At 33.7% G+C, this 62,852-nt stretch overlaps 2 protein-coding genes across 3 annotated transcripts; one reads left to right on the top strand and one right to left on the bottom strand.

Moving 5' to 3' along the window:
* Nucleotides 1–6,885: 6,885 nt before the first annotated feature.
* Nucleotides 6,886–13,352, top strand: LOC120256667 (tRNA-specific 2-thiouridylase MnmA). Of its 2 annotated transcripts, none has more exons than XM_039264355.1 (10): nt 6,886–7,311; nt 7,670–7,744; nt 8,529–8,582; nt 9,348–9,426; nt 9,509–9,636; nt 10,108–10,191; nt 10,423–10,506; nt 12,381–12,532; nt 12,610–12,760; nt 12,845–13,352. In XM_039264355.1, the coding sequence occupies exons 1-10, from the start codon at nt 7,186–7,188 to the stop codon at nt 13,199–13,201; spliced, it is 1,290 nt and encodes a 429-aa protein (XP_039120289.1). In that variant the 5' UTR covers nt 6,886–7,185; the 3' UTR covers nt 13,202–13,352. The 2 variants fall into 2 exon arrangements, with proteins under 2 accessions (XP_039120289.1, XP_039120288.1); XM_039264354.1 differs by having other exon boundaries at nt 7,254–7,311; nt 7,674–7,744.
* A 518-nt stretch (nt 13,353–13,870) lies between these two features.
* Nucleotides 13,871–14,508, bottom strand: LOC120256668. Its single transcript, XM_039264356.1, has one exon. It carries the CDS (start codon nt 14,359–14,361, stop codon nt 14,161–14,163), a length of 201 nt encoding a protein of 66 aa, XP_039120290.1. The 5' UTR covers nt 14,362–14,508; the 3' UTR covers nt 13,871–14,160.
* Nucleotides 14,509–62,852: the final 48,344 nt, after the last annotated feature.

Here is a 62,852-nt window from a genome sequence, read left to right on the forward strand (position 1 = left end):
TAATTTGTATCAAAAAGGTATCCAAAGTTGTGTATTTCAACGGCAGTGACCCCTGACCAAAGCTCGGCCATTTAAGCCGATGTGGCCGAGTCATCTCGGGTATTCCAACCCCAAGGCTTCCATCTAGTCGCGAAGCTTGGTTTGTACCCCCATCAAAACAAAAAGATAGCCGAGCGAGAAGCCAGTTATGCTGTCACGCTGGCCGAGAAGCCCCTTTTCGCTGGGAATCTCAAATTTGGACAAGTGGGTTCGTCTTGACCGGCGGAGATTGTGATAGACAAAGTTTAGGGTTTTGTGAGAATCGGAATCGGTGAAGGAGCGCTGTCGCATCAAGCTCGCTGGTTTCTGACGCATCGTAGATGGCGGTTAACTCGAGATTCGGGTGAGGGTGAGGAAGCACCCGGATCACTGAAGTATTTTCTTTTTCAGTAGATGTGATGCTTGTGTTTTGTTGGATGAACAAAGCGCTTCAAGAAGCTTCGATGTGTTTATATACGCCTAGATGTACACATGACTGTTGATGTCCTATTGTTTTAGTGTGTTAATGTCATGGGGGTCTTAGTTGAGTGAAATAAATTAGGTTGTCATGGTTTTGTTATGGTTTTTATTGTTTTTAAATCCCACCTGCTGATGGCATTTACCCGAGTGATTGTGTTGTGTTTAATTCCACCGATTGATAGGAAACTTTCTTACCCCAATCGCTTGTCTTGGCAATCGGCCTCCCCTATTTTGTCTATTCTAGTTGCATATTCAATTGAGTTATTAGTTTGTCCCCGCTTTTCTCTTTTGTGTGGTGTGAAATAATTAGGTTGTTATGGTTTTATTTTTTTCAATGCCATTCTGATGATGCCATTTACCCGAGTGATTGTGTTGTAGTTTAATTCCCAAAACCGATGGATAGGAAACTTTCTTACTCCCCAATCATTTGTCTTGGCAACCGGCCTCATTTTGTCCATTCTAGTTGCATATTCAATTGAGTTATAGTTTGTCCCGCTCCCTTTCTCCGTTAGTGTGTTAATGTCACTGGGCGGGTCTTAGTTGTGTGAAATAATTAGGTTGCTATGGTTTTATTGTTTTTGATACCCATTCTGGTGACAAATTTTCTGCTTATTATTGTCTACATATATTTAAGTGGCCATTGCTAATCTCAATTGTAGCCTCAATTATAAATGTCCTGCTTTTTACTGTACATGTTATTACCCCTACCATAATTGAGCGTAAAAATATTTTTGTTACACTTCAAATCGATTTTTGTTTGTTCTTCAAATTGATTGTAGGCCAAATGATATATTCCATATGATTTAATTACTTCCTAGTTTTTCAGTTTTAGATTGTGTCTATATAGTTGGTTTTTAATTAATTTACTGAAATACATGCTTTCTACAGTGCTGATGCCGAATTGTTCACAATAAGGCTTTCATTACGTGATTGGATGAGATAGAAGGGTTTGGTCAAGTTACATAGATTATCGTCAGTCGACCAAATATCTAGGCTAGAACTAGTTAGCATGGCCAAGGAGTTTGTTTTGGATGTGAGAGGGCTTCTCAATTGGATGGTTGGATGGAAGGACGATGTGTGGGGTTTATAAGGAGATAAAACCGATTTAGAAGCCTTAGACATGGCCACGCTCTGCTGGGAGTACTAAGGAGACATGGGTGTATATCAATCTTCCTAGTGGTGGCCACCCTTCTGCATCATGACATTGGGACAACGAAGATGATCATGCAAAATGTGGGCTATTGAAAGATGTAGAAGATGATGGAGATGATATTATGGATGATGCAAAATTGGAGGAAATTATAGTTGGTGGTCAAGGGAAGGAAAAGAATGTTGATGAAGAGTGATTTCCATGACTCGATTATAGTTTCAAGTGATAAATCTGATGATGAACCCCTGGGGAATGAAGATAGGTCACAAGAAGAACCCATAGGCAAGTATGGAGCACATGCTAGTGCTGACCTTGATGATGAGGGGGATTATGGTGATTCGCATAACTTACGTACCGTGATCTTCCACTGATGAGGAAGATTTAGCTCCACCCAAGTGTAGATATCCCCGAATTTAATGGGGATGTTGACATGGAGAACCCCATTTTAGAATTGGTATGAAATTCGAGATTTCAAAACAGCTCAAGGAGGCAATGTAAATTATGGGATTAAGAATCGATATGTGATGAATTTTAGGCCAAAACACCAAGAAGAAATGCAAGGCCTATTGTAAGAAGGGATGCCCCTTTCTACTTGTGGGCATCACCCATGGTGAGTGACAAAAGCCACAGACAAATTAAAACAGGTGTGCTTGAGCACGAAAGTGCTCTAGGGATCATAATAATGTGCATGTCGCATGCGATCGGATTGCAAGGCATTATTTAGAGCAGTTCAGGACAGATCCAACTTGGAAAATAGCTGGGATCATACAAGCTGTGAAAACAAATCAAGAAGTAGAAATCAGCAGGCTTAAGGCATACAGGGCTAAGTGTTTAGCACGTAGGTGATCTTTTATAAATCTTTTGTTGTATTAACCTTCACATGTCTTCTAACCCGATATGTTTTTGTGTATGGTTGTTGTTTTCAAGGATCATTGATGGTGATGAGGAGACACAGATCCACATGTTGCATGACTATAGGTTGGAGTTGATGAGGACACATCCTGGATCAACTATAATCATTGACCGCAGTGAAGAAGGAGTGTTTCAAGGTATGTATGTCTGTCTTGCCCCTCTGAGGGCTGGTTTCCGGCAGTCACAGGAAAATTGTGTCACTTGATGGATACTCGGCTCAAAGGATTGTATGGAGGCCGCTTATTATTCATTGCTGGGATAGATGGCAATGATTGCATCTATCACATAGCATGGTCTATGGTCAACGAGAAACCAAAGAGAGTTGGACCAAGTTTCTACAAGTGTTGAAACAGATCCGAGGATCACCGATGCACCAAGATTGGGCATTCATGTCGATGCATGTATAGGTGAGGAACATTCTTTTATTAAATCTGGTGTAAGTATTTTGCTTTGATGTTAATTAAATTGTTGTTAGATGAATTGCTTTATTTATTTGATTGGATGCCAAACACCAATAAGTACATTAATAAACTGTTTCGATGAAGTTTATAAACAAAATTTTATTAAACTCGTGTATAAATATTTGCTTTTAGTGTTAATTAAATTGTTGTTAGATGAATTGCTTATTTATTTAATTGGATGCAGATCCAATAAGTACATTTGTAAAATTGGAGGGATTTAGGTTTCTAACATTATTTTATTAAATCTGTGTATAAGTTATTGCTTTGATGTTAATTAAATTGTTTTTAGATGAATTGTTTATTTATTTGATTGGATTTTTCAACCAATAAGTACATGAGTTCCTTTGTTAATTAATTTGCTCTTACCAATGGTTTCTAACAGAATTTTTTTCTTTCTTTTTATTTTTTCTTGGCATGTGTTGTGATTATGGGTTGATGGGTATGGTTCACTTGATTATTTTTTTACACTAGGGTTTGATGCTCCCAGACTAGTCGATATTTTGCCAAACAAAGTTGAGCACTCGGTACTCGCTCTTTAGGCATATTCACACCAATTTGAAAAAAAGAACTTTAGAGGAAAAAGCCATTAAGGACCAACTTTTGGTCATGTGCTAAGGCTTTTACCTTGCCGCCTTTGAGAGAGCAATGGAGGGGTTGAAAGGGATGTCTTTAGGGGCATTTGAGTTCATGAAAAAGATAGAACCAAAAACATTGGAGTAGATCACACTTCCACACCCAATTTAAGTGTGACATCTTACTAAATAACCTTTGTGAGGTTTTTCAACAAAGAATATATTAGAAGTTAGGGTTAAGGGGGTCATTATAATGAATCGAAATGATAAGAACACAATTGATGAAGAGGATCCAAAAAGAGGAGAGATGCCATGCATAGGGTGACAACCACACATTGCCCTAAGATATTAAAAAGCTTGAGAAATCCAAACAACATAGTCGGTACTATAATACTACATGGTCTGGGAGGGACAAGTACCAAGTTGTTGGTCCCGATGGTCAATTTGTGGTCAACAAAGCGTAGTCCAAGTGTTCATGTAGAAGGTGGCAGCTTTAGTGGGATCCCTTGTAGTCACTCAATTTCTCAGCCCTCAGACATAATAGGGAGAAGCCTCGAGGACTATCTTCACCCTTGTTACAAAAAGTCGAGTACCTTCATGTCAACATATAGGCACATCCTTCACCCTACTCATGATAGGGATTCTTGGCCAAGGAGTGATCATCCTCCCATCATCCCACCACATCCAATAAACAAGAGAAAGGGCAGTGAAAACCATGCTTAGGAGAAGGGAATTTGGTGAAACAAGTGGCTACAACAAGGGAAAGGTGAGTAAGAAAGGTATGAGGATGACTTGCAGGTGTTTGTGGTGCACAAGGCCACAATAAAAGGTTCCATGAGGTGGACTTCCCTTCTAGGCGTAAGGGAAATTCATCTAACATAGGTACACCAAACCGACACAGTGTGAGAATTTGCATTGTTTGTGTTAATTACTATTAGAGTTGTCCATGAGTCTCGATGACACCTTTATGTGTTTCACCGCAGCTTTTTACGCTCCCTCGCTTTGTGGTGCATCATATGGAAAAATCACCCTACCACACAATCGCCAAATCCACAAGTGGAAGATCGTGTATGTGAACCTCTCAATCTATTTTTGTAACTTGTGTTGTAGTAATTAATTTTTGATTAGTTCCCCTAATGGCTCAATTGCGTGCATTCAATACACATACAGTAGATCTCGCAGGATGCAACAGTGACAAGAGCGTACTCAAGTTAGGGTTAGCAAAAAAAGCATGTAAGTTAATTATTTTTTAGAATATTTTTGAATCACTTGTAATTTTTTTATTATTAATAGATTGGATTAATTCTACTTTCCAGTGCAAACTCAATATAGACAAAAGACAAACAATCAAACCATTACAACCAAAATCTCAAGTTAAAAAAACAAAGAAGGAGGGGAATCCAACAGACCCAGATGTGCTGACAAAAAGAGGAAGATCTGGTTGCCACCAGGGGTTGGAGGACATTGACCAATTACCATGAAAGAGTTGCTATGCAACTCACAACTCGCAGATCATATTGGTTCTATGTATTTTTTTATAAAATTTTTGGTGCTTCATCTGTTCTAGGTATGTTGTAAAACTGCAATATTTTTGGAAAAACTGCTTCCGAATCGTCGACTCATCTTTGTAAACCTCGCAGACTTAGAATTCTCGTAGCCTTGGTATTATGTAAACCTCGCATATAAGAGTGTTAGAATTTCGAGACACTTATTATGCAACTCGCAGTCTTACTAGTTCTATGTATTTTGGTATAGAATTCGTACTTCATTGGTTCTATGTATGTTGTAAAGACTCGCAATATTCTGAAACAGCTCAATTTTTGTAAAACTCGCAGAACTTAGAATTCTGCAGGCTTTGGTATTATGTAAACCTCGCAGATGAGAGGGTTAGAATTCTCTAAACCTCGCACACAATTTTGTAAAAATTATTACCATTGAATCAATAGCGACATCGACTTTTCAATTCAGCTCTCCGCTTTTCTCCAGTTTTGTCAATGCAATTTTCTCTAGTTTTTTTTCCTGCTGTTTTTGCAGTGTCCATGTGAAATCTTTAAAATTTTGAAGTGAGTCTTATGCATTCAGGTTGGAGTGAGTTAATATTTGGTTTTTGTCGAGTATAACATCGCACCATTCATACTCAAATTCAAAAACACAAACACATCCATTCATTGAAATCCTACCTTCATTGTTGTGGTACATCAAAGTTATTTTAAACTTAATCAATATGAAAGACAACACATTACACAATGAACCCTAAATCTATACCCTGAACCAAAGATTCCAAAGATCAACCATGCTAAGCCCGCAGATTGAATCAACCGATATGATTTGATGTGCAAAAATTGTGGGACTAAACAATATGATCTTGCTCCCTAAAAAAAGAATTAAAACAAACAAGAAAAAAAAAAACAAAAACAACTTCCTCCTTCCCTTGCAGTCTAGAGTCTAGGTTTTGTGCTCTCTCTCAATTCACTCGACCATCCTCCTTCTCCAGATCTATATTGCCCGGCCTCTCTTCTCTAATGAGAGGAATTGCATCCGCTTTTTCCCGAGTGGAGAAATGATGAAAATCCATATTGCCCCGACCTCCTCTTCTCGGATGAAAGGGTAGTCCAGGTGAAGTCCACATGGTTATCGGGTGATGTGGCTTTGCTCGGGCGTGACAACAAAACAATGCCCCTCAACGGCCACATCAGCTTAAATGACCGGATTTGATTAGGGTCACCTGCCGTTGAAATAAAAACACAACTTTGGATACCTTTTTGATACAAATTAAAGGTGGGATACCTTTTTGAAAAAAGGCATAAGATAGGTAACCTACCAAAAAATTTTAGATATCTTTATTTTTTTCTAATTTACTTAGATATAATCCAAGATAAATAGCAGGCTTCAATTATGACTTGTAAATTGACCAAAAACAAAATTATGATTTGCTAACTCTCTATAGGCATACATTTTTCACAAAACAAATATTTTTCAATCACTATAATTGGTTTTGAAAGATTTTTATAGAGTATTTAATGCAAAATTAATGAAAACAATTAAACTTTTAATTTACCAATTTCATAGTTAATGCAAACAAATATTTAAGTGTAATAATATTTAAAAAAATTATAATTATTCCTTGAAATACTCAAGCTAGATTATACATCTATTTTAAATATATGTATAGATATGTATAAACTAGTTTTCCAAAACCAAAAAGAATTCTGAAATTCAGAATGTCAATGCCAAAGAAAAAGAAAAAGAAAACTACAAATTAGTCCCTGTCAAATTTCTATTTACTTTCAAGCCCTTGAAATCCAAAGGGACAGCGCGAAGAGCACAACGATGCTGCGAGCCATGGCTTCTCTCCCTCATCTCCTCTTCCCCTTCCCCAACCCACGCCTCAGCACTCGATTTCTCCCTCTCTTCTCCTTCTCGTCCCCAAAGCCTATCCCCAGGATTTCCTTTAGCGCCGGCGAGGCATCTCGCAAGTTCGGCTTCTACCTCTCCGTCCCCTTCTCTCGAGCTCACTCCTTCACTGAATGATTGCTTCTCTTTGAAGAGAACTTCTATTGGTTTTTATTTGGAGCCCTACCTCGGATGCTCCATGCCTGGAAAACGCCTCAAGGTGGCCGTTCTTCTCAGTGGCGGCGTTGACAGTAGTGTCGCCCTCCGTCTCCTCCATGCCGCTGGTCACTCCTGCACTGCTTTTTATCTCAAGATATGGTTTCAGGTATTCGAAATCATCTAAATTTCACCATTTTTTTAAGTTAACTTTTGGCAGGTTAGGCTTCCTGGATGTCGGTAGGCAGGGAATTGAGAGATTTGTTTTAGGGATTTCTCTCAGTAATTAAGAGATTTAAGATTAAGGATGGGAATTTTTGAGAATGATTGATGCTATGTTTGTGATAAAGTTATTATCTTTTTCTATATTGTTAGCATAATTACCTTGAAACTTGAAAACTGAACTTTTTTTTTCCTTTTACATTTATGTTGTTTTATAGAAAAACCTTAGCTTTAGAGACCTGAGGCCTTCTGGATTTAATTGAAAATGTTGTCGCTGCTAATTTTTTGAGCTTGGTTCTTTATAGGAAGACTTTGAGAATTTCTGGTCTGAATGCCCTTGGGATGAAGATTTGAAGTATGCAAGAGCTGTTTGTGATCAGGTTAGTTTCATGCATTCTTCTGTTTCTATTTATATTGAATTTGAAGGAGCCAAGACTGGAGGCATATTAGCTTGCAATTGATTGGGAAATCACTGAATTTGCGATGTTTATATTAGAAGATTGACTTCAATAGTTATATCACATAACAAATTTGTCATATTGTTGGCATGCATAAATTAGTTTTTCTCGAATGGTATTACTTTTATAAGGAATATTTCTTGTTTCCATTTAGCATTTCTGGCTAGAAGCACTGCAAGTGGAGCTGTCATTGGAATTATCATATTTGCATATCATGCATTGGAAGAATCATTGCATAATGTTCATTATCTTTGCTGCTGGTGTTTGGAAAGTGTACTCATGCATTAATTACTCATCGTTTCCTAGCTTGACCAGTTTGCTTGTGGTTATTTTCTTTGTAAATTCTAATTTCCTTAGTCAGATATGATTATTGAATGTTTCTATCGTGAACTCTTTTATCCCAATTCCTAACATGCTTGATTTTTAAGGTAGAAAAAAAGTATATTTTCATCAAAAAGGTTTGTATGTTTGTGAATGTGAATAATTCTTATCTGCCAACGATGTTTCCCTTTCCTGTTACCATCATTTCCTTTTCATCTTGTTAATTGGATTGTGAAATGGCCCTATTTATCATCTAATAACACTAGAAAGACATGGTTGTGTTTCTTTTTTTTCTTTTTTCTTTTTAAGAGGTGGATGCGTCTTTACATGATAATAGAAAGAAATACACTACAAGTTGTAGTCATACAGCTTCTCTGTCTTGCAGGTCAGTGTTCCCCTGGAAGTTGTTCATTTGTCAGATGAATATTGGAACAATGTGGTAAGGATGCTGCCCAAACATTTGAGTGTTGTTACTCATTTTAAAGAACTACCCCAAGTTTTTCATCTCTACATACCTTAAATGAATAGAATTGTTTTTAAAGAATAATGTTTTATTTAGAAAAGGCTATGAAAATCAGAGAAGAGCAGGCCTATTAAATTATAAAATGAAAGCTGGGGAATAGCTGACACAAGAACATGTAGAAGATCACGTCAAATACAGGAACTAACTTTCAGGAATCAGGATTGACGAAGAGAACTTGGGAAAACTATATATGAGCATGTCCAATAATTGTTTATAGAATTGAGGGATCTCGTTTTCATTTATAGAGCAGTTCAATAATAAGTTTGCAGTAGTATGCATAATAATTTCTGCTTGTAGGGTTTGAAGATACAGTTTCTTTTCTGAGGAGAAGCTTTCATTCGACCAAATTATAAATCATGCATGTGCCAAACACTGAAATCTGTGTCAGCAAAGCTTGGAATATTCCATATTTAGAAGTTAAGAAAGTTGTGCTAACTTGGTCCTTCTGAACCTCAGAAATTTTTAGGAAGTAACTGTTGCATGCAAAACAAAATAAAATTGCTCTTATAGGATCTGTTTTTTGTCAACAAGTATCATTCATCACAGAAGCATGCTCTAGGTGGGAATGTGGATTTTCTTCATCATCATTTGGATTTTTACAAATAAATTTTATTGGCTAGCTTGATCCAATGTTTTATACACCTGTAGCTTTGATGAGAATTCATGAACATTTTTTAATAGGTATCTCACATTATTAGTGAGTATCGTTCTGGTCGCACTCCTAATCCTGATGTTCTTTGCAATACAAGAATTAAGTTTGGTATGTACATTACATGGTTTGGTGGTTTTGTATTAAAATGCATTTTATTTGTATTAATCTTTTTCATCACTTTTTGATGCAGGTGCTTTTTTGGAAGCAATCAAGAACATGGACTTTGATTATATTGCTTCTGGACATTATGCATGTGTTCTTCACTCACCATATGACAAAAGGGATGAATCATCTATTCTAGCATTGTCCAAAGAAATGGTACTAGAATTGGACTCGGAACTTTGAACTGTTTTAATTTTGCTCCTACATTCTATCTAGTTTTTAATGAAAATCTGGTATCCCTTTTTTGATGCAATGGAAGTGTTCTATATGCAAATAAATCAGTTACACTGGTATTATTCCTCAGTTATTCAATCTGTTGGCATGTGCAAATTGGTTGATACAACACTAAAAATTAGATGGTTGAATAAAGGACAACATGATCAAAGATGATGACCAATATTCCATGTAAGGTCTAGTGTTGCCTTCTCAATGTTTAGACTCTGATTAACTGAATAAAAATAATTTATAATCTGACATCATGGGGTTATTGGAAATTTATAGAGCTGTCTATTGATGCTTTCCTTCTATGATCTATAAATTGTCCCTGAAATTTTCAGTTAAAATCCATGCCAAAAATTTGTGGGAATGCTTGTTAAGTTTTTAAGTCTTCTGGCCTAATTTTTGCAGGTCAAGGATCAAACATATTTCCTGTCACATCTATCACAGGTTCAACTTAGAAGACTGTTATTTCCTCTTGGTTGTATTCCAAAAGTAAGACAATGTTTTCATTCTTTTGAAGCAATTTAATGTTTTGTAATTTTTTTGTCCTTTCATGCATTGGTTGCTTTTGATGCCTATAAACAAACTTTGACAGGTTTCACTGTTCATAGTTAGTAGAATGCAGTCCAGCATACCAAAGATGAAGAATTTGATGCTTTGGCAAATAAAATGATTAACATTTGGTTCTTTTGGTTTATTTGTTTGTTTCTCAACTATCCACAGGATGAAGTGCGGAAGCTTGCTGCTTTGATGGATCTTCCAAACAAAGATAGGAAGGACTCTCAAGGAATTTGTTTCCTTGGAAAGGTTGGTTTTCTCTTCTTTTCACTTGTGTAATATGCCATGAAGCTTATATCCAGCTATTTCACTAAAAGTTAACAAAGCAAAAGCTAGGGAGATTCTAAACAGAACAACTCTCTTTTTCAAGAAGATTGAGTTATTCTTAAAGCATCGGACGTGTGACCATCTAAGGTGTTTCTTCAACTGTTGATTAACACATTTCTAAAAATGAGCATATGAACTGGTTTTATGAGGCCCAAATGAATCCATTTAATAATTAATTGTCATCAATTTGCTTTAGTAGAAATCCATAGAAATCCATTTCCAGCACGCACACTTGCCCAAAACAACAGCACCAACAACCTGCTAGTCTCAAGTTGAGGTCAGTTACATGAATTTTTCATTTCCACGTTGTTCTATCAAAAGTCAAAGGATTAGATAAACCAAGAACAGACATATCATTATGTAAAGTTTCTACTAAACACTTTTAAAGTCTACCTCTATTTCTTTTACAATCCTCTACATGAAGGGCTTCTATCATCCTTATTGGGGCATCTACTAGTCATCTTAGGACATGCGTATACCATCTTAAACGATTTTCATTTAACTTGTCTATAATAGGTGCCATTCCTAATCTATTTCAAATAAATTTATGTTTTAATCGGTCTTCCCTAGTATTGCCTAACATCGATCTCAATATTCTCATCTCCACTACATTCATTATTTAAGTATATTGGTTTTTAACTGGCTAATATTCTGACCTATGCATTATAGCTAGCCTTATAAAACTTAGTTTCCAATCTAAAAGACAGTCTATGGTAACATAAAACTCAAGAGGCTCTCCTCCATTTTACCCATCTTGCTCTATTCCTATATGTGATTTCTTCTACAAGTCCTCCGTTATTTTGGATGTTAAGGCCTAGATACCGTAAATTTCTATATTTACTAATCTCAATATTATCCATCCTAACGCTTTTCTCGTTTATACTCATCTTGTAACTAAATGTACATTTCAAAAACTTCATTTTTACCCTACTTAACTTGAATTTTTTAACTTCTAAAGTGTTTCTTCACATCTTTAATTTTAAGTTGCCACCTTCCCTACTTTCATCAACTAAGACCATATCTTTAGCAAAAAGCATACACCAAAGAATTGGATCTTAAATATGCTTCATTAGCTTGTTCAAAACTAAAGCAAACGAGTAAGGACTTAATTCTAAGCCTTATCATAATAACAAATTATCTAGTTTCTCTCCCCATTGTTGTAATGCTAGTGACAGTTATCATGCATATCCTTCATTAGGTCTATGTACCTAGCGGTAACTTTTTCCTTTTCTAAAACCCTTTGAAAGGCCTTTCTAGATATTCTATCATATGTTTTTTTAGGTCAATAAAGACCATGTGCAATTCTTTTTTTCTATTCCTATACTTATTTATTTACTTATTATCTACTAGGATTTACTTTACAGGTCCTATGTCAGTGTTGGCATGCTTGGTTTCTGGTTTATCTTGAAAGCCTGCCATAATTTATTTTCCAAAAATAATATAGTTACCAAAAATAAAGAAGAAATTGAAATCTTAACCTGCTTTGCAAAATTAAATTAGTCAGTCTGTTTCATCAAGTAATACCTTCCTAAGAAATTGAAGTATATTAAATTCTTTAGTTAATTCTCTCACAATGCACCGAAGAAAGCATTATGGAAACTTTGTTTCTTTTTCGTCTCGATGCTATTACAATGCAAGTGATCACACCATGTTTATACATTTTAAAATTTATCAACACTTGGAACCTTTTATTATAATTTTTGAATTACCTGCTTCTGCAAACAAAAGGATTGAGACCAATTACATAGTCACAAAATATAAGATTCAATTTCTTTTCCTGGGACTCTTTGTTGTAGGTAAAGTTCAGTGAGTTTGTTGCTAGACACATCGGTGAAATGGAGGGTATCTTGCTAGAAGCTGAATCAGGAGACTACCTTGGCAAACACCGAGGATTTTGGTTCTACACTATCGGCCAACGTCAAGGTTTACGTCTTCCCGGAGGACCCTGGTGGGTGACCAAAGAGGCACATCTTTTAGCATCCTTTGCAGAACAATTATCATTAATCCCTCCTACATGTGTTGCAGGTATGTTGTCGAGAAGGATACACAAAATAATGTAGTTTTTGTATCTCGGAACTACTTTTCGTTAGAAAAAAGAAGACGGTCATTTAGAGTTGGTTCATTGAAATGGATCAGTGCTTCACCACCTGAGAAATACGATAAACTCCGTTGCAAGGTACGCATGCATCTTATTATCGAATTCATGTCTGACACAGATGAAACAGCAGAAATAATCTCTTTTGTTTTAAATCATTATCAGGTTCGACACGGCCCAGGTTTTTACGACTGCAGCATTACATTACAACCAAGTGATCTTATTAAAGATGATGTCGCCATTGTACATTTATCTGCTGATGATCAAGGATTAGCTTCTGGTCAGTTTGCAGCATTTTACCGAGACGAAATTTGTGTAGGCTCAGGTGTGATTCTTGATTCTGCTGTTGACAAAAATTTTCCAGTATGTGCCAAAGCTCTTGAAATTGCAAGAATGGATGATAAATCAAAGCTCGGAAAACCAGTTAAGATAATAAATCAGGACATTAGCATTAAAGAAGTCGAAAATTCTTCGGTTAAATGTTACTTAAGTAGTGAGGACAGTAAGCTCCAACAAAATTAGTAAGTTACCAACCAACCTCAATTGAAATCTTTTTGTTTTTATTTCTACTGTTTGTTTTGTATGTAACAAAGGCACTGTCTAAGCTCATAATTGTAGTGAATTTTTTGGTTTCTTGGTATATAAATTTCATTAATTATTAGCAATTTGATTATTTATGTTGTCAGATCAATTGATATGTTTCAAAATCATTTTTTGGCACATTATGATTGGAAAGCCAAAATTGAGTGAAGATTTAATTTATATTGTTATTACTGAAACAACTAAAATGGAAAGTTTTCCCAAATTACTGACAAACAATCAAATCAACAGCAATGAAAGAGGATTTTTTTCCCCTTATATTAAAAAATAATAATAATAACCCAAAAACTCCACCTCCCATGGTCACAATGATAAATACAAGAATTTTTTTTTTTCTCATTAGAAAAACTAAAATTTAAAAATCTTCCCAAATTCTCAAATTCTTTAAAAATTCTTATCAATGATAAGAAAGAAGAAAAATTTTCTTTCATTAAAACAACTAAAAATTAAAAAAATTCCCAAATTCTCTCCAATTATCCAAAACAAACACACACAAAATCAACACCACTGATTATCTCATCATAATAAGTAAAAAATTTATATTAAAATTTCACAAATTCCCCCAAAATTTTCCATCCTGATGATCTCAAATTCCCAAACAAACAAACTAAAAATCAACTCTGTTGATCAAAATCTATTTACAAAACCCTAATTAACAATTAATGGTTTGTAGATTCTCAATAAAACAACAAAAGATTGAAACTTTCTCAAATCCCCCCAAAAACACTCCATCCTCATGATCTCAAACTCTCAAATTCCCCAACAAACACAACCAAAATCAACACCAGTAATTAAAAAAAAAAAACCTTTCTTTTCTAAATCTATATACACAAATGGAGAGAGAGAGAGAGAGACAGATAGATAGAGAAGAAGGTAAGGATTTATAGAAGGATGCGGCGGAAAACGGCGATGACGCGAGAGAAGGCGATGCGGGCGCGAGGGTAGACACGGGCGGAGTAATCGGAGGTTTGACGGAAAAAGGACTCAAGGGCTTCGACGAAAAGGTTGAGGCTGCGCACCGGCGGCACGTACAGGGTGAGCGGCGCCGCCGAGAAAGCCACGGCGAAGAAAAGCTGCAGCATCGGACGCCGATTCCAAGGTACACCTTCTTCTTCTTCTTCTTCTTCTTCTTCTTCTTGGGAAGCTCTGTGAGTTTCTAGGGTTTGTTGTATCTGGGAATTGGGTTGTTCTGGTGAAAGGTGAGGTAGGTTCTACACAAAGATTGGATTTTTATTGTGAGGATCATGAGTTGTGTTGGGTTTTATAGGATATAATATTTTTTTTTTTACTATTTTTATTTATTTTAAGGAGAGAGATTTATTTAATTATTTTTTTATCATTATTAATAAAATAAACAGGAAAGTACCAAAAAAATCTCTCCACAGTTTACATAATTCCAATAAATCCCTACAACTCTTGAGTTTCTTTATAGATCTCTCTTTTTTATTTTATTTACCAGTCGGTGGCAATAGAAACGTTATATTGATAGAAAATTATAATAATGCCCCTAATTTCAACTACATAAAACCGCGGTTTCTCCCATCTGTCATGGGGTTGAAATTATAAAAATAACCCTGCAATTTCTATTATTATTATTATTATTATTATTATTATTATTATTATCATCTTATTAAAAATTGAATTTGAAACATTGATTTTTTTTTTTATTTTGAAGATAATAAATTTAAATTTTATTTTTTCCTAAATTTATAGTATTTTAATTTTGTTTAAAGATTAAAGATAGTTTTAAATAATATTTAATTATTATTATATAAGAAATTAATGGAATTGTTTTTGGTCATTTTCAACCCAAAACTCTATATTTGGCGAGTACTAAAAAATACAGCTTTTATAGTTAAAGTTTCTCCAACCTTCATCTCTATTTTTAACTCTAAAATAGAATATTCTAAAGAATATTTTTCTTATTTCATAATTTATATATTCATACTATCAACAATTTTAATCATCTTTAATTTTTTTTCCCACTTTTACCCATTAAATTTAAATATTATACTATTTAAAATATGACATTAATTTTATAATTATTATAAATATATATTAAATATAAAATAAAATCCAATTGGTCAAAAAAATACAAAAACAAAAACAACCATTCTTTTCTGAATCGAATATGTTTAATAACATATTCGGCAATATTGGTGGAAGTGGCGATAACATGCCAGACTATTAGCCACATCTACTTAAAACTTTATTTTTGGTGTTGTGGTTTTTTTTTCTTTCTGATATTTATGATAGTGTATGTTTTTATTTTATCGTTCATGTAATTTTTGTTAATTTAATGAATTTATATTTCACAAATTATTTTATTTAATTTAATATTTCTTATTAATTAAAATTATAAACTTAAATTATAAGTTATTAATTTAATTAAAATATAAAGTTATAAATATAAATTTTAAAAAAATAAAAAAAATAAAAAAATTTAAAAAATTTTTTTAAAAAACAGTCAAAATTGATCAAAACATAAATAAAAAATAAATTTTAAAATTTTTAAAAAAAAATAATAAAAAAGAGAATTAAAAAAAATTTAAAAAACAGAAAATCAAAACTAACGGCGCTACAGTGGAGCGCAATATCTGCGCTGTAGCAGAAGTTTGATTTGGCGCAGGGAATTGCGCCCCGTTAGAGCATCTCTGCGCCAAATCAAAATGATTTGCGCCAAATTAGAGGGTGCATTGGAGATGCCCTTAATAAAATTTATTTTATTTTGTAAGTATACAAATCACTATTAATGATTTTTCCCAATTTCTTTGCTTCTTTCTTGTCATGCTACCTTGCTATTTTTTTGTTGTAATTTTTTATTAATGAAATTATGATTTATTCAACTTCATATAAAAAATTCATTGCATATCTAATTAGATCATTATTCATTAAAAAAAATAAAATATATATTATGCTTTCTACACTTTTGAAGAATTATTGAATTTGAAATTTAGTTTTATTTTTTTATAATTTTGAAAAAATGGTCCATGTAAAATATATACATATATACATGTTTACTAACGGTTTAAATTAAGCTTTTCTTAATTTTAATGTGTGTTATACATGATGGATACTAATTGTATAAATTAAGATTTTCTTAATTTTAATGGTGTGTTATACATGATGTTGGAGACAACAATAGACTTAAACGTCGAACCTGAGATAAATTTGCAGAGGTCTGACATCAATACCTAATGTAAACATTAACATTGCAAGAACTTCATTATCCATATTATTACTTGTCATTTTTTTGTTGTTTGTAAGTGATTAATATTGTTGTTTGTAATTACAAAATCAATCGTAAATCCAAAATATATTCAACAAATGATGCACATTAAATGGAATGTTAAACAGGAAAATACGGACAATACACAGGAAATATAAATAATAAACACCAAACGAAGGTAATATACAGGAAACATACTCAATACACAATAAACATAAATAATACACATGAAAGGAAATAATAAACAGGAAACAAAACTACTACACTCAACAGATTTAATGAACAAGAAATGAAATTACTACACACAAGATGGAAACAATACACAAGATGGAAACAATACACAAGAAAGAAAATTAATACACAGGTACCTAGTTAACTACATAACAACATCAAAACATACACAGTTCGTGGCATTTTTAAGTGTGCACATGAAAGGGTGTGCCATTGCCCTGATCATCTCGTTCTATGAGATGATGGACAGTGTGAAAAAACTGTGATTGGGATAGTCACCTCGTATAATGTGTTACGGGGAGACCAGTTTCATAAAGGCGGTATTTATGTGCCACTATTGAAATCACTCAAAGGAAAAGAGGGAAGTGTGCCATCTTTTTATGCAAAATGTTTGCTAATTTTGTGTAATGAGTTGTTTCATGTGTATTGTAATAGTTTTATATATATAATATCCCAGATCTGTGTAATGTGTAAGCTTCATGTGTAGAATTCTTGCTTCCTGTGTATATTCCTAGCGTCCTGTGTAGTATCCTTGCTTCTTGTGTATAAAATGTAATTAATGTGTAGTGTTTCATTTTTATGTGTATATAATAAATTAATTGTATATGATACCCTGACGACATTGTATTTGTTCTGTGTTTGCTTTGTAGTTCTTCGAACTTGTACCAGATAGTGACAAAGAGAACTGTTGACGGTTAGGAGACCGACTAGAAAAAAAGAAGCTGCTGAAAATGATGAAGCCGCTTCAAAACAGTCATAATGTTGATGTATTCCGTATTCATGTGAACAATAACATTTTCATAACTTTCAGCTTCCATATACATACTTGGATTTTTTTTTTGTTCTTTGTGAATGAAAACATTGCGTATGCAGTTAATTACAAAATCAGCTTTAAATAAGAAATATATACAGAAAATAATGCATATCAACATAATTTACTAAACATAAAATGTTAAAGATACATAGGAAACGTAAATAATACACACCAACATGATATAGCACATAAGAAACCGATAGAGTACATAGCAAACTGAAGCACTACACAAGAAGCTGGATTTCTACACATGAAATGAAAATAATACATAGTACTCTGAATATATACACAGGAAATGAATTTAATACACAAGTTAAAAGAAAACTACACAACAACAACAAAACATATACAGTTCATGCTTATATTAGACAGAAACTAAACATGGCAATAGTAAAAACAAATAAATTACGCTGCCGTTATGGACAGAATGTTCAGTTCGCTATGACTACATTACATGATCTATGATTATGTCCATCTTGATGGCACCGGCTACAATGTAAATAGCAGACGTCGAAGGCTTGTAACTCGATTTTCTTCCTTCTTGGATGGTCGGACCGTTTCTTTGATATTGGTGGCCGAATTCGATGCTCATGCTTGCCGTCAGATGGCTTGTCACTGTCAGAAAATTGAGAATATTCTGTTGCCATACACCCAACGATACCATTCGATTGTGAAGTAATCGTCTACGTAAGAATAGACATTTGTGTTTGTTTTCATGATCGCGACACATGCATGCTTGCATGGTTGGCCATGTACTTCCCATATTCTACAGGAATAACCCTGAAACTGGATGACACGTATGGTATGTCAATAGCTCTATAAAATGGTCATTCTTTCAATTTCTGCATGACACGTTAAAAAACCCCACTTCTTGCTTGCTTTTGGAAGCACTGTCGTACTGATGCCTCCACCGCAAATGTGAGTTGCTTGAATTGTCTTCAGTTGGAACATGCCTACATTTTCCTCTTTCGAAGCATGCACTCGCTATTGGCATTCCGGAGCAGCCTACCTTACAGTCACCCAGATTTTATCATTTTTTATAAATGCAAAGTCAAAATTTTGTCTTATAGCTGTGCTTCACAGGTAATCTTTGAAGTGGTATCCATTTTGAAATCGTTGACCTACTTTCAATGTCGACCCATCATGTTTTTGGGAACACTCGGCAATACTGAGCGCCCTAGAAAAAGGATGTTCGAAGAGAAAAGTATCGCCATTTCATACTGTCTGAAAAGGACTCCCTGCATTGCAATAAACAAAAAAAACACAAAATACACAGAACGGTTATTACTACACAGGAAAAATTAATAATACACAAGAAACATATATAATACACAGAAAATAGGTATAATACATAAGAAATAATTATAATGCACAGGAAAAGCTAATAATACACAGAAAATGATAGGAATACAAAGAAATGACGACTTAAACACAGGAACACAACCAAAAAATGACCAGCAATAGCAGTCATTGTTGTATTACGATGGGATCAATGAGCCTGAGTTTCCATCCGCTGACCCACTCACTTCCTCGATGATAATATCCACGACATATTTGTTGAAACTAGACTATATATGACACATGCGTTGAAAATCCAGGTCAGACTCAATTGGACAAAGCATTTTGTATGAGTCAGGCATTATGTTTCACTCTCACTTGAGAAACATCCAGGGCCCAACACACACATATCTCACCTATAACTGACTCCCATGAGCTTAAGACGTTGAATTAAAGCACACGTCCTTCTCCTTTGTATTGCACCACAACACAAAAAAGTTTCCATTCTTGATGACATCTACATGAAATTTCAAAAAGCTTATAAGATTCCATAGTCACAAAAGCATGAAAAATAAGAAGAAGGTTGTAAGATTCCACAGCTACAAAAACATGAAAAATAAGAAGAAGCTTGTAAGTTTCCACAGGCGTAAAAGCATGAAAATTAATCAGAAGAAGAAGAAGAACGTACGTGTTGATATTTTTAATGGACAACCCAATCAAGATGAAAAGAAGTTGAGGTTTCAACAACCTAAGCAAGATGATAAAGAAGAAGTTGAAGAAGAATGAGAAGAATGAAAAGAAGAAAGAGTGTAAAAGGCAAAAGTATCTGACAAAAAAGTTTCATTGCCATACATCACATTTAATGTGATATGACTTGGGAAAAAAAACTTTTGCTTTTGCCTTTTTATTTAAAATATGGGCATTTGTGACATTTTTCATCCATTTAACCGATGGAAGTAACACGAAGGACTAAAAAGAATTTGGCTTAAAAAAAGAGGGATCTAATTGGAAATGAAAAAGTCAGAGGGGTTACAATGGAAGTTTGAAACTCTATAGTGATCTAATTGCAATGGAAATGAAAAAGTAAGAAGAGCTGCAAAGTAAAAAAACAAAAAACCAAAAGAAACCATTATCTAACTATTAACGGTGTTAAATGTCATAAGTAAAATCGTCATTTTACTTAAAAATTAATTTATATAATTTAGATATAAATATATATCTTAAGTTTATTATTTTTTTTAAAAATTTTACTAAATAAAAACTTTAAATGTCAAAAACCAACTAAAATTGTATTGAGAAACCATTTTTTTATATGACGTGATTTTTTACACAAATGGATAATTTTATCTTTGTTAAAAAAAATTAATATTACATGTCATAGAATAGATAAAAAAAAATCTGTCTTTATTTTGTAAAAATCGAAAACCAAAGGATTTTCTTTTATTTTTTTCTAATAAAAAATAAATAATTTTTAGAATATTATACAGAAAATTCAAATTTAAAAAAAGGGAAAGTGAACTGCCAACTGTATTTTAGAATATTAATTTTGTGTTTAGCTTAACAAATAAAAAATAAAAAAGTGTTAGCTTTATGGAATTATTTTTTTGTTATAAATTTTTTATAATATTTAATTGGTTCAATAAATTATTTTCAGTTCTGAATTTAGTCCAGCTGTATTGATGGAAAAATCCTAGTTTATGACTGATAACAAGTGTTTGTTTTGGACCCTTTATCTTACATAGTGTTGTATTTGTCTATTTAGTTTTAATTTAGTCAAGTTGTTAGATAAAGATAAAAGTAAATATATATTTTATAATTCTAAAACCAAAGTGATGAATATATTTTGTTTTTTCTAATAACAAAAGTACTTCTTCCGTTCCTTTTTATTTGTCATGATTAACGAAATCTCACATACTAGTTATTTCACAAAATTTTATTAAAAATTAGTTTTTTTTAAATTACTAATAATTTATATCTTCATATTTTTCTCTCATATTTAATTGCAAAAAAAGAGTTGAATAAAGTGTTAAGTATAACTTTGGAAAAAATAAATGATTCTTGACGTTAGAAAATGACAAATAAAAAAGAACATTAATTTGTGACAGATAAAAAAGAACTATAAAGTATTTATATAATTTTTTTATTAAAATAGACAAATTACGTCAAAAACGTACATGGGCAATTTACTCACATTTGTGTGAGCTAAATTTTTTAACTCATTTTTTAAGCAGAAATATGAATATCTTATATAGAAGAAGATTGATTCGAATAGATAAAACATCATTGATAATATTTATATAAAAAAATATTTTTAGATAATTCAATTGTTCAAAAGGGTAAGTAATGTTGTCATATTTAGGCACCAAAATAACCATTATTGAGATAATTTAAAAACTATCAGTTTAAAAATTTATTTTTGTTATTTTGGTCCGTAATTTGCACATGAATTATGCATATAGATTTATTTTGAAATAGAAAATAATATTTTTAATCCATGAATGGTCCACACACTACAATGTTTGCATTGATGAGGTTTTAAATCATGTTAGCCATTGGATACATGGAAGGATGGAAACAGAAGAAGCATTGGTGGCAACTGCTTTGCCATACTTTTTTTGGTTGGACATTTTTCCCCCATTTTTTATATTATCATTTTTGTGAATAATTTATTTTTAAAGTAAGTGTTGTTTTTTTCCCCAGAACTTCAGTTTTGGCCTTTTCTGTGTTCTTCATGCCACCTATGCGCAAGTTGGACTTTTATTGTTTATAATTAGTAAAATTACAGTAAATTTTCATTGTGATCATTTAGTCGGTCTTTTCAATTGAGTTGTTAATTTTGTGATATTTCCAATCCCATCAACATTCTATGCGTCCTATGATAAAATATTGCACATGGTCGTGTAAAATTAGTATTCAACTTATCCTCTAAATACTTCAAAGATCTAAAAAAAATTGACTTATAAGGAGAGGTGCCCATCACTTATATGCACATGAACTCTTTGTTAATTAGTCAATTCAGAACTACACATGAGTTCATTACATAACACTCCCGATCGAAATTTGATGCCCTCATTAGGCCCAAGCTCAAAGCCAACTAGCTTAGATGCCCACGAGGTCCAAATTCATTAAGGGCTATATTGAAAGACCCAAGCATAAAGCGAGCCAACCCCTAATCTATGCATAGACTAGAGGATCATAGTTCGAAGCCAACCAGTCCTTTTGGACCATAACATGAAGTCAATTAACTTAGACCTCATATAATATTTTGAGACCTGGTCGAGACGGAAGGGTATTCCTTAGTCCTGTCCCCGACGGAAAATTATAAATTTTTTGTCCCCTTCCATCGCTTGAATAGGGGAGAATTGGGTTTCCCATCAAGACCGGGGCAGGAGCCAATTGACAACCTTAGCTCAGCATTGGGTTGAGTCCTCACCCATCACCAAGGCCAAGAAGCACACCAAGAGCTCGAACTTGGCCCTTGGGGCACTAGTTAGGACTTAAGAGGCATAAAAGAGGTAAACTGATCATTTTCTTTAATTTTATACTTTAAAATAAATAATTTATAAAACTAGGATTTCAGTCAAATGATGCAGAACCAGGTACTTGTTTAGCTAAATGTGGTGCTACGTGTTGGACATATGCTATATTTTTATAGGTTTTATAGATTTTTTTTATTGTATTGTGTTTTGAAAGAGAAATTGAGCGAACCATATATGTATATAAAATTAATTCATTATCATATATTTATTAATTTTGTTTATATATTAGGGTTGCAAAAGAACCAAACCGCTCGTGAGCTACTTGGAGCTCGATTAAAAAAAAAACTTGTGTATTAAGTAAATGAACCGAGCTCGGACCAAACTCGAGCTTGACTTCTGAGCTCGAATAATTAATTGAGCTGAGCTTGAGCAACATACCATTTGGTTCATTAAGACTTCTGATCCTGCTCATTTATTAGCTAGTGAGCAGGCTCGCGAACCTAAAAACGAGCCTACTAAACGAGTTTGGTCACGAGTCTACTAAACGATCTTGCTTAATGAACTTGCTCATGAGCCCATTAATGAGTATTTAATCAAGTTTGATAATGAGTTTACTACCGAGTCCGCTAAACGAACCTGCTAAATGTGCAATTTTTCTTAAATAGGGCTGTAAATGAACTAATACATTCATCGAAAGCTAGAAGACTCGACACATTAAGGGCTCGGCTTCGGCTCGACTTGTTTATTAAGGTAAATGAGTGATTCCCGAGTGTGATTTCTACGCTCATAAGGTACACGAGTGAAGCTTGAACACCACTAAGCTTGGGTTGTTAAGACTGATGAACAACTCATTTATTGTATCATTAAAAACTTGTTTATAAGAATTGTTGAGAGGCTCATTTATATTATTATTGTCACGCCCCGACCCGCGGGCCCACGGGACGCGACAATCGCCGCAGCAATCCCGAGGAGGGATACCCCGCCACTCAACCCTCAGGATGCCGCAAGGCTAATCAACACACCTGAAATTCAACAATATACATATCGCGGATATAGAGCGAGAAAAGAAACAATGTTACAGCAACGACGAGTAACAACAACAACAACAACAACAATAGGATACAGAAAATATAGAGGTTCACAAAAATACACAGGGAAACACCCTAACAATAGTAGGAAATGGTAATACACGAAGTTTAAGAGTATTTAAATACTAAACCATGCAACAAGGTTTTCTACACACTAGTGGATCCATAGGTCTTATAACATGTTCCATGACAATAATAACATACATGAACTGAAGAAAATACAATAGGGGATAGAACAGAAGCAAATGCCCAGTACGCTGCCACACAGTCACACCTACTACACGCAGTGATCGGGGAGAAAGAAAGAGGGATGAGTAACTAAAGTTAGTCAGTGAGGGGAGGTTAGCACAACCTTAGCAGAAAAATACACCAATAGCAAAAAAAAATAGTAATAATGAATCATCAAAATAAATGCTTTACCAAAGTAATACAAGTTTAGAAACATTAACATACATAATAGAAGTCTTTAAAAGAAGTAAAACAACATAATAATACCAAGAAAACCCTTTTTTTACCCCAACTAGGGTTTTTCAACACAAAAAATTATGAAACATGGTTTTGAAATAAACATAATACCCAACACTCACCCAACATAACATGGTCTAGAAAACTCTCTAAACCTTCGCCCGTGGCCATGGCTAGGTTCGGGAGCCGCCAAGGTACTCATGCCGTTGACGTTGACCCATCGAGTTCACCGGTTGGTGACTCGGCTACCCGATGAATATCCGATCAGGGCTCTACACTCCCACCGAACCCGGCCCTCGTAGTAATCAGCCGGTCAACACGCCACCTCAATAGGGCTGGCGTGAAGACCGCCCACTGCAGTAGGATATCACCAAAACAATCACCACAATAAAATACAACTCCACTCGGAGTACAATATCCAGTCATAATCATAAATCAAGAATACCTCGGCCATTTGCACGAGGACAAGATAAACACATAAGCAAAGCCCAAACTTTTAACACAAAAAAATAATTTGCAAGTCCCAACACAAGCAACAACATGGAAATCCTTTCCCTTTCAACAATCCAAAATTTGTTCCAAGCCTAACATTTCACAAAAAACAAAGGTTTCCACAACAATTCTCAAGTTTTATACTAAATAAAGATTTCACGAACTCATGAATATGTATATTAATCACAATTCCCACGATAACAATTCAAATGCCAAACGAGACATCCAAGATTTTTTCAGTAATAACTATCATTCACCAAAATACCAAACAAGTATAAATCAATAAAAACTTACTTAAAACATGATATGCATATATATATATATATATATATATATATATATATATATATATATATATATATATATATATATATATCTATTGGCATTCTTCTAATAAAAGCTATGCTAAATAATTCCACTCACTCGAAAAAGGCAATTTGTCTTCCTCTGAAGCTACTCCTCGGCTAAGCCTTTGCCTCGATCCAAGACTTCTTCTCCTTGCCAAAGCATGATAAATCACAACAAAAAAATTAGCAAAAAAACGAAACAAACAAGAAAAAAACCCTAAGTTTTCTAACAAACAACCCTAATTCGATCCTAGGGTTGGCTCAAAAACTAGGTTTAAAAGGTTCCCAATGAGTTTCTAGGGATTTTTAGCTTCAATCTAATCCAAAGAAATCAAAGAAACAACTAAAGATTGCGGTGCTACAGTAACCTCGGAATTGCTACAGTAAAACCGACCTTAAAACTAAGATTTTCTCCAAATTTACAACACAAATTCAAGAAATTTCATTACAAGCATCCTCAAACATGAACAACAAATCAATGGCTTCAATTTAAGCCTACAAACATGCAAATCCATGGAGAAATTCTAGGTTTTAAAAAAAACTAAAACAAGAAAAATACAAGAATAAATACGGTATGAAACTATAAATCCAAGCTTACCAAGTTCAAGAGTAAGGAAGGAAGGAAGAGGACAAGAATCTCGCCGGAAAATCTCGCCGGAAAAGAATTTAGGAAGAGGGAAGGGTTCGGCCAAGTAGGGAAGAAGAAGGAGAAGAAAAGAAGAAGATAGGTTTTAGAGAAAATCGTGCTGCTACAGTAGCGGGTTGCTACAGTAACGACTGCTATCAAACGACTTCTACAGTAACAGGTCACTACAGAACCAGTCTGCTACAGACCGGTTTGCTACAGGATCAGACTGCTACAGTATTGGGCTGAAAATCTATAGCAATGGGCTAAAGTAATCTATAGTAAACCCTGGTTATAACAATTATTAACAAGCTCATTTATAAGAATCATTGCTAAAATTATTTATAGTATCATTAATGAGCTTATTTATATAAATCATTCATAGAATCGTTTATAATAATATTAAACGGTTATTTATGGAATCATTAATAACAATTTGTTACAAAAATATTACATGTCATTTTAGTATATAAATGTAAGTAAATGATAAGATTAATTTATAAATTTTATTGCATGAAGGTTAATATTATTTTTCAAAGAATATATATTTTTTTAAAATAGTAATAATAATGTATTATTTATGGAAAAAAATGACCGAGCTTTATCAAGCCAATGAGCCGACTCTGAACCTTAGAATTTTATGAATCTAGGCATAGGCTTGAGTTCAGCTATGGCTTGATTAAAGTAGGCTTAAGCACGGCTGGGGCTCATTTAAAATAGTGGTAAGCCATGCTCAAGCTCAGCTCGGCTTGGCTTGGCTAGGGATCAGTTAAATTAGTTGTAACCCAAGCTTGAGCATTGCCAAGCTCGGCTCATTTGCAGCCCCTATATATATTAAAATAGATTTTTTCTTAATATAATTCTTTTATATATGTAATATGTTATATAGATATTTTTATATAATATTATTTGTGACAAATAAAATTTTTAACTTTTGCTTTTTTGGATAATATATCTTCTTGCACTAGTAAATTTTTATATCATCAATTAAAAATTTACAAAAAAAGAATCTGTAAAATATCACTCAACCATATATGGAGCCAAAATGATGTATTATCATCACAATTGTATTTGATGGCTGTTTGATTGGCCTTACATATTTTGATAAGTAATTTTCAATTCGAATATGATGTAAAGCTCAATTAAATTGTTACACATCTTGTATGTTCTGAATAGAACAATAAGGTTTTTTAGTGCCGAAAATGAAATAAATTAGTAATTTAAAAGGTAAAAGTGTTTAGCCATATTAGTGGTCAGGTTTGGGTTAAGTTAAAAATTTGACCTGATTAATATGATTGATTAGTGTTAGTTCTGCCGGTTTGTTTGTGGGTCAAATTCAGTCAATATTGCAAGCAAGCACATACACAATCATATCACAAAACAATAAAAATGAGACATATGAATTGGTAACTCAATTCGGCTCCACCAACAACCTATGTCTAGGAGCCAAGTCGTGATATAAATTCACTAAAAAAGGAGAATAAATATGGGTACAAGACTTGCACCTCACTAAGGATTGCAAGCATCTTGTTTAAATTGCCCAGTGCCCACTCTCTCTCTCCCACACTTTTGGGTCTCTCACCAATAGCTCATCCTAAATCTTTAGAGTATGATCTCTTGTATAAATGTCTCCATATCCCAAAAAATAGAACCTCCATCTTTTACAATCTCCGCAATTGCTAACTTGGACACCTTCCAAAATTAGCCGTTGCACCTCTATTTGCAACTGAGCTTGCAATATGGCCGTTCAGCTAACCTTGACTGAGTTTAGCTTTCTTTGCAATACAACCTCAAGACGCCTCCACCCCTCTTGGTTTTCTTAGAGTAGAATGATGTCGAATCCTCTCTATCTCAACCTACCAGCAAGTAGCTCCCTCCAACAGTCTTGTTAATAGTACCCTCTCCAGGGTCGTACCTCACCATGGCGCTTTAGTAGATATCAAGGATAGTATTCAACGATTTTCCAAGGATCTTCAAATTTTCTACCAAACATGATCTCTAAGTCATCCAAGTTTGGCATTCACAATCTTTAGGTTATCAAGCTTGATCTTTCATTCATCCAAGTTTGATTTCTCCTCAATGATGTTTTTAAGCTTCATACCATACTTTTAAATAGCTTCAACCATATTTAGCTAAGTTCCCTTCAAATTTGAACTTTAAGTTACCTTGCTCAATATGAACTTTGTCTTTTTTTGGTCACAAACCAAGCTATGCTCCCAATATGATCTTGTCCTCAAGGTAGTTGTACACCAAGTTGATCCACTTGCCAAATATAACGAGTGCCTTCATTAAAATTTGTTCTCACATAGTCAATAGACCTTGTTCTTTGAATGAAATCTTTGTTTTCTTTTATAGCCCTTTCTTAATTAAGATAGCTTCTAGTCTTGAAGCTGTTGTACCATGTTATCGTGCCTCATCATCAATGTCACATCACCATCAACTGGCACATCATCCTCCATCTGCACATATTGCCAAGTATTACCAACTTTGTACTTCTGTATTAATAATTAGAATTTTATTTATTTATAAAATGAATCAATTATCGAATATCAGATTCAACCTGTTTAAAAAATAGGTTCCTGTGTATATATGTTTAAATGATTTAATTAATTGATATAAAATAAATTATATTAATTTTAAATACTTAATATATCATAAAAATTTTCATATTAAAACTTAATAATGGTTGAACTAAAAAAAAATCTTTTAGTTATTATCTTCTTATGATATGATTTTTACGACTTATTTAATGCATCGATCTTACATAACACAATTAATGATTTAATTAAAATTCTTATTAATTAATTCAATTTAAAGCTTATTTAATAATATGCAATAATGTAAAAACAAAGGTAAAGATAACAATTACTCATTAAAATTTAATTAAAATATTTTTTTAATAATGTAGACAAATTACTACAAACATATACTGATAACCCATAACTATTTTACGTCTCAACTATGCATTGAGAGCATACCCCTTCTTAATTAATAATGTAAAATTAAATGTCTTAATCACTCAATTATTGTCATGATGGTAATTTAAATATTATCTAGTAATTATTTTATTGTAATTTGATGAACAAAGTTGAGGCCGAAAGATTTAAAAACCAAATCAGTTGATGAACCGGTTGACCAACCGATTCACGGTTCAACCGGTCTAACCGGTTCGACCGGCCGGTTCAATAATTTTCATATTTTTTAAAATATTTTTAAATAAATATTTTTTTAAAAAAATTCATAAAATTATAAAAAAATCTAGAAAAATTGGGGAAAATATAAATTTAATAAATATAACTATAAAATTAAAATTTTATCATGAATTTTATTTTTAAAATATAAGTTTACAAGTGATCAGAATACTCTAAATAAATCAATGCTGATAATCTAATACTAAGATTAGATCATAAAAGTAAAACCAAGCATAGGCTGCGCAACAATATGAGTATCTCACGCTATCTGTATCTCATAAAAGTAAAACCAAACATATGTGATAAATGATCAGATCAAATAATTTGCCTTATATTGATTTTTAAAAAAATTATAAATAAATCAGAACTACAGTTCAAGAAGGTGGTAGGGGAGGAGGTTTGGAAGATGGTTTCCTCCTCCTCCTCGGATAAAACCACCACGCCAGTAAGGCAGAATCCTGTTCACCAGCGCCGCTCCTCATTGGACCGAGATCCACCGCCTCCCGAGAAGAAATCAGTCTGAAACCGGCTTCAAGAGCTACGTAAATCCAAAACCCCAGCATCGCCAGGTTCTCGTCTTACGAGCTTTGTGAACTCCCTTTTCGCTTCCGCATCGAGCTCTAAGAAATCAAAGACTAGGGCTTCATCACCGGAGGAACCGGAGATGAGGTCGTGCTTGAGCAAGATGCCCTCATCGGCGGGGAGGAGCAGTGGGAATAGGTCGGTTAGGTTTTGGCCGATTGGGGTCCTCGTCAGTGAGGATTGACGGTCTTGTGGATCGCGGTGGATCTACGGCGGAGATCGCACGACGAGGATGGCAGAGATGATGAGATGGCTTTATGAGGAGGAGAATAGTGATGACGTGGCGAGCGATGTGAGCTCGGATTTGTTTAAGCTGGAGAATCTAACGGTCGTTGAAGATGGGTTTAGTGATGAGCTTCCGGTGATGACGAGCCTGCCAATTTTTTTTTTTAAAATCAAATCACTGAACTGATCGGTCTGGTCCAACCGGTTCACCGGTTCCTGTTTTGACACCGGTTTATAATCGGTTTGGCCAGAATCTGGTTCAATATATATAAATGAATCGCACTGGCGGGCAGTTTCTGGTTAAACCGGTTGAACTGATCGGTATGGTCCGATTTTTAAATCCTTGGTTGAGGCACTAGATATTTGTTTAGCTAAATGTTGGTGCAAATGTTGAGGGAAATATATATATATATATATATATAATTATTCATTGTCATATTTATTAGGAAAAATTACTTTTTAGTCCCTATAATTTTTTCGGTTTACCAAGTAGTCCCTCTGACAAATTCAGTCTCCAATATATCCCTCCTTTTTGGAATGTTTACTTCTTCGTCCCTGCTGTTAATTTCTCACGTTAAGTTTTTTTAAAATACCAGAAGTGCCCTTCAACGTGGAGGGAAAACTGGCGCCATATCACATCATTCTTTCGGCCGAGATCAAAGTGTATATGTACGAGAACGGGTAGGAGAAGCAAGTACCATTTATTTTTTTTGTCTCTTCTCATGCTTTTTTCCTTGTTGCTGTCCACCTTGTTTGTCTAGCTTGAAGGAGAGAGTTCAGTTGACGAGTTTATTTGAAGACGACAGAGAAGCTCTATTAGAGTTCACCGTCATTTGTCTTCTCAGGTTTGCAACCTTTGGTTGGCATATTTAGGTTTCATGTTGTTTGTATCGATGAGTGACTTATGCATACAAACGATGTAGTTATCTAAATGAGTTTGAATGCATGACTGACTCAGGGTTACATGTATCACCTATTTTGAAGGGTGTGGATGGATTCTCTTCACTGCATTGTGAGGTATAAAGAAGAGGGTTGTGTGTTGGACTTTTCGATGTTGCAGGGGTGGGAAGCAGTGATAGACAAGGTATGCAAACATTGGGGTCTTGAAGCCGATAATTTGATGTTAAAATATTTAATTCCGGACGGGCATAAGACAATTTCTTGTATTGGATCACAAGATGATTTCCAACGAATGTGTAATATACACAAGATGTTCAAGCAAAATGTCATCAAGATGATAGTGGAGGTCACTACTGACATGGTAGAGGCAAAGGGTCCATTTGATTCTTCCATTGGCTCGTACGTAACTTATGTGCTTATTTTGCCATTTGTTGTCAGGTGTGACCCATATTCGAGTTTCATGTTTAATATCTTGCATATGTTATTGTTATACATAGTTAATAATTAATGAGCAGTATTACCGTTTAATATTTAGCTTTTATATTCAAATTTCGGAATAACTCTTTATTTCTTTCCCCATATGCAGGGATTCATTATCGCAAACCGTTTCGTTTGACTCATACCCCATGCTACCTTCAGGGGTCTTGGCAATATCAAGCTCTTCAACAAATGTTGATGCAGAAATCACCGTAATTGGTTGACGTCATGATAGTGTACGACACTTTAAAGAAGCATTACGTGATTTGGCGATCAAACGCAATTTCAATTTTCATTTCATTAAAAATGATACACAAAGGGTTACTATTAGATGCGCCGAATCTAGTTGTCAGTGGCACGTTCATGCTTCAAAAGAAGGTAATCTTCCCACTTTCAGAATCAAAACTGCTAATGGAACACACACTTGCGGTATACAAGGCTTCAAAGAAATGGGTCAGTATACAAGTAATTCAGAAACTCCGTGATCATCCTTTGTATCGTGCAGATGATATACAATGAGATATATTGCGTGATTATGGTGTTCATTTGCCCTACAAACAAGCTTGGGTGGGCAAAGAGTACACAAGAGAGATTCTTCATGGATGTGATGTGGCAAGCTATGACATACTTATATGGTACGCCGATAAAGTGTCTATAACCAACCCCGGTAGCATTGTCATCATCGACAAAGATGGCAAGCATTTTAGGGGTGGGTTTTTTTGTTTTCATGCATCTCTTGAAGGGTTTAAGAGGGGTTACAGACCTTTACTATTCCTTGATGGGACTCCTTTATTAGGGAAATATGGTGGGATCTTATTAGCTGTAACTGGAAAGGATGGTAATAAAGGTTTCTTCCATTTAGCTTTCGCAATTGTCGACAATGAGACGGAGGATAATTGGACTTGGTTCGTATCGATATTGGGTGATGCACTGTATGGCAAAGACGACTATGACAAGATTATAACATTCATTTCAAATAGATCCAAGGGGCTTATAAACGCAGTTATGAAGGTTTTTCCTTCATCACCACATGCGTATTGCTTACGACATCTGCAGGCAAACTTCTACAAAACTGGTAGTGGCCTAGGGAAAGCACTGAAAGATGAATGCTAGTCTTTGATTGGCAAGGTTGCATATGCTTACACATTCGCAGAGTATGAAGATTTTGTGCATGCACTTTCACTTACATCCCTTCAAGCGCATAACTAGTTATTTAATAAATCAGACATGGCTCACTGGTGCAATTATTTGTTTAAAGGACAAAGATGGGGTGAGATGTATGCTAACGTTGCCGAGTCATTCAATGCTTGGGTGAAGGATGCACACCATCTTCCAGTGTCTAACATGGTAGACTCCATTAGGTACAAGATTTTGGAACGAAACATTACGTTTCATAACTAATTCTTTATTTTTTGGTGCACCTTTTTAATTAACACTTTACGTGATGTTGATAACGTCTACCAACTTAGGTTCCCTCTTTCATGTTCTAGATTCTTAGTTCACATTTAACATTTGTGTCAGTTGTTTAGTATTGTTATTTATCAGTGTTATTTGTTAATAATCAATTACTTTCTTCTACTTGTGTTCAACATTAATCATTTAAGGTTAAAATGTTACATTACTGCATAACATTTATGGTTTGTACTTACGTTCAAACACATATTTGTATCAACTTCAAATTGATGAATATGATGTATGAGCGACATGAACATTGTAAAAGTGGGAAACACATCTATGTCCCGATATCCACAAAGTCCTCAAGGAAACAGTAGAGGAGAGCAGGTCTTTAGTTGTCGGCCGCTCAGACGGGGAATGGTTCGAAGTGTTTGACCATGAAAGTTATTCTGTCAACCTATCTAGGAGAACATGTTTCTGTAGGCGCTGGGAGGTATCCGGCCTCCCAAGCAAACATGCGTGTGCAGCAATTATGCAAAATGATATCAATGCCCATCGGTATGTCGATAATTACCACACTGTTGATTTTTACAGAGCAACTTACATAGATCCTATATTTCCCATCCTTGATGATGATAAGCCGATGGATACTTCTCGCGTTCTCCGTATACGACCGCCCATTACAAAGAAAAGACCAGGTCAGCCTTGACGAACACGAATTGAGTCACAAGCATTTGGTGTGTGAGATATTCATTGTAGTGGTTGTCATAACATTGGACACAATCGGGCAACTTGTAATGCCGTGATTGAAGTTTGATTTGGATGTTATCTGTCTAAACAATAGCTTTTGAATGAAGTTGTTCTTGAAAACTTGTAATGTCGTGATTGAGGAATGATTTAGATCGCAAACTGCTAATGGAAATACTGAACCGGAAGTAGTAAACATAGAATGGAAATTGAAATTATCTGTACATACGTTCACTCAATACTTTGTTCAGTTGCATCCTAACTCGAAAACATTGTTTTTAAACACTGAACATTGGATATAAATAGTATTGTATGAAATGGAAGATATATGGTAGATGTTAATACGCAAACATGTTCTTTAAATGGCAATTCAAAAACTTAAAGTGATAACTTCAATAGGAACCGGCAAAGGCCAGACATGTAACGTATTGCAAATATTAGCACAAATATAGTAGATTTTAATTCCCAAACAGAGTATTTAACCAATTATCCGACAACATAAACTAAAAAACTGCAAAACAAAGACAGACTGTCTATTTCATAACTGGACAAGCAGCATAAAAGAAAATCAAGCAAGAGTATCAATTGGGTCTTCATTTGATGATGCTAGAGGCACAGCTACCGTGGTCTCCGGTTTGGGAGTGGCACATTCTTCAGTTGGGGGGTTAGGAGCCTCACCTTGGTCCACTGCAACTTCATCAGCAATAACTTGGTCTTCTTCTCCTATGGCATCCATCTACGTTGTGGTGTTGGGGTTTCTACGGAGGCCATCTGTATATATTTTGTTAACATACACTAAACGCAACCATGGGACATCAATTTCCGACAGATGGAATTGTTCTCCATTCAGGATTTGTTCTAGAAATCGCATTACGTAGATTGAACAATCGACACTGTCCATCTTCTGTTGTGGATAATCCCGAACATGTGTTAATGGGTATCCACTCATGTCACTAACATGAAGTTTAGCTTCGAGATACTTCTCCAACACTTTCTGCTATTAAAAAGATGATATGATGGTAGTTAGTTCCAATTTCCAACTTGAACCAATGAAAACATATGAACTTACCATCTCATTTGCAGCTGCGTCATATAGGGGGTTGACATCGAGCTATAATGCAGGTACTCTTTCTTATCTTTCTCCAAAACAAGTAGGTGGTAGTTGTTGTTCATTATTATCGGCATAAGCACGACTTCCACCAGGGAGTACTCATCAAGACAGGGGCCCATTAGGTTGTCTAACCCATCTGAGGAACGGGCCTTCCTGGATAGTGCAAGCGCCATTAGCCTAACAATACATGCATATCTTTTATACTCACATGGAGACTTCTTCATATCTTCTCTCAATATGAGGACATACACGTCCATGACATCATCCGGCACCAGGCTCTTTCCATCAATCAATGCATACAAGTGATCACGTGTTGTGCAGCCCCATTCACTGGTCCATACTCTTGTGCTGTGGATACATCGCATAATTAAACAATAACTACTAATCTCGAGTATGGCATTTAGGTCATGAATAACAGTATTAGTTCATGAATATTTAAACAAGATTATAAACTATAACGTCTAACCTTGAACTTAAACATGAAATTCATGATCAGAAGTATTAAATATGCAGTATTATATGAGGTCTTTAAACAAGTATGACACTTACTTATCTATACGGAGGTTCAGAAACACCGAGAGTGATAACTGCTGCATGTTGTCTAGCCGTGCAAACCCGGGTGGTTGTTTTTTGTTTGGGATGAAGTTTGTTTGAGGCTTGCGAACATTGGAAACTGTATTTAATGTGTCTTCGACAACTTGACCATCAACTGGTAATATCGACTCGGTGCATTTATTTAAGTTCATGTTGGTACAGAGGTCTCCAGGCGTCATCGATGCCAGAGATTCAATTGCACGGCTGACATCCTCTAATGTTTTCGGCTCAAAAACTCCCATCTCTGATGGGGGTATTACAATTTGTTTATTTCCCTTCCTTGGAGCTCTAGGCTTGCCTTTAGGGACTACTAAAGCCCCAAAGGTTGACGCTTTTGTGGCAGCTGTAGCAGCACGGGTAACTGGTTTCTCGTATGTACTCTTTTGGGAGGGTAGGTCCTGCGTCAACATCTGATGCTTTCGTGCCTTCACCACAACCATCTTCATCTTTTCGGTGCAGGTATATCGGCTTCATGTTCAGGTAGGTGAGAAATTGTGTCTTTTTTTGCCAACACATGTGTTTCTTTCTTCTCAAGTGCGTCTATCCTTCCCTGAAGTGAAACAACCTCTAATCTAATTGCCCTTAGCTTGTCCCATAGTTTATCGTATTTTTTATCACCACCATGATCTTTATCAGAGATAGAAGATGATGATACCCTGCTATGTTTTTCCCTCACAACCATTTTGGTCAGGCGACTCTTCTTTGTTGGTGGCCCTTTAATCTCTTTCCTTAAATCGACTTTTGTTCTTACAAATTTCAATGATTGCACTGCAAGGGATGTCTCAACGGCACCCTTCCATGTGTTCCTACCTTCAACTGTTGAAGAACCAAGTAGCTCCACTTCGTATTGGTTCACAGGGTTCAAACTGGCAAACTGATTCATGGGAAACAAAAATTTAAACAAAGTAATAATTAGTGAACTTATATTGAAGTATTTTCCATAATACAAGTGTGTTACATCTATTTGTAAACAAAAGAAACATATTATGAATTGTTCTGCCTTATATTGAAGTGTTTGCCATAATACAAGTGTGTTACACCTATTTGTAAACATAAGAAACATATCATGAATTTTTCTACCTTATATTAAAGTGTTTGCCATAATACAAGTGTGTTACACCTATTTCTAAACATAAGAAACATATCATGAATTGTTCTGCCTTATATTGAAGTGTTGGACATAATACAACTGTGTTACAACTGATTGTGAACAATAAAGCATAATATTAACAAGTCAACAATGCATCATAAATAATAGACAAAATAGGCTTACCTCTTTTCCTTCGAGGGAATCGATCAAAGTAGTAACAGAGCCTTATTTTTTATAACTAAATTCACCATAGCATAGAATCCTTGGTCTTATTCCAAAGTGGGGTTTCTTCCCTGTCTTAGTTACCCATAAAACCAGAGATTTAACGCAATTGCACATCCCCTTAAATACCCTATGCTTGCTTCTTTCCCTGTGCATCTATCCTTTACTCGAGTGGCAACACCTGGTATAGAATCCATGATCCATTTATGTGCAACTTGAGCCCATGCATATTTATCCAATGATGACAAGTCATCAACATACACAACCAACCATGGTGGTGTTGCACACGATGTGTTTGTAAATAACAACGACCCTAAGAGATAATCAGTAACAACTTCACAAAGTTTTCCTCATTGTCTGTTTCTTTCTTCTTTACTAAAGTAAATAATATCCTGCTCAAACCATCTCTGTTTTGGTCTATCCCCTTCTGGAGAAAGGTTTTCTCCAATGCAGTTTTCTCCCGTTTGCTCTCAAAGTCTATAGCATCACCATCACATCGCCAATCCAGTAGAAGTGACATATCCTCAGTCCTGAACTGAAGATAACTTTCACCAAACTTGAATCCATTGCTTTTCTCATCAAACAACTGCATCAGAGCATCAAGTACAACCCTTTCTTGGATTATGGGCTCCACATCCATGAGATGGCCGAATGGGGTTCGTCCCAAGATCTCCCAATGCTGCCTTGTCATCTTGATTTTCAATTCCTTGAGGGTGGAGACAACTGGTGCTAAGTAGCACAGTCCATTTACAAGATTCTGATTGTAGTTTGCCATAATCAAGGTGGCATACAAAGAAATAAATTCATTATGAAACAGGGTGGCATACATCTTCAGTAGAAAAATTAAACAGAATGTCATAGAATTGAAGACATAAGTAATACTTTAACAATGAAAACTAAAAAATGAATGACATCTATACAATTTAAAGCAGAACAATGCATAACTTGAATGTCACAAACGCATATCGAACAACTAATTAATGTTCTAAACATGAAATACACATGGAGAAGATGGTTATTCATGGATTTAAGGGAATTAACACTGCCATACTTCTAAGATATTACATAAACCCTAAAATTCAAGATGGGATCATAACCAACCCTAAGCGCTGCCTGGTTCAATGCGAGCGCAAGTGGTGCCAAAACGGTGAACAAATGGAGATGGAGCGGCCTTAAGGTTAATGCCGGTGACTTCTAGGTGGTGCCCTGCTCTTTCTTTGGATAGTTATGTGGTTGAAGAAGAGAAGAAGAAGGCAGTTCGTGCTTTCCAACGCATTCATCGGGAGAGGTAACGATTTGATGGTTACCCATTTAGATTATTTAATACTTTAAATATCATGAAGGGGTAACAAGATCTTTTCACCTTGCTGTTAAGTCCATCAACCTGGCGGCGGGAGTTAAGGGTATACGAATTGAAAAGGTAGGAGGACCTCCCGGGACAATTTTCTCTATTTATTACTGGGTCAGCATTATATTTTTATATATATATATATATTATAAAATATATTTTTTTAATAATAAAATTATTTTATTTATGTATTGTGTTATATTGCAATTTTTGCAACACATCATCTTCCACAGATAAATTTTTAATTTTTATTTTTTTTATAATATGCCTTTTTATATCATTAATTCAAAACTTATTTAAAAAAACATGCATGACATAAAATACCACTAGCACTCACGTAAGAAATTTATTTTAAAATATTTTTCAACAATATAAATAATAAATTACTAATTTCATTTAAAAGATACATACATGAATAAATATTACATAGTGTTTGGTTTAAAATATGTAAGGAAAAACAATTGAAGGGCCAAGAGTAATAAAGAAGGGAAAAGAAGGGTAAAGAAAAGAAAGGCTCAACTTTTGTTTAAATTTTAATACGCAGATGAAAATGATGGGTTGTTTGATTAACCTTCTTTAATTGAAAAAAAAATGATATATAATAATATAATCTATCATTTATTTAGAAATTATCAAATAAAAATATTACTTTATTCTTATTCAAGTGCATGCACCATCAATATTTCAAAAAATATCCGCATCTTAATTGAATTACTAACATAATTTTCAATCAAAATATAAAATTATGATAGCAATTATATTATTAATATAATTCAAAAGTAAGGGGAAAAATAAAATAACATAAAATAAAACTTTAAAAAATAACAAGTGAGAAAAGTTTAACGAGGATGAAATAAAGTGATGTTTTATAATTAATTAATTAAAAGCTAAAATTTATAATTAATTAAAAAAATAGAGACCATTATGGTTTTTTTTTAAAATTTGAAAAGTTTTGGATGGTTAGGAATTGATATTTTTTTTAATTTAATAAATTAAAAAGATTTAATTTTCAGCCCAGCCTTTTTTAACCCTTTTTTCTCCTTTAATTAAAATAAATTATTATTTTTAGATATTTAATATATCATAAAAGTTTTATATTAAAAATAACAGGAAAGTACCCAAAAATCCCTTTATAGTTTGCATAATCCCAATAAATCCTTGTAAGTATTGAGATCCCTTAAAAGTCCCTCCCTGTTAGTTTTTTTCTTCTTCAGCCCATTTGCAAGTAACGGAGGTTGTGGAGTCGTTACATGGGTCAGAAAATGACCTCAATGCCCATTTATCAAATTTCTCATCTTCTCAACCTCATTCTAAAAAGAAATGATCTCAAAGTACAATTATTGTCTTCTCAAAAATTGAATTTGAAACTTTGATTTTTTTTTTTTTATGATAATAAATTTAAAATTTATTTTTTAAAATTTATAGTATTTTAAATTTGTTTAAAGATTAAGATAGTTTTAAATAATGTTTAATTATTATTTTATAATTAATTTACACACTTATATAATAGATAATAATTCTTTTATAATTCTAAAATAAAGTTATTTAACTTAATTAATACTATTGAAAAAACTTTATGGACTTTCATTTTTTTTTTTTGGCATCACAGTTTGATAAATGATATGATCATTTTTTAGAAGCTTTTCTTTTTAATTTATATGCATTTTGTCAATTTGTGCATATGTAGGGGTTTTTTTATTTTAAATTGTTTCAAAAATATTTAAATAAAAAATTATTTTATTTTATAAGGAGACCCATCACCACTAGTGAAATAGAAAGAGATTTTGTTTGATTGTTTTAAATATTTTTAAATAAAACTTATTTTATTTTGTAAAAAAATACCAATTATTACTAATGATATATCTCAATTTCTTTGCTTCTTTCTTGTCATGCTATTTTTTTTTTTGTACTTTTTTGTTGTACTTTTTTATTAATAAAATTATGATTTATTCAACTTCATTAAAAAAACTTCATTTCATATCTAACCAAACTGGTATTCATAAAAATCTAAAATATATACTAAGCTTTCCAACAATTTTTAAGAATTATTGTATTTGTAATTTGGTTTTTTTATAATTTTAAAGAATTGGTAAATGAAAAAAAAGTATTTTTACTAACGATGTATATTAAGCTTTTCTTGATTTTGATGGTAGAATATTTGAATTTATTTTCCAAATTAAAGTGATTTATTTTTTCTAAAAATTGAGATGGATTTAAATAATAGTGAATTATTATTATTTCATGATTAATTAAAATGATCATTTTTAAAGAGGGCGACGGCGAAAAGAGCCTCAACAAAGAAAGCTGTATTGAAGAGAGCCCCAAGGAACAGGGTCCCTCCACAAAAGAAAAACCCTGGAGAAACAGCATCCCGGTCAACTAATGTGTTAGAAGGGGAAGATGATGCGTTGCGCGTTGTTGACATACTACTTGAGTCTTTCACTGATTTGAGGAAGGATGAACTGGCAAAGGAGGCGTTTTTTTTGTATGTGTTATGCATTTTTAATAGTAAGTTGTGTTTATGAAACATATGTGTAATATTATGATTTCATGTGTAGGTTTAACTTTTATTATGTAACGATTACCTATTCATGTGTATATTAATTATTTCATGTGTAACATATGACGTTCCTGTGTATAATATACATTTCATATGTAGCATATATGTTTCATATATATTCTGATCGATTCCTGTGTAATAATTTTATACAGTTCTGTCATTTAGAGGAATGACTACAGGTATACCATCCATGACAACCTCTTCATCCTCTTCGAAGGAAAACAACATGTCCCCGATGATGTTGTGGAGGCCCTTGTCCTAATGATCCATGAAAATTTTTTGTTTGTCATTTTTTTCTATTGTTTGTAAATGACTAACATTGTTGTTTGTTATTACAAAATCGGTCGTAAGTTCGAAATGTACTCAGCAAATTATGCACATCAAATGGAATACTAAACAGGAAAATACAGAGAATTCACAGGAAACATAAATAATACATATCAAACGAAGTTAATACACATGAAATAGACTCAATACATAGTAAACAAAAATAACACACACCAAATTGAAATAATACATAGGAAATAAAAATACTACACACTCAACAGAAATAATACATAGGAAATGGAATTACTACACACAAGACGGAAACCATACACAAGAAAGGGAATTAATACACAGGTACTTATTCAACTACACAACATCAAAACATACACAGTTCGTGAAAAAAAATAAAAACAAATAACATCCACTCACATTATGGATAGCCCCCTCAGTCCACAATGACTGCATTACATGATCTTTTGATGTATTTACATATATAATTTTGACGATTATTAACTAGCACTACTCTCTCAACAATTTCTCGAGTCTAGTGTTGGTCTTCATAAAGTTCACCTCTAAGTGTCATAGCCAATAATAATGCAGTGATGACGGGAAGACTCACGCCATGGCGTTAATTAGACCCTTGGATCGAATCAAGATAAATGTTATAATTTTATCATAGTTATCTTACCATACAAGGCCTGTCCAAGAGTAGGAAGAAACCAAGTCCAGTTCTCATTAATTTCGTTGTTGATTATAGAGAATGCTACATGAAACAGATCATCATTGCTATCTTTGGTTGTTGTCCCTAGGACAATCCCACCATACTTGCTCTGCAAATGAGTTTCATCAATAAAAAGTAATGGCCTGCACCCATGCTTGAACCCCAACAAACAAGCCCCAAAAATAAAGTCAAAATTTTGTCTTTTAATTATGCGTTGCGGGTAATCTTTGAAGTGGTCTATATTCTTAAACAGCTGACCTACTTTTAATATCGACCCATCATATGTTTGGGAACACCCAGCAATATTGAGCACCCCAGAAGGAGGATGTTGGGAGAGAAAAGTATCATCGTTGCGGTTTATACTATTTGAGAGAAACTCCCTACATGGCAATAAACAAAAATCAACAAAATACACATGAACATTACTTAATACATAGGAATAACTAATAATACACATGAAACATATTTAATACATAGGAAACAATAATAATAAATAAGAAATAATTGTAATACACAGGGAATGATTGTAATACACAGGAAAGGCGTCTAATACACAATAACACATAAATGAAATGTAACCAATAATAACAATTATTGTTGTATTACGATGGAATCAAGAAACTTGAGTTTTCATCCACAGACCCACTCACTTCCTCGATGGTAATGCCTATGACAAATTTGTTGAAATATAATATGTATGGCACATGCATTAAAAGTCCATGTCAGACTTAATTGGGCAAAGCATTTTGTATAAGTCAAGCGTCATGAACTTCATTCTCATTTGAGAAACATTCAGGGGCCAACATGTGCATATCTTAGCCATAACTGTCTCCCATAAACTTAAGACCATGAATTGAAGCACACTTCCTTCTTCTTTGTATCGCACCATAGCACAAAAATTTTCCATTGTTGATGTGACCTACATGAAATTTCAAAAAACTTGTAAGATTTCACATCCACAAAAGCATGAAGAAAAAGAAGAAGAAGAAGAAGAAGAAGAAGAAGAAGAAGAACAACAACAACAACAACAACAACGAAGAATAAGAAGAAATAAAGGAGCAAACTTATATGTTGATATTCTCCACTGATATGAAATTTCAAAAAGCTTGTAAGATTCCACAACCATGAAAGCATAAAGAAGGAGAAAAAGAAGAAGAATGATAAATAAAAAAAAACTTACATCTTCATATTCTCCATCGGCAACCTAAACAAGATGAAAAAGAAGAAGTTTTTCTCCACCGGCATGAAATTTCAAAAATCTTGTAAGATTTCACATTCACGAAAAGAATGAAGAAGGAGAAAAAGAAGAAGAAAAAGAAATTAAAAAAAAACTTACATCTTGATATTCTCTACGATAACCCAAGCAAGATAAAAAGAAAAGGTTGAAGTGTTGATATTTTTCCACCGCCAATGCAAACAAGATGAAAAAGAAGAAGTTGAAGAAGAATGAGAAGAAAAAAAGGAGTGAAAAAGGACAAGTTCTGACAAAGGAGTTTCAAACAAGATTTGACAATACATCACATTTAATGTGACATGACTTGGAGGGAAAACTTCATCTATCTTTTGCTTTTTCATCTCACATGGGCATTTGTGACATTTTCAATCCACTTAACTGACAGAATTAACACTAGAGAATAAAAAAAATTTTGGTTAAAAAAAGAGGGATCTATTGGAATATAGAAAAAGTCAAAGGGACTAAACAGGAAGTTTGAAACTTCTTAGAGACTTATAAGTAATTTTATTCGCCAAAATAAAAAATATTTTATTAATTATTTTCCTTGCAATGAGAATTAGTATTGTTTATAAACATATATACAAGTGTTGTCATGATATGATTATTATGTGTAATTAAATAAATTAATTTTAATTAAACGGTATGAATCAATTATAGCATATATAAATAATGAATTTACTGCTTATATAATAAAAGAGTTGGTATTTTATTTCTTTCACCACTCAAAGGTAGAAGATTTGGTCAATGACTCATCATCATAACGTGTCAATACATCACTATCGGTATAAAATATAATAAACAAATTGCTAGTGCCATCTTTATTGTTATAATAATAATCAAAACTTCTAATTCTTATTTTCATCCGTAAAACAATCAAATTATTATCTATATAAACCAAACAAGGACATCTTATATACCCAACAAAATTTTGAGAATCCAAAAAAAATGCTATGAATGTAACACCTAAGGATGGCAATGGAGCCTGGCAAGGGCCCTCGCCTTGCTTCTGTCCTGCATACCACATACCATGTCTTGCATCCTACCTCTCCCAATTTCAATTTTCATCTTCTCAATATCACAATCGACTTTCTGGATTTTACTTCTATCCCACCTCTCCCGACCCCATTTTACATTTATTTTCCAATAAAAAAACATTTTAATAATTTTTAACTTATTTACATTGATAATTAAAAAATTTATAATACTAAATAAAATAAAAATATTATCAAATATATAACAACACAACAACTCCAACATTCATTACAAATTTCAAAAAAATATTCAGATAAATAAATAAATATTTTTTAATATTATATTTATTTTACTAATAAATCATTAAAATTTGTAAGTTCAATCAAAACCCACATACATCAAATTGAGTAAATATAATCTCATTTATTTTGATTAAAAAAAAAACAACATAAAATGATATACATAAAAAAAAATTAAAGTAATTATTCTATTAGGGCCAGACAATATGGGGGTAAAGTAAAATCAAATCCCTTAGCCCCTATTTCCCATAAAAGTAATTTTACTCTCCAAAAAAAAAAACCATCCTTGTTGGGATGGATCACGTCAGAAATTACAAGTTTGTTAGGGTTTTGCTATTCCTAGTAACACCGACAAATAGTATTATACTTGATGAGGATGGGTGATCCGTGAGTGTCTCATTTATTAAAGTTTATTTTTAAATCAATTTATAATTGATTAATCCAATTAACTTCTATTTAATAATTTTTGTATGAAAAACCAAGAAGATAATTACATGAATGCCTCTTATAGAGTGTGAAGGCAATAATTACACCATTAAAACTAATTTCATGGTTCTGACATTGTTTACACAACACTAAAATACGCTTCAGTCATTAATTACTGCTCAATCTGCTAAGCAATTATAATAAGAAAAATTATTAAAATACCCCTCAGTCTTTTAATCTTTTTATGTCTAAAAATAATTGGAAGTAATTTGGTTATTTAAGCAGTGGAGTTAAAACTCAATTTCATTTTCCTTTGAGAGCGTCTAAAGCAATTTCATACACACCACTAATAATTTATCACATGAGACTTTTTGTTCTCCTATATATATATATATATCAAATTTAATTTAAAGAAAATGACAAAATAGGAGGCCGACAATGAGATAATGGCATTAATTCACTATTATTTATGTTGTCTTTATTGGCAAGTATCATAATCAAATCGTTATCCTTTGCAATTGATATGCTATTTGTTTTTATTAAAATGAATATTTACAATAGCGATGTTATTTTAATAAAATAAATTTTAACTTGAAAAATTTTTGGGGACATAATCTCACATGGACCAATGATCACTATGATTTACTTAGATTAGATTGGACCAACTTCTTAATAACTTAAAGTGGCCTTTTTGCCATCCTCAGATGTCTACCTAAGTTTGGTTCAAACCATGGCTCAGTTGGCCTTATCACAAGGACTCAAACCTTTGGATCGTACCTTTTCAAATTTAAGCTTGCTAGTGCTCAATTGATGGTTTTTATGATCTAATTAGGGAATGGTGGAAGGAACCCGATTTAAGTGAGTGTGAGGCTTCACCTTCTCTAAGAAACTCCTATCTTAGATGAAAGCTTGGTTTGCTAGACAAATTGAGCCTCGGTTCTATCAAATTATGGAAACTAGCTATTCTCCACATCATAGAGATTCTACACTCGATCAAAGAGAAAACCCCCCAAACACTAAATTCCTTCAAGTAATGGCTAATGGATATTGTATTTGTAATTTCATCCCTCACATTATGCATGATAATACCATAATTGTGGGAAATGGGAAATTGGGAAGGTTTTTACAAAAATCTCTTTTGAGTTCAATTTAGAACCAAATGTCAATCGATATTAAGATTTAATAGGCACAGATTTTTTGCATTCAAGTCCTTTGTGGACTTACCGCACCTAGAAGCCCCATTCTTCCTTGAGGAAATCAAGAGGGCCACGTTCAATCTAGGGACAAAAAAAGCAACTGGATTGGACATCTTTCCACTGTCCACCTTTTTTCTTCTTCTAGAAGTATTAGCTAATTATTTGTGATGACTTAATCAAATTTTGTACCAACATCTACTATATATGGTAGTACTAATTTGTAAATGATCAATTCGGCATGTATTGCTTTAATACCTAAAAGTGAATCCCCATAACTCCCCATTAACTTCCCTCCTATTAGCCTGATCAACTTGACCCTCAAAATCCTCTCTATGCTACTAGTAGTGCAGTTTAGCAAAGTGATCGACCCTCTAGTAGACTACTCTTAGTATGCTTTCATCAAAGATTGTTGTATCATGGACAACATTGACATTATAAAGGTGTTGGTCTACAATATGCAAATTTGTACACTTGCTAGGAACATCTTAAAAGTAGGTTTTGTTAAAGCTTTTCATATGGTAGATTCAAACTTTTTGCCCAAAATTCATTAAGCAAAAGGTTTTGGGTTTCATTAGATTGGATGGATTAAAAACATCCTATACCCCTCCAAGACTTCCATCATTTTCAATAAAGCACAAAGCAGATACATTGAATACCAACATAGACTAAGGCGAGGGAGATCCCTTCTCTCCACTTCTATTCGTGCTAGTTATTGATGCGTTCAGTTTTCTAAATATAAGCATCCTAGACGGAGCTCTACTAGAAAACTTGGAGAAAATGTGCCTTCTCTAGTATGCAGATAACTTAATCATTATGGTTGTCCAATGCTGTGAAGATTTGAGGATCATTAAGCTAATTCTTTTTATGTTCAAAGGGATGTTAGGATTGTTTATTAATCTATAAAAAAAGGAAAAAAGAAAAAGAAAAAGAAACTGCCTCTAATACTCTACCAAATTTAGGCAGCTTCCGATATCACATCTTGACCCATGTGCCAAGCATGTGACAACCACCGTGATGTCTCGAAGTAGTGACCTGTGTATACACCTATCTCCATAAATCCTCCAGGCTTAGTGATACTTCGCTTACCGACACAGTTAATCAATGAGGGGTTGAAAATATTTCAAAAGCTAAAGGGGTATGACAGTAAGAAAAATAGAAATAAAATTTCCAAATTCATATATGATAAAGCAATTTCTTTCATATAGCTAACAATAAAATCAATAATTAAAAGAACTTCATGCTAGTGATATAAAAATTGGAAAATCATTTTTGGCAACAAATCACACTAAACAAAAACAAGTGTACAACTTAATAGTGGTCTCTTAAATATACAACATAATAAATAAACCCCGTTATAAGATGTATGAAACTTTGAGCACATTTCTCAAGTGTAAAATACAATAAGAAATTCTTATTAAAAAATTAGTGAGGCAAAATTCTAGAAAAAATAAATAGTATAGCCAATGTAACAACAAGGTTTACATATATAAAATTCAGTTATTGTGCTTGCCATAAAAACCATCCTGGACTTGCCGTAGCCCTAGCTTAGTTCAAGGTTTGCCAAGGCTACATTAAGTATATGAAAATAAAATCATGTTAAGCCCACTTTGGCGTTTTCTTGAGATCACCCTTATGGTGATAAACTACATCTTGATATCTCAATATCTCGATATCAATAAGGGGTACCCTTCCCACTCCCTATTAAGTTTTCTACATACCTCTATAAAGGGGTTGAGCATGTTTTCAGTAAATCACACTGCCTCTCAATAGGTCGAACCTTGTAGATCCCTACTGCAGTCGTGGGAGCTCTCGACTCACCGACATCGATGAAAATATCAAATCAAGAATTAAATGCATTGCAACATTGGGGGCATGTAAAAGAAAAAGAAAATGATTTTCATATTCCTAATAACATTTATGCACAAATAAATTACATGCCATTATTCTCAAAAGATATCCTTTTTCTCAAAGGATGTCGTATCATAAACCATATTCACAAGCCAAGTCAATTAACAAATCTTATCTTGCCTACTGAAAGAAAACATTTATGAAACCATTCCATGCCTCATTTGAATCAACCATAATCTTTCCATTTCGGGAATTACATGTATATTCTTTAAATGGGAATAATTTGCTAAATTTCTTCTTACATTAAAGTATTTCCATTCAAGTTATAACCCCGTAGAAATAGTTTATAAATTCAATAATAAAGCTATGGGTAAAACACTCTAAAGCAAATTATAAAACATATTTCACTAGGCAGTTGCCACAACATTATCAAACAAGTGATTAAAACATCATAAGACAAGGCCCTCCAATGAGATTAGATAGTGAAAACTACTCATTCACTAGTCTCCCATCAATTTCCATGAATTGCAATAACCCTTCAAGCAATAACTCTTCCTTCCACTTTTTTTTAACATTAACTCCTTAATGCCCTAGGAATGACAAATGATTATTAATATCTTCAATTTTATTTTCCATTCCTCGTGCTCAATATAATCAATATTATCAACTTGAACGACAACATCACAGTCACCTCCAACAATATCCATGAGGTTACAATTGTTTAAAGAAAATAAGTACTTACACCTTAATCATCCTAACTTATATATAAAAGAACATCACTAAAAATTGCCATTATCCGGATGGTCCCATTTTGGAGTGATTTTGATTCATAAAGGGGTTGAAACCCCTATTTGGGTGGATGAGAAAGCTAGCTTTGTTGGCTTCTATTTTTTAAGTTTATTGAAGTATTTCTTAGTTTTGGTTCATAGATTTTAGCTCTTTTATCAAAAATAAAATAAAAATAAAAATAAAAAAATTGCCATGATCCTCTCTTGCACACATCTAATCCCATGCAAGAAAAAGCATGCACTCCATGTATCCATTAGCATGAGCTTTACACCTTTGGATTAAAAGCATACATCAATGAATCTTTCAAACACCAAGAGTCACATTGCCCATTCTAATAAACTCTCATCATGCCTAAAGCCTTCAATCCCTTTCCTAGCAATTAATCTATTCAAGAAATTTTCCTAGCATGGCTAATACCCAAAACAAGATTCAAGAAAATTGTAAACCAATAGTATTTTGAGGATTTTAAAACAAAATAACCTACTTTAACCCACTCACATTTCATGCTTGAGTTTTCAAACATTCTAACACCAACCAACTCTCCTGCAAGAATTACTATCCAAGCATATACCTCAAGGACCACTTTTAAATCATTAGCTCTTAAACATCAACCCAAAACCTCCGGAGGATTTATATGACATCATCAAATTACTTCTGATAAAATATCTTATATATCCTAAAGCATACAAATTGCATGAGCAAGTTCAACCAAGCCTCCTCTAAGGTTTAAACATGAGTAATCATGCATTGCAATCACTCTCAATTTTATGAACTTACACCAATGTTGAAATTTGATCATGAACATTAATCCTTTCATATAACTTATACACTGCCACAATTACTTCTAATCACTTGCTCACACATCTCTATACAAGCTTATGTGTATAGTGTCATCATTAGCATTACAATAATTCTCTCAAGTGCTTACCTTTTTCTTGCATTCCAACCTCAAAGCATCTCATCAAACACTAATCCTTCAATTATATAAGATCATTCTAACAATTCTTTAATTTTGATTTCTAACCACATTTCATCAAAGATATTACTTCCCAAATTTCTCCAATTCGAGATTCAAAATCTATGGTGTATAAAATAAAACACTCTAAGTTTTGGAGTTAATCGTCTTAGAGATGTTTCCTCAAACACTTCATGGTATTCACAAAGTTATTCTATTAAGCCTTAATACCCTATTCCAAATCCTAGTATACACAACCCCACTTATAACCAATGAACAAACTTTGAAGAATTTCTAACGTCTTCCAATTATCCATACATGAATTGTAACTGAATAATATCATTACAATTGCAAGGAAGTTAGATAAACAACTAGAATAAACATTTGAAAAAAAAAATTCAAGGGTACTATTAAATCAAATGAGTTTTAAATAAAATAAATGAATCGAATCATAACCCACTCACATTTCATAAATCAAAGCATCATCATCATCACAACCCTGAGAAGAAGAAACAAATTCAATAAACCCAAGACCATTTCTCATTAAACCAAAGGAGATCTCTAAAACATTCATATGATATTATAAACTTGAAGTGAAAGGCTCAAATGAAAGCCAAAGAAACTAAAAATGTTTTGAAAGAAATGAAAAAGAACAAAGAGCGAACCTAGTCACAATTTAAGAGCTATCAAGCTTCTCTTCCTTCCTCCTCCTCGTCCTCTTTTTCTTCTTCTAATCCTCCTCTAGCCTCTTGGCCATTCAAATATCTTCTTTCTCTTCCTTTCTTCTCACGCCTACCATCTCTCCCTATCTTTGGATGAAGACTAATAAAGAAACTCTTTCACGTGTCTATAGTAACTATCTACATAAGCACAGGAAACAAAACTTAGATTCAGCTATGGTAATGGGCTACAATATCTAGAATAAAGAGTTTCATTAGCAGAGATATTATATATGGACCCAATCTGACTAAGCTTGTCAATTGTGCTTCAGGCCTCCTTCTAGTGGTGTACTATTTCTGGAGTTCGATTCAAACTCTCTTCTTAAAAAGTGAGAATCTTGTCCCTTGGTAGAAGGCTTATTCTCATCAATTCAATCCTATCATATATCCCATTATACTGGATGCCCATCTTTAAACTATCTTGTTGGATGGTGAAAGTTATTGATCTCATCAGATATGACTTCTTGTTAGGTAGACCTAATGTTGACAAGCCATGTTTTTGCCTTGGTTTGAACAAGGTGTCTAGGGGATTCTACATTTGTTTGAACATTGGATTAACAAATGTGCTCCTATGTACCTGTAGCTTAGACTTTCAAAAGTATTCCACACCTCCTAAGCATGGTCATGCCTTAACCCACGACAGAGCACACAACAACCATTGCAATAGTTTGAAGTAGGGGACATATGCCCTCCAAACCCCAAAGCAGTGCAAGGCTACTTGGTATCTAACTCTGACTCAATTCTAAAAGTATTCAAAACCCATATTAGACAAAATAATCATGTGAAACACATAAAAGTTTAATGAACTTAATACTATACAACAATGCAAAATAAATAAAAACTTTTCAAAAAATTGCCAAAACATGAACCCTAATTGATCCATCTTAGCACTTGTCAAATAACAATGGCCTTATGCTTAACAACCTTATGATCATATCCCTGGAGGGATAGGATGAGAAGATGTGCAACTTGGTTACTCGATGAGTGGTTAGAAATAAGAAAAAAACTTGTTAAAGCATTCAAAATAGGAAAACAGTTGATGACCCCTTTCAAAAACATCAACCATACCCAAAAATTGTGAGTATAAAACATGATAGGTAAGAGCTTGAACATGACACAACGCCATAAAGTTTCTAATGTACAGCTTTACAAAAAATTATCGGATGTCATCAAAGAAATCATAGTTCGAGTGTAAGTTTTTTTAGACTAAACCAAACATGTCATGAACTCCCAATAAAAGGTATAAAACTTAGAATTGTATACATATTGCAATTAGAGTTCAAGATCTGCGTATGAAAACTTAAACTTTGGGCCTATTAATAAAAACATCAGAAACTTAGCTATGTCAAGACCAAGTTAGGGACCACCATGGTTGTTCCTTTTTTTAGTTGAATTTCAACATATTTGCCCATCCTTGGTGGTGGCCTCTGAGATCTACGTACAGTGCCCACGGTATCACATATCCAATGGAGGACCTTACCACTACCCACTCATGTTCCCTGCACACCTCCTGAATTGGAAACATTCACTTAGTCAGCTACACAACCTCTTTATAGGCCGAACCATAGCAACCTCCACTGCAGTGTCTAGGCCGTAGCCTATATTCACCAGGATAACATAAATTAAACATTAGTTATACTATGTACCACTAAAAATATGCTTAAAAACTTCATTGGATACTTTCACATTCTTGGTAATGTCTTAAAAATATGTATATAATACGTTCAACAATTTCAATACAACTTTCAAGAAATGAAAGACTTTCAAAGCATAAATACAACTACATATTAGTTGGACTAAGAATAGTACTACCAATTTTAAAGCAAGCTTAAAACATGTCGTAAATAATTTAGTTAGCAAACAACAAACCCTTATAAGTAGGGCCATATAATTACAATGGACCAAAGGAAGATATTCTAAACCCAATAATATTTCAAGATGTAAAGCTCATGATGATCAAATAGTAAACATGTACTATATACATGATAGCAAACTTTGAAAAATTTTACTAAAAACAAGGTGGCTATGGGCTTTTATATACCCATACTATGCCACAAACAAAAAGGCTCACAACCCCTGTCGTGTAGCACACTGTAAGTGCACATGGATAATCACATGTTTCTTAGGTAGGCCTGTGTGACTAGCTGTGCGGGTGGATAGTTGCCCGCATGGACTTAAAACTCAACCAAAAAGTTTGAGCACTAAAAAAAATGTAAAATCAACTTCTACTAATACAAAGTTATCAAGTTAAAATAGGGTAAAAGCAGAATATGCAACACCATACCACCCAGAGTTAGACTAACAAATATAAAGAATACCCAAAAAAGATTGTTGAAATGGAATGCATACATTATAAAAATCAATAATAGCAATGAGTATAAATTTATCCTTCCACAAAAACATATGTCCCATCAAGCTAAACCCTTAAAGATCTTCCATCAAACTAAAGCCTAATTAACCAACCAACCATTAACATTAACACTAAGACCATAAACATAGTCACATGAGCCATAATTTAATCACTATCACAAGTAAGCTCTCTTCGTAGATCACTCAATTTACTCAAAGCTTGAACCTAGACCACCTTTATATACCTTCACTGGCACCTCCTCCCTCTAACTAGCTCTCAACATGATAAACCATCACTCTTAAACTTCCAAGTGCATGCCAAACCTCTAAGTGCATGCCGTCAAGCATAAACATGAATACACAACTAAACTCAAACATAAGCATTCTAGCCCCTATTTAAATTCACTCCATGCCTCCTTTCACTTAGATCTCCTACTTCTTTACTCATTAGTTATACAAAATACTCTGTACCCATGTAAATTCACTTTCAAACATATAAAATAAGTCATAACATCTCCTAACTTCCATAATTGAATGTTTTCCTTGGATTATCTCTATAAATTAACATAACAATTATTAATATTGAATCACCTTAGCATCATCTAAAGTTGGACCATTCCAAAGTTAGATTGAAAAAAAGTTGATGAATTTTCTATCGATGCTACATTGGTGCTACATAACACTCCATGTGCTACGGTAACATATAGGTTACATGCCATCTTCATGGTTCTCAGCAGTTGCTTGTGACCACTTCGTAGGCACACAGTGGTTACATAACTTGTAGATACAACCATACGGATACCAATAAGGGCACAAAATTTGCTGAGGAGTAATCATCCAAATCACACTAACATAAATTCTACTTTGCTCTCTTGGAACTAAACACATATGCATCTATACATCACAACACCATTGGTTTTCCTCAAGTCTCAAACTTCATTAGCCCATTCTCTTTAGGTTTAGACATGAACTCTCATGTATCTACATTCCACAATAACCATCAATTTTCACTAAAGTCATACTTGCCAACACTAGCACACACATTCACCTCCTCTACACTTATTAGCTTGCTCTCATGGACACAAGTATAACTATATATCTCTATTCCCATGCTCATTCCCATAAACATAAATTCAATTAATTCACCTAAATGCCAAGCTTGCCAACATATGCAAGGGCCCAAGCTCAAACACCCTATGTCTAAACTTACCTTATCATTGACACAACATCATTGCCATTTTCATCATCCTAATTATCTTCACCCTCAACATCTCCATCAACTTCTTCTTGAATGTCCACAACCATCTTAGTCTCTCTAACTACACCTCCAAGCCATTATAGATACCTTAAACAACCAATTCTATCAAGATCATAAATATGTTTCTTTTCTCAATAATAAGGACTACCCTTAAAGCAATTAGAATCACTGACCAAAACAAGCCACATAAATGTGTTCAATCTAAATTCAGTTCAACATTGATGTAGTATCACTCCTAGTATTGATAGATCATGAACATAAGGCATAAGGCATACAAGTTTCAGATCCATTTATATTCTTTCTCCAAAACAATCTATATTAAATCAATCATAACAAAAATAGACATTAACAATTCTCGAAAATGTTTTAACTTGTTCTCCCATATTATTACTAAAATCAAGAGAATAACCTCACTAATCTCCATGTTCAACTCTTTTGGGTATTTCACTGACACGTTATGTGTGTCTAAATTATTCAAATATGCACTTAATACTACAATTGATCCATTATACCGCAACTGTACAAGTCATCAAGTAATACCTTATGGGTGAGCACGAGGGTCATATTTCCGCGGCAACAGAGCCAAAAACTTAATAGACACATTATGGGTGTCAAAATTATGCAAATATATAAGCATGCGAGTATGCACTTAATACTACAATTGGCTCATTATACCGTAAGTGTACGGGTTGTCAAGTAATACCTCGTGGGTGAGCACGAGGGTCATATTTCCCCAAGAATGGCGAGAGGCTCCTATTACTTTATTTTCACTTAATCAATAGTCTAATTGTTTACGCTCTTTCTTTAGTTTTACTTGTACAACACTATTAAACAATACAATTGGAGATGTCGTTAAGCACACTTAGAAGGAGTTGGGAGTATGTACTAAAGTTATATTAATTATTAATTATTGCAGGCATTAAGTGTCCATTGTGGTCTAGGATCGAACCAGAGGAATTCAAAGGCCTACTAGCCCCAATAAGCCATAGTGACTAGGTCTAAACCACTAGGAACTTAAGATGGAATCTCTTCCTTCCCAGCCTCCTAGGTTTGCCTTAAGTGCCGGAATCACACGAGAAGTGACCAATTAGACCCTAACCCTAAGGAGTAATCAATCCCTAATTTCGGAAACCTAGCTATGTCTAACCTCTTAGAACATGCATAGATCTATCATGGCATGGGCGCCATAAATATGGGGGCATATCTTCCTCATCCACATCAACATGTGACAATCAATTAAGAGCATGCAATGATTACAAAAATTAGAACCAGTTATATTAATTAATCAAGATTCATAAATAATAATCGAGGGAACTAGACATACAATTCCCCTCGAATTAGGTTCTAATGGATCATAACAAGGAAAGCATCAAAGCACAAGAGAACCACAAGACCAAGTAAAGAATAAATAAGCATGTAATGTATTCCTAGACTAACTCCCTCCAATAGTTCTCTGAAAGTTGGGGATTAGAGGATCCCAAGATTGTCCGGATGACATATGTCACTCATGCCTCTCTAATGATGATCTTTGAAGATAACTGTCATGTAAGATTTTCTCCAATGATGCTCATTGATGTACTCTTGAGAAATCCACCATAATCCATTGTAATATAGAAGAAACACTGTCTCCCATCGCTTAGATCTCCATAAATCCGGTCACCCTAGGTTATTCGGTAAAAGGTTCTCCTTGAATTTAGAGAATACTGGGGTATTTATAGTAATAGGCTCCGCCACGACCTCACCACAAGTGTTGTGATGCCTGTTGTAAATAAGTTGTTGCTTGGGCTCCAAGTCGTATCCTGGCATAGTCTTTGGGCGTTATGTGTCTTGACAATGACCATTATAGACTTTACTAGTGAGTTCATGCTGCAACGACTTGATCACTAGTGGTAAGTGTAGACAACAAGCGTTGTGTATTGCCATAACGCCCGTTGTGAGTCGTGGTCTACCCTTGATTCAGCAACTTGCTTCATTTTACTTCAATACATCCTCGAATTTGCTTCTTTCTTCCTAAAACAGAAATAAAGGTCGTTGTGAACAAAAGAATGAAATTTCATACTAATGAGATGCTAAATGCAGTATAAATGATATAGAAAATATGATCAGTTTAGTACTTATCAGCATTCTATCAAATATTTAGCAAGCATCCTCCTACAGCTAACCTAGTATACAAAACCATACACATTATATTTCATAAATAATACATACATTCCACCATCATGACTATAACTACCACATAGATGAAAAGCATCACCCACCAAATGTATGCAAGTGAGATAGCACAGTAAATCTCCCTCTCAATGATCTTTAGTTCTCATCAACCACAACCAACATCAAATACCAAGTTAACTATGTAAAGCAAAGTGAGTTTCAGTAAATAAGATGATTATGAACCAAAATATGGACAAATCCTTGAATTTGGAATAACACAAACAAATAGATTCATGTAAATCACCAAAATGCACATTCCATTATACTCACACAAAATAAAAAGCAAGGCTTTAGCATAGATATACAAAGCCAACACAAAATGATGACAATATATCATCATAGAAGTAAAATAGGTCGATAAGAAATTGGTTAACCTACTCACCTTGCTTATTCTCCTCCTCTTTACATCTATAGGACTAGGGGGAAAAAGAGAGGAAGCATTAAAATCAAGAAAACCTAAGTTTCTAGGATTAAGATCAAGAAAATACCCTTGAACTTAAAGAAAATATAGGACTTTATTTACCTATAACTCTCTTAGGAAAGGAGATGAAAGAAGAGTAGGCTAGGGTTTTCAAACCATGGATAGAATGGGAGCTGCTTGGGCAAGTGCTAGAGGTTTAATGACATTTCGATTACTACAATATTGGAGCTACAGTGCAATATAAAAGCTACAATAACAAACTGAAATGCTACATTACAAGCTAGATGGTAGGGTTATAATACTATTGTCAAAGGGCTTATTCACACATTATTACCTACTAACGATCCATTCTAACTTTAGATAGATAGCTCCATTTTCAAGATCACACTGCTCCTCCAAATAATGGAGATGTCAAACTTTGGAGCCTCACCTTCAATGGTCAATTTTTGGTTAAATCATTCCCTAGATTCCTTAACGACAGAGGCTAGCAATGCCCTATCTACTAATATTTTTATCAAAGGACCATGTCCACTGAAAATAAATTTATACAATGCTTGCAAATAATAAGATTCTCCCTTTAGGAAACCTTACCATCAGGAGATGTAATAGGTTCCCAATGGCAATCTGCATGATATGCTACTTAGACATCGAGATAATGGATCATCTTTTCATCACTTGTGTAATACTTAGAACTTTTCTTTGGTTTTATTCCTTACTTTGGGTATACTCATTAGGGTTTTGTTCGGTCTAGGAGTTCATGGTTATAGAATTATCTTTGTAATCGGGTTCCGGCACAGCTTGTGCCATTTACAACCTTGAAATCCTTTGTTGGACTGAAATCCACACAACCTATGCAAAACAACATAGCTTGTGCCAATTTTAGCCCACAAGCTTTTCTCAAGACTAAAATCCTCACAATTAGTGAGAAATGGTATAATCTGTGAAACAACACAGCCTGTGTGAATCCCAAACTTAAACCTTTTGTTGAGCCGAGACCCACACAGCCTGTACGAATCTGCATAACCTGTATGAATCGGCATAGCATATTCAAAATGGCACAGCCTGTGCCAATTCTAGCCATAGCTTCTTTTGCTGGGCTAAGCTCCGCATAGCCTGTGTGAACCTTTCCTACACCATTTTTTCTGTTGTCATAAGAGTATTTTTTTGTCATTTTCAAACTCTAATTCCTTTTATCCTTCTTTCTTCTCTTTTGTTTCTCTTTTCATCCTTAAAGCTCTCTTATCTTTAGATGGAGATCAAGACTCCAAACCTCCTTATCCTCTACCCCAAGTGAAACCTCATTTGTTTCTTCTTCTTCCCTTACAGTTTGACAAGGTAAAATACCTTCTTTCTCCTTGTTTCTCCATGTTTTCTTCCTCTTTGTAGATAAATCTAGGGTTTGTGGTAAATGATGATTTTTGAACCCTCATTCTTGCAATGTCTTCTTCTTTGATGTGAGGAATGTTGTTGTTGTGTTATCCTTTTGTATCTTGTTGAAATCTTGAGTAGCCTTCATCCTCATTTCTTTTAAATTTTTAGGGAGAATTGTAGGGTTGGTGTTAGAAACCCATTGGTCTTTGTTTTGGTTTAATTGGATGTCTGATTCCAATCGAGCTATTTACGCGTGTGAAGATAGTAACACATGCATTAGTAAGTTTATTTTTGTTGTGTTGAGAATATTTTTATTGATTTTATTTCATGTGTTTGATAGGTGATGAATTGTCTGAGACAGAGAAGGAAGCGGTGAGAGAGTAAACCCTACCAAGAGGATTTTTGCATTGTACTATGAGTGGTGGTTTGTTAAATGTATAGCTTTATATGACTCCTAGCATATTTTATAACATAGTATGGCTTATATATATATATATATATATATATAATCTTGCTCTTTCTCACAAAAGCATTGAATGGCATTATTATGGAACTTGAAACTCGAATTATGTTCATGCATGCTTTATGTTTCATGAGCAATTATATGTCTACTTTCCTTTTTGCTATTTATGAGTAAAATGCTTTCAAATTATGTATGTTTGGACTAGGTTTTGGAGATGAAAAGTGATGCTTTATCCTAAAAATGGTTTTATGTATTTATTAGAATTTGATGGTGATAGTGGGGTACAGCATGCGGGCTTTAGCCCAATATTGCAAACAGGGTTCACGACTGCAGTGTAGGGGTCTCCTCAGGCCAGCCTATGTAGAAGTAGCCAGGGTGACCCTAGGTTTTTCTATGCAAGATGTGTTGTAGAGCTCTTGATGGGTGTGATGTTGAGATACTCGAATCACCACCGAGGTTGATTAGAGGCCAACACTAAGGAATTTTCTTATTCTGTTTTCAAATCCTTGGGTTGTCCTAGAACTAGTTGAGGCCTCAACTAAACTGAGAGAGTTTTTATGGCCAACAACAAACCTATTTTTGTACTTCTATTATTTATTGATTTACATATGGATGTTTTTAAAGACATTTTACTTGATGTTAACCAAACTACTATCATTAATTATTTATAACTGTGAAATGCTTTAGAACTCTATTTATCTATATAGTCACCCCTCACTGAGTAATCCTGTTACTCACCTCTCTCACCATTATTCTCAGGCTTTAGCAAGCAAATAAGGCATGATAGGACAAGTGCTTGGCAATTCCCTTCCTTTTCTTCTAGTATTTGATGTATGTTTGTCATCTTGATCATAATGCATTGTATAAGACTATGGATCCACTAGTGACATGTATGGCTTTTGTAGACTTTGATCTATGTATAATCTATTTGATGATATGTGGCATACTCTATTGTTGCTATCTTTTTTTTCATATATTCTGGTTGCATACTTCTTCTTTGGGTTGTTGTTAACAAGGAGTTGTAAGTCTTGCGATAAACTAGGGTGGAGTGGTCTCTGTCTCATCTAGGGTTGCCGTAGCGGTTGTCGTGTGGCAATCCTGCGGGATGGGTCATGACAACTTGCCTTTCCTTCAAAAGAACTTAGACCTATGTTGGCCTTTCCTTCGGACTTCTCATGTGTCTAGGAATGATGCCGAGCACTGGGCATCTTGACAAGCTAATATTTATGTCCATCTTAGAGACACTTGGGATCTTTTATCAAAAGCCCTAACTTGGAGCATTGGCCTGAACGGAATAAACTCATTTTCAAGCTCAAATCACATCCTCCTTTTCTAATCATTATTAAGATTATTAATTTTATTTTTGTTTTAGTCAACTATAGTTTTTGAAGTGATAAGTGAGTAATTAAAGGACTTAATTGAGCAATGAAGAGAAGTCTAGAGTTTTTGGGATCCCACATCAATAGCTAGAGTGATCTAGCAGTAGCACCCTCCTACACTCCAAACCCAGCAGTTTGATCAATCTTATGTTACCCTAAGTATAGACTTTACCTCTATCTTCACTCAAGGTTATATTATCCCATATTGTCCTCATTGATGTCTTTTGTTCTATTTGTATAGTTGTTACCCTGCTAGTGGCTTTTATCTTATGCTTGTTGTTATTTGGTTTTTCCTCTTTAGTAATTTTCAATATTAAATTTTAATAATCAAATTAATCTAAAATCAAGTAAAGAGTTTAGAACAACCAAGACCATTCAGCATCACCGGAGACTAATATATTGTAATTTTTTTACCATAAATAATAAATTTAAGGGAAAGTCACTATACGATCTCAAAATATTCATATGCTATACATACATTTATTAAAAAGAATAGAGGGATGAGAATTTATATTGCCACTTTGGAGGGGAATTTTTATTTAAATTGATCAAATTAACTTAATGTTAATAACAATTAAATATTTTAAGATTTAAAATTATTTTCTAAAAAATAATAATTATTTATTTATATTAATTGTTTTCAAAAACTCATTATTAAATATATTTATTTAAAAATAAACTTTAAAAAAATATGAATAATATTTATTCCAACTTTGTTAGATGGAGACCTCCCAAGTCCCCAAGATAAAACCAAGGCTCAATGACAAGAAACTAAAACACAAAACTAAAATTTCATCCAACATAACAATTATTTCCAATATCAAATAGTGCAACATTATATATTTTGATTGAAATAACCATAATTTGAAGGAGCAAGCCCGTTATTATAACACTCATCCCTAAAAATATCCTCTCAATACTAGCTATGGCAATTGGCAAAACTGGCGCCAAGTCAATAAAGCAATAAACGAGTAAATAAATAACACGTTTTCTTGTCTCAACTATTTTCCTAGCAAAACTTCCCAAGTCAGCAATATTTGCAAACTCATCATCTTGCCTCATATCATAATTGAAAATAGCAAGTTGATGCTCAAGTATCATATGTTCAATCACTAAGAAGTCTTCAAGATATATCTCTGTAAGATGTAATAGCTTATGGATGTTGAATTTGGAGAATGACTCCCTTAGATCAAGGCATGGTAGTAGAAGAAATAACTCCGTATTAGCTTTTGGAAAACAGTTTTGCATTTCTTGAACAATCAAATCAATAATCTAACATTACAATAATGATAAACATTAATTAAAAAAATAAATTAATGAGATTTTTAAAAGCATAATAAATATAGAAATAATAACTGCACAAAAAATTTCAACACAATAATGGTGAAAGTGAGTACTTTGCCCCTCCACCTAGAACGATCACGAATTCACATATTGTCCTCCATATTAGGTAATGGGATTTGAGTTTACCTCACAAAAAAATAAATAAATTAAAACCCTGGCATCATCAAAAAATTGCTCCCATCAAGTATTCCTAAAGTGTTAAAGTAGAGCATTCTCATCTTCAATCAAACACATGGCTTGAACAATTTTCTAATCATTTTAATGTAAGGCAATTAACAACTCATTTACCATCCCTAATAAACGCATAATATTCTAATCGTAAGTTAGATTCTTGATTTTTTTTCCTCTACCACTAACTAATTTTACTTTCTCCAAGTTCTCAACCAATCTGTCATGGTGATGTTATAGAAGTTGATCTCTCCTTTCATATAACGATTTGATGGCATTAATAATTATATTAATGTATTGAAAAAAATCACTCATAATCTGATTGTTTTTAACAATGCCAAACAATCACTAATTAAAGTTAGTGAGTAAAACCAATGAACATATCCTTGCCCTCCTAGCCTTGAAAGGGACAACCCATGTTTGACAAATAGGCAATTAATGGCATTCTTCAAAAAAATGGTAGAGGTATCAAGCACATGTACCACAGCAAAGAAACACTCTATTACATGTCCATTTTTATTCGCATATCAAAAAACAACTCCCATTGTTGCTCCACTAAAGCATCCTAGGCTTCATCAATCTTAAAGGAAAAATAATTATCTCCAATATCATTAACAATGATGTGTAATATCTATTGTACAAGCATTTGCCAACTTATTTTTAACCTCTAAAAAAGTCATTTAATTGTTTCTAGGGGCATTTTGATTAACTACCCTCCAAACCTTTTCATTTTGTAGTCTATACTCAAGTAACTAAAAAAAATGCCCTAATTCAATGAGTTTGAGGACTCATCATTTCCACTGAAAGATAAACCTTGTTTTAATAGAAAAAGAGTTAGATCCAAAACCACCATTAAACGGATACGGCATGCAACCTCCATCTCTTGTGAATGTGCAACCAATTGATGTGACATGCTCTGCCTTTGATTTTGAAAACTCTGAAATTGCACACTGGCATCAATATGGGCACTATTCATGGCACCAACATGTTATGAGAACTTTTCCAAAGTTATTTTCCAATTATTGAACCTCATTTGGTGAATGTCTCTTCTCCTAGTCAACTTCCTCTATTTGGCTTGAAAAAATAACATGAAAAACAAAACACCACATATTTTGTGATGCTACAGTCCAACCATAGATGATGTTTAAACTAAACATCCTAAAAACTCCTCCTTTCTTTAGCACACTTTTTTTGTGGAAAATTATGACCAATTGGTTAACATGAGCCTTTATTCAAATATTCTCTTTTAACTTGATTTCTAATCCCAATATCGAAATCTTCAATTGGTTTCCGTAGTCTAGGATCACCAATATCATTCAAATTACAATTTATATTGGTGTTATTCTCGCTTGATTCAAAGTCTAATGGTACTTTAGGAGTGTTAGACGGCTCTCCACTCCGTGGTCGTTTAATAAAAAATTTATCCATGTTCTGCAAATAAATAAGTAAAGAAACAACCATCTTCAATTATGAATTATAAAAAATAACAAGCAAAATATTAATGCAACCAAGATGGTTTGATATCATATTATACTATCAAAAGCAATAAATTCAAATGATTAATAACACTAGCAAAGCAAAAAAATGTACTAATAATGAATTAAGAGCCACTTGGTCATCAAGCTTAAACAAATGATACCATATGGAGATTAAATGCAAGTGAATCTTTATGTAAGTTTCTACTTAAGAGAATTAATTTCTAAATTAAAAATTTCAATATTTTACAGATAATAAAATTGTAAACTAAATAATTTAGATGCAAACTAGGAGCTTATGTATTTCTAAAATAGTTGAAATTAGTAATTACATAGACTAACAACACCAAACTTAGCAATAAGATTAAAAAAGGGCCACATCCAATTTGCTTCTCAAGAAAAACCAAAAAGCTTAGTGTTAGCTTGGCAACCATAAAAACATGGGTTAATTTACTTCTCTAATCTCAAGAAAAACCAAAAAGATTAGTGTAAGCTAGCAAGTGGCAACCATAAAAGCATTGACTAATATACTTCTCAAATCTCAAGAAAACCAAAATGCTTAGTGTTAGCCCACAATAACTAATGTATCACAAAGCTTGGCTGCAACTATTTGCTAATATATAATGGAAATACATGCATTATGCATATGGAACATTGTTGTTCTAATTGTCACGCCCCGAACCCGGCTCGCCAGGCCCAGTGCGCTGACAAACGGCCGCACACCTACAAGGCCGAAACCAAGTAGGCATGCAAGGCCTCAAAACCTGGTCCACAGCAGAACACACAATATAACAAAGTTGTAAAATCAAAAGTCAAAAACAGAAATTCACAAGGTTCAAAATTCCAACTATCAAGTACAAGATGGTGCTCTATAAATAAAACACATACTCACACAGACAGAACAACATCTCAAACTTATAAAGGATCAAGATCACAATCTCTCACTAGTTCACTAGATGTCTGTTGTACTATTCACTCCTGAACTGAAAAAAAAATCAACAACAAGATTATGAGCTTGAGAGCCCAGTAAGTAACCACTAAAAATATCGGGATCACAAAATGTTCAATAATCTTTAAAAACATACAAAATGTAATATAATGAAATAAATATCAAAATGAACCCATAAATCAAAAATGGTTCAAAACAGATTTAATTTACCAAAATTACGAGCATATAAGTCCCCCAAACAACTAATGTCAAAACAAAATATCATAACT

The sequence above is a fragment of the Dioscorea cayenensis genome, unplaced genomic scaffold (assembly GCF_009730915.1).
Source record: "Dioscorea cayenensis subsp. rotundata cultivar TDr96_F1 unplaced genomic scaffold, TDr96_F1_v2_PseudoChromosome.rev07_lg8_w22 25.fasta BLBR01001553.1, whole genome shotgun sequence".
In the NCBI taxonomy this organism is placed as follows: domain Eukaryota; kingdom Viridiplantae; phylum Streptophyta; class Magnoliopsida; order Dioscoreales; family Dioscoreaceae; genus Dioscorea; species Dioscorea cayenensis.

Excerpts from the sequence above, each read along its gene's own strand:
- LOC120256667 (XM_039264355.1), top strand. The coding sequence starts at position 7,186 with ATGCCTGGAAAACGCCTCAAGGTGGCCGTTCTTCTCAGTGGCGGCGTT. Across the intron at positions 7,312-7,669 it reads ATCTCAAGATATGGTTTCAG|GAAGACTTTGAGAATTTCTG; the intron begins GTATTCGAAATC and ends GGTTCTTTATAG. Across the intron at positions 9,637-10,107 it reads TAGCATTGTCCAAAGAAATG|GTCAAGGATCAAACATATTT; the intron begins GTACTAGAATTG and ends TAATTTTTGCAG.
- LOC120256668 (XM_039264356.1), bottom strand. The coding sequence starts at position 14,361 with ATGCTGCAGCTTTTCTTCGCCGTGGCTTTCTCGGCGGCGCCGCTCACC.